The following is a 72,089-nucleotide window of genomic DNA, read 5'->3' as shown; positions in this document are numbered from 1 at the left end:
TTTATAATTCCGTGGCCAACGTTAGATGATTCATCTAGTGTGGGTGATATGATCATTAGAGCAGTTTGTATCAAACACGTTAAAAAAAACGCTGAAACTCACAGTAGCTTCCTCGTAGCGTTGGGCGATGAGCGTGGAGCAAAAATATTCCTATTATGGGATGTTGAAATATGCTATCCATCTCCAGGTTGTATAATAGTATATACGTCCAAATCATGTTGTTTATCAAGTTATTGGTAACGGATTGCTATCCATTGTGTCTAGCTCAAGTCCCGGGACTATTAGCGAGTGATCGGACCGAATTGGAATGAGCACCAGCTTCCGTTTCCGGTTTGGGCGATCCGCCGATCGGCCACCAGATGGCGCTCTTGAACCGTTGGAGAGTTGAGAGGGGATCAACAGTAGATCTCAAGTCTCCGGGGGAGAAATATGATTGCGATCACAGATTTTTTAAATATTGATCTCAATGACGTGTTACGGCGTCATTGGCAGAATTAGCATGGCGGGGAATGACGAGTTTAGGTGTCCTTGGCAGAGAAAGTGTTAATGTTGGTGATCACACCCCACTAGGGGCCAAGAGGACAGCTGGTCTGAACGAGGGCAGACCAGCACAAACAAGATCATATTAATTAAACTGACTTATTAGATAAAAGGATTTAAATGTCATTTAGAATGTCACCTGATTATGCAATTTGGTATTAAAATAGACAACTCCACATTGGGTTAATGCTGAATATATATGTAACTTCTTACATTAAAGGTACAAATTTAGAAAAGGTTTTAGTGTTAAACTGTTAACTCATCAAGAAGCCACAGACCCCCTGGACTGAGAAAACCAACCCAAAGGAGGGGGCCATGGCTCCCCCCTCGGTGCTGCAGGCCAGCCCACACGAGAAGGAAGACGGGGCGGATCGCCCCCCAGAAGACAAACCTGATTGGACCAAACGTAATATTAGACTGATATTATTGGTTGAGGCGAGAGTATAAAGATGAGAACGCATTGGGAATGAGACAGGCCAGACCCCCTGAGGACTGCGTCCTCTCTCAACCGATCCCTGCTCCACCAGAGAATGCTGTTTACCATTACATGTGAGTAAAATCATGGACCCCATTGTTGGTTAGAGTGAAGACCAGGTTTTACTCATGTGTAAATGCTCAGTATATTCTCTATTTCATTGATGTTAACATGACTATTGTTATATGTACAGAACTTGTTTGATGTGTAAACCTCAACAATCTTGTATACAGCATGTTTTAATATGAAATCCCTGTATGTAAACAACCTTTTATTCACCTTTGAGCCCTTCGGCAATAAATCATTTGAGTTGAACTCTTGTCGTCAGACTGCACCATTTATTCTCTACTGGCTATTTTTGGGAGTCAGATGAGGACCATGTTTCTATCACTCTCCTTCTCTCCCTCTAGTTGGCAACCTCAATGCACTGTAATTAATCTAATGTATTGACTTAATATACGACATCCGGTTACCCCCTCGCAAACCCAACCCTCGTATACGACAATAATAAACAGCCACGATGATACCTTAAGTAGCCAGCATGCTAAATGAACAGCGTATATCCATAGGATAAGCTAACACAACGCACGCTAGCCACAGACGACAACGTCTGTGAACAGGGTTTATAACAAGGCCAAGGTTTATGTGTGAACACGACACCCGTGTTTTATGTTTCAAGAAACACAGAAGATTGATAGAGAGAGAGAGCGGTCTAAAAGACTGTGGTACAATTACACACACACGAGCACTTGTCCAGCTCGCGTCTATTCGTATCCTAACGGATTTATGCTTCCGCGTTCTGCGAATCTGATTGGCCACTGCCGTTTCTGGTGCGATCTGATTGGCCACTGACGTTTCTGGTCATGTGACATGTGTGCCCAATCGCGCGACGCGCCCATTTCCGCCTCGACCAGCAGCAAACTACCTAACGCCTAGTTTATCACTGGTTAAGCTTAGGAGACTCTTTCGAAGTTGGTTACGGTTAGAGTTTGGAATCAGGGCTGGTGTTCTATCGCCCTGCTCTAAGACAAACTCTAACCTTAACCAACTTCGAAAGAACCAACTTAACCGGCGAAAGAACTTGCCATCACACGCTTGGCGCGACCAGAAACGTCAGTGGCCAATCAGAGCGCAAAACGCGAACGCGGAAGCATAAATCCGTTAGGATACGAATAGACGCGTCCAGCTCCCCATCAGTACCTTGTTTCAGCAAGACAACATGATACGGAGTAGAATGAAATTTAGTTGATGTGATATGCTATACAGTTCAAGTCAAGTTAACTGTTCCTTGATCAATCCCCTGCAGATGTCATAGCAGCATGGGGGAGGGGAGGTACAGGCAGAAGAGGTAATAATAGAACATAGAACATAGAACTTGGAAATAATGATAGGGATAACAGGAGAGCGATAGTAGAATTCAATCAGTCAGTAATAATAGTGATGATAGTATACATGGTCCACATGTAGTAGCACACTTCACCATAGTTTGTGCAGTGTTTAGTATTAAGAGTCAGATAGTCCTAACAGTTCTTAAGTTCTCCAGCTGTTAGCTCTCCAACTATTGGCAGCAGTCCATGCCCACGGTTGTGGAGCCTGATGTAGTGTGTCGGGGGGGGTATGGCTGAACGTGCTCCTCATCTTGGCTAGCTCCTCGTAGAGGGGGTGGGAGGGGTTTTCCAGTTTAGCGTCCAGCTTTTTTCTCATCCTTCCCTACGGAACTAGCCTTCTTGACCAACTTGTTCAGATTGTTAATGTCTCTTGAGTTGATGGCTGGCTACCACGGACTGGTAAAAAGACTGCAGCAGCCTGCTACACACGTTGAAATACCTCAGTCTCCTCAGGAAGAACAGCCTGCTCTGTCCCTTCCTGTAGAGCGCCTTGTGTTGTCCGACCAGTCCAGTCTACTGATCAAGTGTACTACTAACCCTACCTCCTCCCCTTGAATAATGATGGGAGTAGGGGGCCTCTTCTTGCCTCGCCTAAAATCCACCACCAGCTCCACCAGTAGATGATATACGGATGATACATATATATATATGATGATATACAGATATTTTTAATATAAATACAGGCTGCCTCTGGTGCTTCCATGTCCGATCCTCCCCATGTGTCAACTGGTGGTTCCTGGGTCCATCAGGGTCATCTGTTCCAAGGGGTCAGGTGTTTTACAACACCAGTGCACCATCATGGTGACAGCAGGGGGTGAGTCTGGATAAGGGAGGGTGGGGGGTTCTGTTGTCTGCAGCTGTGGTTAGAGGTGATGTGGTATTTACTCTCATACCACCGATGACATTATATGATGTATCAGACTTCCTTTTCCAGGGTGTCCTACCAAGTATGTTCTACCACAGCCATACAGATAACACTGATCTACTACTGAGTGTTAAACATGCATATATTCTTGTGTCTAATTTGTTATACGCTTCCTGTGCAATGTATGCAAGGTCCTGTTGTCATGGTACCAGTGAGGTGTGTCTCTCGTTGCACCATCGTCACCACTCCTTTACATTACTCGTATTCAACGCGGTCTCATCAGAAAACCTAAAGTACTTATCGACCACAGAGGAAAAAGGTACATAATCAGGGTTCGCACAAGGTCCTTGAAGTGTTTAAAGTGCTTAATAATTTTTTTTTAAAGTCAAAGCCTGGAATTCCTTGAAAACAGCAAATCTTTTAACAATGTGCTTAAAAAGCCATTGCAATTCAAATAAACCATTCGCATTGAAAGTTGTTCATCCACGATCAAATAGTTCAGAGTCAAGAAATAAATAGTTTTTATTTAAAGTGTAACCAATTATCAGAGATTGGCTATAAAAAACTGCATTTAAAAGTGAATTGTATCCTTTTATCTGATTTAATGTGATGGAAGAAGTGAAATAATCATTTTGAGTAAATATTTAATTTACCACAGCCGCATAAGATGCTGGAAAATCTTGAAAATGCACCTTGAAAAGTGCTTGCATTTTGCCTTGGAAAAGGTGTACAAACCCTGATAAATACAGTTTTTTAGTTTTTGTAATAGGCCCTAATCAGCACTAAAAAGTTAAATCCAGCTGGAATGCACGCTCTGCGGGTCTGTCACTGTTTTAATGATCTCATAACTTATTATTAAAACGGACATTGATCAAATAATACAGAACTTTAAAACAAAACACATACACGTATATTTTAATGTTGAAATGTAAAATGTATTGTCATATATTTGGCACAGAGAGTGGATTTTATATTTGTACCTCTGTGTTATTTTGTAGAATTCTTCCTAGAGTCCACACTCTATCACTTGACCTAACACCCAAAATGAAAAATAGTGCTTAGAAAAGTACTTGAAATTCCTTGAATTTCATTTTGCAATGTCTGTGGGAACCCTGATAATGTACTTTATGTTATAGCCATAAGTAATATATTTACGTTTCGTATCGTCAAAAGTCCAAAACAAACACTACAACCGGGGGTGGAACCAAAAAAAAGGTCTACATTAAACCTAACTGAACACAGCGGTCACCATTTCAAAGGGAGTGTATTTACTTTGTGACACAATAGCCAAACAAATGCACTAGCCATCAATATCTTATGTCAAATGATTAGGGCCTATTACAAAAACAAAAAAAACTGTATTTATCAGGGTTTGTACACCTTTTCCAAGGCAAAATGCAAGCACTTTTCAAGCATTTTCAAGATTTCCCAGCATCTTATGCGGCTGTGGAAAATTAAATATTTACTCAAAATGATTATTTCACTTCTTCCATCACATTAAATCAGATGTTATTGTGCTAAACAACCAAAATTATGTAGACTTGGCATCATATATAACCTGGCTAAGCCGATGTGTTATGCAGTAACATACTGTATATCTGTATGTCGTGTATGTCATAAATGTCATGATGAATTGAACATGGGGGACCCTGATGTAAACAAGACGAAAGTATTGCTCTGGTCTGCATCCCCTTAACAATTGTGTGTATTGAGCCGTACTGTATTGTACCCATTCTGCAATCTGTTAATAAAGTTTTCAGGGAAGAGAAATGAGGAGCTATCCCAAATGTGGTGAGGTATGCAGACGCAACCTGCCCTCCCTATCCCCCTCCACCCTCTCCTCTGACATACTATCCACTCTACCTTTGAGTGACACCTTCTCTGCTCTCTCCACAGAGATGGCAACCTCCACCCTCCTCTCAGCCCTTGCAACCTCCTTCGACAAGCTCTGTCCCCTCGTTGAGAAACCTGCCCGCCGTTCCCCACCCAGTCCATGGCTGACAGATCCAGTGAGAGAACAAAGACAGGTCCTGAGAGCAGCTGAAAGGAAGTATAGAAAGTCACGCCTCACTGCTGACATCGACACATATCACAACCTCTTGTTAACATTCTCCAAAACCATTACTAATGCCAAAGCTTCTTTCTTTCACCATAGGATCGAGGCCTCTGCCAAGAATCTTCGCAAACTGCATGCTACCATGTCCTCCCTCCTCACTCCCCCCCCACCCCCCCTCCCTCATCTTTCTCTGCCGAAGACTTTGCGATCTTCTTTGAGGAAAAAGTGGAGAACATCCGCAGCTCCTTCTCCCAACCCCCACCCATTCCAAATGCTGAATAGAGAACCTCATCCTTCACTCTGTCATCTTTCTCTCCCATTACAGAAGCCGAGACCCTGACACTGGTAACGTCGAACCGTCCGACTACATGCCAGCTGGACCGGCTACCTTCCCCACTCCTCCAGTCCATAGCACCAGACATCCTCCCATTCCTAACTGCAACCATCAACTCCTCACTCAACTCGGGGGTGGTCCCCACCTCCCTAAAACAAGCCAGAGTCACGCCCCTCATAAAAAAACCATCCCTGAACCCTACCGTCATAGGCAACTACCGTCCTGTCTCTCTTCTCTCCTTCCTTTCTAAAACACTTGAACGTGCTGTATCCAACCAACTTACTGCTTATCTCTTACAGAATGACCTCCTAGACCCTAATCAGTCAGGCTTCAGGACTGGTCACTCCACAGAGACAGCCCTCATTGCGGTCACAGAGGCACTTCACTTAGCAAAAGCGAAAGGCCTCTCCTCTGTCCTGATTCTCCTAGATCTATCTGCAGCCTTCGACACAGTCAACCACCAGATCCTCCTCGCGGCCCTCGCAGGAATGGGAGTGGCTGGCTCTGCGCTGACATGGTTGTCATCATACCTCAATGACCGCTCCTACCAAGTGTCATGGAGAGGGACCCTGTCGGCCACCCGCCCCCTGCGGACGGGTGTCCCCCAGGGCTCGGTTTTAGGACCCCTTCTCTTCTCCCTCTACACTAAATCACTGGGTAACATTATCACGTCTCATGGCTTCTCCTACCACTGTTATGCCGACGATACTCAACTCTTCCTCTCCTTCCCTCCCTCAGATATCCACGTCTCTGAGCGGATCTCGGCCTGTCTGTCCGACATCTCCGCCTGGATGACGACCAACCACCTCAAACTGAACCTAAGCAAAACAGAATTGCTCCACCTGCCGGCCAAATCCTCCCCCCTGACCGACCTTTCCATCACAGTCGAGAATGCAGCTGTGACCGCGTCCCCGACCGCCAAGAACCTTGGTGTTGTCCTCGACGACCAGTTGAACTTCTCTGCTCACATCGCAGCGACAACCAGAACCTGCCGATTCCTCCTGAGCAACGTCAGAAGGATACGCCCCTTCCTGACAAAAGAAGCCACCCAACTCCTCGTCCAATCAACAGTCATCTCCCGCCTCGACTACTGCAACGCACTGCTCACTGGCCTCCCGGCCACTGCCACTAAGCCTCTTCAACTCATTCAGAACGCAGCGGCCCGCCTGATCTCAAACCTACCGAAGTCGGCCCATGTCACCCCACTTCTTAGGGACCTGCACTGGCTCCCCATTGCTGCACGAATCCGCTTCAAGGCCCTTGACCTAGCATACCGTGCGGCAAAGGGAACTGCTCCCGCCTACCTCCGGTCAATGGTCTCTAACTACACACCCTCAAGACCCCTACGCTCTGCATCTTCTGGCCGCCTCAGACCTACTCCTATCCAAGCTCCGGGAGGGTCATCAAAGAGAAGTCGCCTATTCTCAGTCCTTGCCCCACAATGGTGGAATGAACTACCCACCCCAGTTAGGACAGCCGAAACACGTCCAATCTTTCGCCGTCGACTAAAGACTCACTTCTTCAACCATTATCTGAATTAAAAAAAAAAAAAAAAAAAAAAAAAAAAAAATCTAACCCTAACTAACCATACTGTCATGCACTTGTCCTAATAAACTAACCTACACTGTAGCACTCAACACTTTGATGAACATTGTTACTCAGCTGATAGAGTTGTGCTCTTCCTGATGGCTTGTCGTACAGAACTTGTAAGTCGCTTTGGATAAAAGCGTCAGCTAAATGACTAAATGTAAATGTAAATGTAAATGTATGCCACTTTATTCTCCCCACAAGTAAATTGCTTTGCTATCTCACTGTCAGGAAAAATTGTTTGAAACATGGCCCCCATGTCATTACATGAATGGTAGGAATAGTGGCTTGTTACAGCTTTTGTTGCACAGCATATTTCAGCTTGAAGTGTTGGATTAGAGGTAACAAATGATGTAATGGAGCCTGTGGTGTTGCTGGTTGACTGGTTCTTGGATGAGCCTGGGGATGGTAGAGGGGCAACTCCACTGCAAGCTACTCCACTGGCTGCTCTGGCTCTCACTACACTGCTGGTTGTTGATGTGGATGTAGCTGTGCTGCTTGATGCATTGCTTGTCTGCTGGAAATAATCCACTAATGCAGGACCTGGATTTAGACGTGCTTTCATCAGAATTTGATGCTTCTTCCCTAAATAAAAAGGAGCAGCATGTTAAATAAAACAAAGTGTTTTATTAATTTAATCTCACTGGTTGCACTTAACTTTAAGTGTTTATTGTTTAATGTTGACATCTAATCTAAATGGATCATTATGATATTATACATGTATATTTCATTTTCATTTAGAGGCTACTGCCTATGAATTTTAGAGCCTAATGATGGCCTGGAATGAACTAACTACCTTAACATTATTATCCATGTAATTAACTGTAAAGTTCACGTTAGCTGTTAGATTGCATATTCCATAAATAAACATGCTAAAATTGGCCTGGCTCGTCACGTTTGATTGAAAACGTTATTAACAGATTGCAGAATGGGTACAATACACTATGGCTCAATACACACAATTGTTAAGGGGATGCAGACCAGAGAAATATTTTCATCTTGTTTACATCAGGGTCCCCCATTTTCAATTCATCATAACATTTATGTCATACACGACATACAGGTAGACAGTACGTTACTGCGTTCCAGACTACAACTGCTCCACACCAGTCTCCGTAAATGTTCCGTTATAAAAATAAAATACCATTTCAATACACAACAAGTTTTCGTGTTTTGAAATACATGAAAGGAAATTAGCTAACGTTGATTCGCCTAACGTTAAGCTATGCTACATGCTACAACACTGCGGTGAAAAACAGAGTCCGGTAAACACGAGTTTGTAATTCCAATAGTGTATTCTGCCTGTTACTTGACTATTTAGATTATTGAAATGGTATTTTTATAACAAACATTTACGGAGACAGGTGTGGAGCACTTGTAGTCTGGAACTTAGTCACCTGGCGAGCCAGGCCGAGACACGTTAATAACACCCATGGTTCAGTGGCTCACCTTTCAACGTGGCTCGAACGTGCAGACTCCCCCATGGTAAAAATCTTCAAGTCCTTTCTGCATATTTTGCACACGGCTACTCGAGGATGTTCTCCTCTGAATTATATTTGATATCTCCGAGCCAGAGCTCATTAAAACGGCAGCCTCCCGGCATTTTGGCCACACACACACGCGCGCTGTTCTCAGATGGCACAGGTAAAAACACTACGGGTAGAGCCGAGCCACATTTCATTTAGCATGAAAGGCGAACGCAAAATAGGCTCGCGAGTCACTCCGACTTATTTTATTTCTTTGTCTAAAAACCAAACTATTCAGTCAGATAGCGATTTATTATTAAAGTATAAAGTGCAATTACAATTTCAATAACTTTCCATACACAATTCAAGCCAATTTAAAACCTTGAAAACAGCTGGATTTCCAGCACCCATACAAACCCTGATTTATCAATGAACAAGTCCAAGTCTGCACCTTCCGAGTCCAAATGCAGTCAATGCTCAAGTCCAAGTCTGAGTCATCAGTGCTCTAGTCCCAAGTCTAGTCACAAGTCCTGAAAATCAGTCCAGGACTCGGACTCGAGTACTACAACACTGGTGGTCACAGGCGAGTGCTCTCACCACTAGACTAAACCACACACCCACCCTGATACAAACACAGCATTACTATGATTATGGTTATAAGTAGGGCTGTACCGAATAGTTCGAAGCTTCATTCATAACGTTGACATTCAAATTCTAAATCAACATTTGAATATTTTTATTTTATGTGTCTATTCATTCTGTTTAAACCAATGGGGTTTTTCTTCACAGTTGCAGATAAAGATTAGGCTAGACTATAGTATTATACTTATACTATGATAGTATATGACTAGTCATAAAATGGTTAATAAAACATTTATCATAAATGATGTAGCCTATCTGCATCCGCTTGGTGCTCCATCAAGACGTCACCATCACTTTCGTACCAACCGTGCCCTTATTGGATTATTTATGTTGATGAAACTGACTAGTTATATTCATTAAAGAAAGTTGATTTTTTTAGGCTCTTTTAATCAGATGAATCACTTTATTCAAATTGAGGATTTAGTTTGAGGATATTTTTTATTTCTTTTTTTTATGATTACGTCATAAAATATGACGACAGACATTCAAAGCTTCATTCGAAAACTTCAATAGAAGCTTTGAATGTAAAAAAAAAAATGACATTCGGTACAGCCCTAGTTATTTGTAATACGTACACATTGTACATTCTCCCTGTGGTTGATTAATACTTTATTTACATATTCTAAGCGAGAGCAGGCTGTATATATTTAAGCATTACATCACGTGCAGGAGTGGTTTGTCTAACGACCACCCCTAGGCATGGTTTATTGTTCACAAATCACGACTGCAAGTGGTGTAAAGCTTTTATACAACTGCCACATTCATCCAACCTTATTTCTATACAATAAACACACATTAATCGAAGATTTATTGAAAAAACCATCCGCCAGAAAAAGTAGTTCCCACAACTACAAAAAAGACAATTTGCCTCCATGTGGAAGCAGATCGGAAGTGCATCCAACCAACTAACACATCCAACTGTGTATTATTGGAATGATTGAGAGAAGTTGCCTCATGTGGAAGCAGCTTGAAGTGCATCCAACCAACTAACACATCCAACTGTGTATTATTGGAATGATTGATTGAAAATTTTATTACCAGATGCAGAATGGGTACAATACAGTACGGCTCAATACACACAATTGTTAAGGGAATGCAGACCTACTTTCCATAGAACTTCATTCTTAGATGCTTCTATAGAAAGTAGGTAAAACAAATTAAAAAGTTTTCTTTGCCCTATAGGAAAAAAACGTTTTCTTCGCCCTATTCTTTTATTTATTTTTTTAAACCTACTGTAGAGGGCCTAAACTTAACCAGTTGGAAACCAAGCGTACAGTAATAAAATTAGCAATCAATCAACTCAATAGGCCATGCTCACTTAGAACAGCGCAGCACCCAGCTCTCTCTCAGTCTGACTATCCCCCGCGTTGCAGGCAGAGTGTGCGTGTGTGTGCGTGTGCGTGTGTGTGTGTGCCAGCGTTTCAGTTAGCCGGTAATTACCGGTATTTGACCGGCAAAATCTGTTGAAGTCCGACATATTTAATCTCTCCAGTCTTAATGTCCGGTGAAAATAATTCCCTGAGTCTAAGCACAATTTGATTATTTGAATTGTATTAAAATAGGCTAAAATTAAATAGCCTATGCGATGAACGAAACGATCATTACATTTGTTTCCTCGTTGCTTCTAATAATGACAACGATGTTGTCAGCGAGAGCTTAGTGCTGGGTGTGCGAACTTTTGTGAAGCTGCAGAGCCGGAGCAGCAGCAGGACAATGCAGTATTCCAGCAGTACTCCAATTCAGCCATTTTCAGCCAATGTTGGGTGGGGGGCGCTGCTGTGCGGTTCCCAGAAAAGAGCCAATAACAGCTGAATCAGCTGCTCTGCAGCGCCATACTCTTTGCAAATAAGTCGTTGCGAGGTGGAGAGAGTCGTCACGCAAACCACGATAATGTTGCCGTCTCTCTGCTTTCTCAGTTCTTCGCTTGATATAATTAATACAAATGTCCAATATAACGGAATTCGTTAGCTCATAAAAATGTGATTATAACAGACTGCTGTTTAGTGTCGGACCGACTGCCCACATACGCGGTCTATTTTATTTCAAGTCAGCAGCAGCACGGAGTATCGAGGGACTTATTTTATTTGGAATATATTAATGACTGTATACGCAAAAGTAGCCTAGTTTTAAGTAATAATATTATAAATCTACATGCCTTGAGGATGACATTCTTTATATAGCCTGCCTATCAATTGTTTTAAAGCTCAATAAACTATGACCGGAATTAATCTCATTTGTCCGGTAGATTGAAATCTTGCAGGTCACGGAGACCGGCAACAATTTTTTCTAACGGAAACCCTGGTGCGTGCGCGTGTGTGTGTGTGGGGGGGGGGGGGGGGGGGGGGGGGTGGCGGTGGGTGGAGACTAGAGCGAGCGCTGACAGTCGAAAGGAAAAAGAAATTGAAAAGAAAATTGAAAATTAATCAATCAATCCGCGATTTTTCTTTTGTTACAGAATGAGTCAAGACCCATCAATTACATCATCCAACATTGTTTATTTTTTTTTGAAATTATCTTTTTATTGATTTTCACCATGGTCCATACAAACAATATCTTGATTTCGCCTTCTGCTGTACAAATTGCATCAATTGTTAATAATTATTACTTAACTTAAAAGTTGCAGTGCAGAAGTATCATTACGTGCGTGAGGACCCATACAGTCAATAACATCCTATACTTTTCTTTTCTAGACATACAAAAACGATAACAAAAAATAATAAATAACAAAACGCAACAAGACAAAATTATATGTTATGGTACCTCTCCAATATATCTGCATTTACCATAAAGTAAACAAATAACCAAATAATATGTTGGGGTGCATCTTCCTGATACTCTCCTCCATTTACACAAGTTTCACTTAACAATTATCCCGAATGATCATTTCTATACACCTTAAACAAATGAAGGTCGTAACGGTGTAATGTACATTATCCATCTTTCCCATTTCTTCCTAAACTTATCCTGTTGCAACCTAAGAGAAAAAGTAATTCTTTCCATCTTAAAAATATCATAAATAATATCAATCCAATCATCCACTGTAGGAATTTCTGTTCTTAACCACTTTCTAGTGATGGCTTTCCTGCTGGCCGCACTTAATATCTGAAATATATATCTATCCCCATTTTCTAATGGCCTGGCGCCGAAGTATAGGCTTTCCAATTTAAATGAGATGTCCCCCTGGAATACTTTTTCAAAGATTGTATGGACCTCCCTCCAGAAAGGCATCAGCAAGGGACATGACCAGAATATGTGGTAATGATTTGCCTCTGAGAGGCCACACTGTCTCCAGCAGTTGGAAGATTTGGTATGGTGGCTCCCTTGAGCTGGAGTACTAAAGAACCTAATCAGGGATTTCCAACAAAATTCTCTCCATACTGGTGAACTTGATGTTTTCCATTGTATTTCACATAAATCCTCCCATTCCTCTTCTGTTATATTTAGGTTTCCCTCCCTTTCCCACTTCTGTTTTACATACAATGAATTACCTTTCATCTGTTGTAATCCCTTATAGAGTCTTGAGATGGTTTTTTGGTTCGAGTTCGAGACATAAGCCCCTCTGAAGACTTTTAATAAAATATTTTCAGAAAGTGTTTGTTTACTTTGCTTCAGTAGTTGCTCAATATGGTGCCGAACCTGAAGATATCTGTAAAAATCTTCATTTTTCAAACCATGCTGCACCTTCAGATCTTGAAAGCTCTTCATTGACCCCTGATGTAAAAAGGTACAATATGCTGTTAGGCCTAGAGTCTCCCACCCTTTAAACCGTATGTCCATTCTTTTGGGTACGAACTCTGGGTCATACGCACACCATCTCAAAACTTTTATGGCTTCTTTAAAAAAAATTGGGGCTGTTACCTTACTCCACAACTTAAGTGGTAAACTAATCCATGGATTTCCCATCTCCCTTAAATCATTCATCAAAGCCTTATCCCCAATTGCAGCTTGAATTGGATACTCTGCTGTTACCGCCATCTCAATCTCCTTCCACCTGGCAAAATATTCTGGATTACACCAACACGTCATTGGTCTTAATTGAGCTGCAATATAATAGTCCTTCAAACATGGAAGTGCAACCCCTCCCCTGCTCTTTGCTAGTTGTAGACTCTTGTATCTAATTCTAGGTCTCCGCCCTTGCCAGATGTACCTTGAAATAAGTTGATCCCATTCCTGAAATTTTTGGTCAGGTAGGTCTAGAGGGAGGGCCTGGAACAGATAGAGTAATCTCGGCAAAATATTCATTTTTACCGATTCAATTCGCGATCCAAAATTCAGAAGAGGTATTGCATCCCATCTCCTTATGTCTTCTTTAATCTTTTGATTCAGGGGGAGGAAGTTAATGGTGAACAAATTTGACAAATCTTTTGGTATATTTACTCCCAAATATCTCATGGATTCTGCTTCCCATTGTAATTTAAATTTCGTCTTTATATTTCTTGAAGGGCTATATTTAAAACTAAGAATTTGCGTTTTCGTTACATTCAATTTATACCCTGAGAATGACCCATATTGTTCTAAAAGCAAAAATAACTGTTTAAGTGAATGTTCTGGGCTTGATAAATACACTAATACATCGTCCGCAAATAAGGACATTTTTTGTTCTCCCCCCTTCATATCTATCCCTTTAATATTTGTATTCTGTATAATCCACTGACTCAGGGGTTCAATAAAAATTGCGAACAATAAAGGACTAATTGGGCAACCCTGCCTAGTCCCGCGTTCTAGTCCGAAGGAACTTGACACTGTCCCATTTATCTTAATTCTTGCTCTTGGTTTATCATAAAGAGCCTGTATTGTTTTAATAAAACTGCTATGGAAGCCAAATGTATCCAAAACCCTGTATAAAAATGACCAATTCACACAGTCAAAGGCTTTTTCGGCATCCAGCCCCACCAACACTGCCTCTAGATTATGATCTTTTATATGATTAATTACATGTAAGGTCCGTCTGATGTTGTCTTGCATTTGTCTTTCGCGGACAAAACCTGTCTGATCTAGGCTGATGATTTGTGGTAAAAGTCCCTCTATTCGCTTTGCCAGTATATGCGTAAAGAGCTTATAATCTTGGTTGAGAACACTTATCGGCCTGAATGAACCACACTCAGATGTATCCTTTCCCTCTTTTGGAATCAGTGAGATTACCGCTTCCCTCCAGGAGGGGGGTATTTTACTCTCCTGAAGGACCCAATTAAAGGTGGATTTCAGCACCGGCATCAGCGAATCTTTCATTAATCTGTACCACTCTGAAGGAAATCCGTCAGGTCCCGGGGCTTTACCTGGTTTGAGATGAGCTATGGCCGCACTAATTTCTTCCTCCGATATTTCAATTGCGAGCTGATTACTGTTCACTGGTTATTTTTGGAAGATGAATTGTATTAAAGAACTCCTCCATCTTTGTTTTGTCAAATTGGGGTTGGGAATATAATTTCTTAAAAAATGTTTCGAAACAGTTTTGTATATCACTTAGTTTGTGTTGCATAAGGTTAGTCAGAGGGTCTTTAATTTTATGAATTGAATTCTCCGCCTGTTGTTTTCTCAATTTATACGCCAACAGTTTACTTGCTTTTGCCCCCCCTTCATAGTATTTCTGTTTTGTAAATATCAACTTTCTTTGAATATCTTCTGTATAAATCTCATTTATTTCATTCTTTTTCTTATTTATTTGTTCTCTAATTATCCGGTCTACTGTGTCTTTATGGTTTCGTTCCAATTGTTTTAATTCTGATTGTAAATCGTCATTTTTTTTTTGCCGATACCTCTTTAAATGAGCACTGTATCCAATTATTTTACCCCGCAGAACTGCTTTACATGCATCCCACAGTATCGGAGGGGAAACCTCTCCATTGTCATTCTGTTCCAAGTACTCTCTAATATCCACCTCAATTTGATCCTTCATATGATTCAGGACGAGGGTATTTAATCTCCACAGAGTATTTCTCTGATCCTGTACTAGATTCATTTTTAAATAGACAGGGCTGTGATCCGAGAGGTCCATAGTGCCTATTTCAGAGTCACCAATCATGTGTAAGTCTTTACCAAAAGCAAAGAAGTAATCAATCCTTGAGTACATCGAATGTGGGTTGGAGAAAAATGTGTAGTCCCTCCTTTGTGGATTCAACTCTCTCCAAACGTCTATTAACCCAATATCCTTCATTGCGGTATTTATTTTCTTGTTTGTCAGTTTTGGCTGAGTTATGCGTGTTTTGGATGTATCAAGATTAGGATTTAATCTAATGTTGAAGTCCCCCCCGCAAATCAGGACCCCCTGAGTCTCTGCTATTATCAAATCAAATAGAATCCTATAAAATTCCCATTTCGAGTTAGGTGGGGCATAAATGTTTAGTAAAGTTATCAATGTCCCGCCCAAATTTCCTCTTATCAAAACATATCTCCCCTCCGTATCTTTCTTTTCAAATGTGAGTTCAAAACAAAGTTTGCTGGAAATTAGTATCGCCACTCCCCTCCTGTGGCCCGCCGGATATGAGGAAGAAAACTGGTATTTAAAACCCATTCTCTTCAGTTTTGCATGCTCTATGTCTGTAAGATGCGTTTCCTGCAAAAAAGCCACTTCCACTTTATCTCTTTTCAATTTAGTTAATATCTTGCTTCTTTTGATTGGATTGAGTAAACCGTGCACATTATACGTTACAATTTTAACTGCTTGCATATTGTCCAATAGAATTAAACACAATTATCAATAGTGAACTCACTTTATCTAAGTTAACCCCCCTGGGGCTGCAAAGAACAGCAGCCACCAAAAAAACGTAAATGAGCAAAATAATAATACAAACATTAACAACAAAAATGACTTCCATTTGTGGGGTCTTCCTTATGACCCTAATTGAGCCCCGACTGTAAGAGGGCTTTGAGGGATAACCTCTCCCCCCTATTGGTGGGAGAGGGCCTTCACTTGTCAGCATTTTCCAGTCCATGCTGCTGTCCATTAGGTTATGTGCAGGCTAAGGAAACAGCCCCGACCACACATGTATATTCGTTAGTTATTGCCCACAGAGTACTCTTCTCATTTGCAGTAATTATTCACAGTCTGTCCCGAATGTCCTAGGCTGGGCTCGGAGTTTTTAAAATATATTGAAACTCAATCTCTCTTCGGTGGGCTCACCAGATAAACGTCAATTTCCATCACTTTCCATTCTACTTACAGTCACTCTGAGTCCTGGTCCTAACGCCTGAAAGCCTGGAGTTTATCTTTGTAGTTTCCCCTCCCGTCAGCAGCTTCTTTGTTCCCCGTTTTCTTGCTCGTGCTCCACGATAGGCGCTGGACCTGCTCCAACAGAGACGCTGGTTGTTTGATGACGGTCACTTGGAGCCCCCTCTTGGCCATGTCGCTGGTCGCATCCACCGCTGATCCATATAGCACCGTCCCCTCCTGGTAGAAAACTCTCAGCCTGGCCGGGAACGGAGTTTGAAAACGAATATTCTTCTCCTTCAGCACCGATTTCGCTTCGCCGTATTCCCTTCGCCTTGTCAAGACATCGGGGGCATAGTCATGGTCAAGGTTTACCCTTCTCCCGAAAAGTTGAAATCCCCGCTTCTGCCATGCCTGTTTCAGTATTTCTTCTTTCATCCTGTAGCTGGCCAGTTTGACTACTATGGACCTTGGAGACGCTTCTGGTGGCGGCTTCTGCATCATGGCGCGGTGCGCTCTTTCAACTCGTATTTCGAACGTGGCCGGGAGCTCCAGGTGTTCTCTAAACAGGCTTTCTACATAGGAAACCATTAACGGAGTTCCGTCTTCTGCTCCCTCTTTAACTCCGTGGATTCTAATGTTTTCACGCCTGGAGCGACCCTCCAAGTCAGTCAGTTTAGCGTGCATTTGTATCTGGAGTGACAACAGTTCAGATACCGCCCCCTCCGCCGCTTGTATCCGTGTCTCAGCCGTCTCTATTCTCTCTTCCGCCATCTCGATTCTAGTGTTAGTTTTCTTTATTTCTTCCCGAATCCTCTTCAGCTAACATTGTTTAAACGACTAAGACATTCGCTGTGACAGAATCGCTTGATATTTAGTCGTTTAGTCGCTATCAACATATCCATTTGTAAAGATTATTGTCCACCTTCTTGTGATCCGGCGGATTGATGTGATGTGATTCGGTTGTGGGCGGGTCCTGGGCCAGCAAGCGTGGACTGATCGCAATACATACGTGTAAATGTAATGTTTCAGCCAATCAGAATCGAGAAATTTGCATGCCGTTGTATAATGGTGAATAAAGTGTTTCTCCCCCCTTCCTCCTCAGCCAGGCGAGCAGATCGGCTCCAGGGATCCTCCTCGGCCCTGCTCCCCCGTTCTCACATCATCTCAACCTATGCACTGATTAATGCACAAAAATTTAATTAATTTATGTATTTATTTAATCAATAAATGTTTATAACTAAACACAGTGACTGCATTCCCATCCATCAGCTGCCGAGTGAGTGACATGAGCCTGTAAAGCAGTGAACACACGTCTGTTTTTTCAAAGTAATAATTTATTGTGACATTTATTCAATCTTACAGCATTTCCCAGATCTTGTTCTTCGTTTTAACATTGTGAGAGCATTAGCAGGCATTCTAAATACATTGTTGTTTTAACAGTTGATGTTTGTGGATATTACAATAATACAAATGGTAGGTAATGTGGCTTCACAGCCTCCACTGAAACATTCAGCTTTGCTTTGTTGAGAAATCACATTCTAGGTTGTGTAAAAAAAATATATAAAAAAAAAAATGCTCCCATCTCCTCAATTTAGTAATGACAATACCCTCCTGGTTGTTGCGCTGCCCTACAGTCGGTCTGGGGATGGTGTACTGTAGACTACCCTACAGTTAGTCTGGGGAGGGTGTAGACCACCCTAAAGTCAGTCTGGGGAGGGTGTAGACTACCCTAGTCAGTCTTGGGAGGGTGTAGACTACCCTACCGTCGGTCTGGGGAGGGTGTAGACTACCCTACAGTCAGTCTGGAGAGGGTGTAGACTACCCTACAGTCAGTCTGGGAAGGGTGTAGACTACCCTACCGTCGGTCTGAGGAGGGTGTAGACTACCCTACAGTCAGTCTTGGGAGGGTGTAGACTACCCTACTGTTGCCCAGGGGAGGGTGTAGACTACCCCAGTGGTTCCCAAAGTCGGGGTCGCGACCCAAAGGTGGGCCGCGAGCAGCCACGGATGGGCCGCGAGATGATTTAAAAAAAAAAAAAAAAAAAAAAAAAAAAAAAAAAAAATTAATTTTTAATTTTTTAATTTTATTTATTTTTGTCAGGTCACTGAACTTAGAAGCAGGCCAGGACAGTGTTTCTAGTTGTATTCTAAAATTCTATTCTATTGTATTCTAAAATGTGACTATATGGTTTTATATTAACTTAATAAATAAACAAAAACGAAAAATCTACTTATTTCAACGAACATTTCAAACTAAATAACAGATTATGCACATAAAACGCTGAAAACAACCGAAGCAACAATAGTATTTTAATGAGGCTATTATTATTATCATTATTATTTTGCAACAAGTTAGCCCTCTCATAAATAGCACATATAAATGAATAACTAACTTGAACTAACTTAATAGGATTGAAGTGATATTTGTCTTAAAAAATCGGTCGCCTAAAAAAAAAAAAAAAAAAAAAAAGGCCAGACGATGTGCATTGGGCCGCGGCTCTCTGACGCCTTATTTTCTGGGCCCCGGCCTGAAAAGTTTGGGAACCCCTGGACTACCCTACTGTTGCCCAGGGGAGGGTGTAGACTACCCTACAGTCAGTCTTGGGAGGGTGTAGACTACCCTACTGTTGCCCAGGGGAGGGTGTAGACTACCCTACAGTCAGTCTTGGGAGGGTGTAGACTACCCTACTGTTGCCCAGGGGAGGGCGTAGACTACCCTACTGTCGGTCTGGGGAGGGTGTAGAGACCATGGATATATATCACTAGATGACTCACCCGTGCTGCTGGCCAACGGAGACAGACGTTGCCACATGGTGGCCATCTTGCGTGGCATGTCTATGGTGCATGTACTATTGAAATAACCATAGCTTGCAACATTTTCAACCGTTTGGTTTGTTAAAAACGTCAGAGAAGTAGTTATCATACTGTTAATGGACTTTCATATATATAGAGAAAAGATTTAATTATAAAAAAAAAATCTTCCAAGCAAGAATCATTAACACTTGAGTGCCACGGACGCGTTGTCGTTAGTTCATGCCGCCAGTTGAATGTCAGCAACGCGTTTGTTTGTCGTATTTTTTTTATAGAATTCATATTTCATCAATCGAGCCTCACGCTAGTGCAGCAACCTCTCTCTGAGCTCCATTGGGAAAATACCGCCCCCTATTGTCTCTCCCGACAATGTTGACTGCAAACAAGTCATTGATAAACGACAGGCAGATTAGACACATAGCCATAATTTAAAACAGAGATTATGCGTTCACAACGCTATCATTGAAGTGGGTGGCGGCATTCAACCACGTTTTACCATGTTAACAAGTGGCAACCAAGGTGTTAATAACGTTTGTAATAAACCAAACCGTTTGTAAATCAGTCAAGATTTCAGTGAGTTAAGATTATTTTTTGTGTGCAGATAATCACCTTAAAGCAGTAGTCCACTCAAGCAAGATGGCCGCCGGTGAACTATGCGGGAGACTCCACCTTGAGCCATCTAGTGTTTATCTAACTGTAGACTACCCTACTGTTGGCCAGGGGAGTGTGTAGACCTCCCCCTCCGATACATGTGGAGTCACCAGTCGCTTCTTTTCACCCAGCGGCAAGACGTTTCCCTGGTAACGCACACAGAGGTTCTCTGAGGTGGTAGGTGAGTGCTTTAGACCTCTACACTACACTGCCAATCATCGCAAGGTGTTCAGTGTGCCCCCGAGCAATGTGGCCACTGTATGAATGAATGAGGTTTATTTCTAGCCATTTAGCATTTACAAAAAAACAAACGCATGCATATCAAATTACAAGTTGGCCGAAAAGGTTAGGGCTGAAGCTACAAGCTTGTAAATGCCCTAACCCAGTGCATCATCTTACAATGCAACGTTGATCTTCGTTATCAACCAAAAAAAACAATCAGCAATAAAAAATCTGAAAAATTTATCAATTTGATTAAAAAACACATGTAAAAAAAAATAATACTTGAAAACAAGCTTCCTTGCTTTGGGTGCAATGTGGTGTAGGTCTCAGCTTTTATTGCGGGGCATGTACAGACTTAACGCATGGGCCAATTATTTTACATTCGTTTCCATAAGTAGCCAGAGCGGCAGGTATTATCCAGTATGACTACAGTCCGTCTCTGAGATACAGAGTACTGACAAGCGTCAAAGTGTATATAAGCGTGGCCTACTATGACGGGACGTGATAGTAGGACGTTTGATCTTAATCCCAGTGTGAATCTTGCCATGTCCATAATTTGTCAAATATAAATTCCAGCACAAATGACCTACCATATTTCAGCAAACAGTCATCTGATAAATATTAGTCCCGTGCTAATCGGAGTCTCCGAATTTGGGGTAGTAAATAGTTTTTGGTCGTAGTAAAATCGATCCAGGAAGGTTTTCATTTTCAGTGCAACCTTCAAATAAAAAAAAATTACATTACGGTACATGTTCTGACATTTGTTCACTCAGTACTTAGTTGGGGCTCCTTTTGCACAAATTACTGCATCAATGCGGCGAAATAAATGGACTTTTCCACGGTACTCTCATTTATTGAGCTGCACCAGTACTATAACCGCTATATCAAGTTCTTTATACATCAGATGTGATTAGTCATTGAAAAACACTCCGTATGAGTAAATTTTTGCATCAGGCCGTGCATTTGGCATGGTTTTAAATTACGGTAATGTTGTTCAGAACTATGGGTGTGTCAAGTTCAATATCGGGACACGTCTGTAAAAGCGTATCGGGTGTGCATCTTGGAACCAGAGGTCTCTTTCTATTACCACGGCTCCCCATGTAATCCTGTGCCAATAGACCTGTTCGATGTATTCAAACATACCGTGTTCTAGCCAATCAGCAATACCAACCGAGTCACGTGACTAAGTCACCCCCTACCTGCGCGAGCTGCTGCGCTAAAAAAGTACGACAGGGCTCTATGGAGAAACCATGACACTCCTGACTAAAAGTAGTTTCAAACGAAAACGGCTGGATGTCATTTTGCCAAGCCAGCTGAGTGAGTGCGAGTCTTTCACATTTTAACATATCTAGCTTTGGCATGGATTGATTGTTTAGATTGCTAGCATGGCTAACAAATGCAAATATATTGTAGTCTGCCCCATTGTTCTGACCAGGATTATGTTCCTTTTTGCCCCATTGATGCGCAGAACACAGAGTCTGACGTATACAGCGAACAGGTCTATAGGGCTGTACACTACCATTTTCCCCTCAAAATAATCAGAATGGATCTGCCACATTTCTTTTTTAAAGTCTTTTCCCCCCTCCTTTTTCCGTTTTTTCTCCCCTCCCAATGTTAGTCGTTATGCCAATTCCCAATCCCCTTCCTAGTCGTTGCGCACTCTACCCGCTACCGTCGGCCTGGGAGGGCGGAGACTAACCCAGCCCACCACTTCTTTTCACCTGGCAGCGCGGACTCTCGCTTAGTCCGCTGCGCCACCCAGCCGCCTAGGATCTGCCACTATTAATGGTCTACCGCCGCCTACCGGTATTAATGGATCTACCGGTACTAACGGATCTACCGGTATTATGTCCCCTGTGTGTTTCTTCATGTGATTCCTCAGGTGGTCTTCTCGTGGGTAACTCTTGTCACAGACCGTGCAGCAGTAGGCTCGCTTCTGCGTGTGAGCGATCATGTGACGCATGAAGGCGCCGCGTCGGCTGAAGACGCAGCCGCACTCGTTGCAGAGGTGGGGTTTCTCCCCCGTGTGCGTCCTGAGGTGGACCTTCAGCGCTTCGCTCTTGTAAAAGGTCTTCTCGCAGAGGGAGCAGGCGTGCGTCCTCTGCCCTGTGTGGATCATCGCGTGGATCTTCAGGGACCAATTCTGGGAGAACCTCTTGCCGCACACGCCGCAGCCGTAGGGTCTCTCCCGCGTGTGAACCCTTGCATGGCCCACCAGACTGCTGCTGCGAACGAACGCCTTCCCGCAGACGGTGCAGACGTACGGTCTCTCTCCCGAGTGCACTCTCATGTGCGCTTTGAGGCTTCTGTTCGCGTTGAACATCCGGCCGCAGTCGCTGCAACAGAGGAGTTTCCCTGTGTGGATTCTCAGGTGATTGGTCAGGCTTTCTCTGCGGGAGAATCCTTTGCTGCAGTGAGTGCAAACGTAGGGTTTCTCCTTCGTGTGGATCTTCGCGTGGGTCACCAAAACGTTCGTTCTCACGTACGTCTTCAAGTGAAGTCTCAGGCTCTCTTCCGATTCAAAACGTCTCCCACACACACCGCAGACGTCTGTGCCCATGTCGTGCTTCTGGACGTGTTTCCACAGTGGACCCTCATAGCAGAAAGACTGTCCGCACACTTTGCAGCAAAACGGGGGGACTCTTTTTATTTTAGCGCGTGGATTGTGGCTCTTGGACTCGGCTGGATTCGTTATCTTCTCACTTGATGTCGCTGTTTTCTTTTTGAGTTTCTCCGCTTTCTTTTTTCTTTTCTGCCTCGTCACAGTCGTCAGAGTCAACCGATGTCCTTGTTCCCTCCACTCGTCATCGCTGCCACCGCCTTCTCTCTCCTCACCCTTGTTCTCTTCACCGTCGGCGATGGAACAGTCTGAAGAGAGGGGCTGGAGATCACGGCTGCAGAGTTCTTCTCCGGTCTGAAGGGAGTCTGGACCCTCCTCCTCGTGGCTCGGAACGGGGCTCCAACACAGCCCGGGGACAACACTGTTGTCCTCATCACAAACAGAGACATTGTCCCGTAGAGAGTCTGGATGCAGGGATGAAAAGAGGAACAATAAATCATCTTGAAACTTGGACGTTTTTTTTTTATTACATTTTCTATTATTATTATTATTATTATTATTATTATTATTATTATTATTATTATTATTATTATTATTATTATTATTATTATTATTATTATTATTATTATTATTATTATTATATTTATATTATTATTATACGATTTTTCAATTTAAACATTTCACCGAAAATGTACAGAAGATTAAACATATAAACCCACAACACTCGTGCCCCCCATCCCACCCTCCCCCAGCTGCCCAGCTCAACTACCCTCCCCACCCAATCCCAGGACACCCACTGTGGAGGATGAACCTCACTGTTACTCTTTTTACTCTGTATTGTATATATGTATATTGACTGAACACTTTACGTACTTTTGACTCTATTTTATACTTTTTATCTATTTTTATCTAGCACACTCCCAGGGGCTCATACAGAAAAAAGGGTTTCATGGACGGCTGGGTGGCGCAGCGGACATTGCGCTCGTCACCAACGCAAGAGACACCGGGTTCGACTCCGGCTGTCGGCGTTGCCTCCGGCTTGGGCCAGTCGTCATACTAACTCAATTGGCAGAGCTAGCGGGTGGAAGTCGATGGGTGGTAATCTGGACGTTGTGGACAGCGACTCCTACAGGTCGGTTGGGGACGCCTGCACAGCAGACAGGAAATGGCAGGGGTAGTGTGAGCCTCCCACACTTTACACCTCGCCAATGAGAGTCCGCGCTGGCAGGTGAAAAGATGTGACAGGCTGTCTCCTCGTGTATCGGAGGGGACACGTGATGCAAGGCTTCTATCCTCCCTACAACCGGCCAGTGGGGGGCATATGCGAGCAATGTTCAAGACAGGGGAGGGGAGAATTGGCACAGCGGGTAATTGGGATGGGAGAAAAATAGAAAAAGGAGAAAAAGTGGATAAAAGAAAAAAGGATTTCATGATAAAGTATTCTGTATTTTACTATGACAATTAATAAACAAACTTGAAACATGAACTCTTCTTCCAGATTCCAACAGACTTGTCTTTCTTGTCTGCAACTTAAAGTAATGGCTTTGCTTGTCCAAATGACAATACTGACCAAATTGAGATTTCTTTTTCTCTTGTCCATTTATTTTGTTTGCTTTCTAATTTAAAATACAGTTTGAAACCGTCTGTACACAGTAGGCTATGTGTGCTAGCAGAGCTAGTCTCCAGTCGCGAGTCACGGTGTGTGCGGTGGTTTGTCCACCAAAAAAGCGCCAAAAGATAGAAAAGAAACTAGCAGAGCCAGAACTATTAAACTCTCCTGGAGCCACAGCCAGCAGAGAAGCCTGTTTACTTTCGCTTTCAAACCAGCTGCAGCCTGAGAACTGGAGTGTGAGGGGCTGTAACAATAAAGATGGCAGCAACGACAAAGAATTGCTGCAAAATAAACATACATCTGTTGTTTAATTTTAATTTTAAATTTTAATAAAGAAATCTTTTTTTTTAATACTAATAACAATATCGATAATTATAGATAGAGTGATATGATATCGATATCGTGATATCATTTTTGGCCATATCGCCCAGCCCTAATATCAATCCTGCTGTGATCCGACCATGACTTCACCTCGATCACAACATATTAGGGGTGGAACGGTTCACAAAATCTACGGTTCGGTTCGTATCACGGTTTTCGGTTCGGTTTGATACGCTGTTTTTTTATATTAAAAAAATGTAACACTCCAAAAATACCATATGCATCAGCATGAGATATATAGCCTAAAGATAATCCAACTTTTCAGTTATTCTCAAGGACGTAGTCATGCAAAAACTGAAAGAATGAGGCAGTTTGACATCAGGCACATTATTTTGACAGTGACGGTTAGGCATAAAACAAAATATTGTTTGTTTCCTGTTGGTTGTCAGTTAAGGCATGGGTAGGTAGGGAATTTATTTTATTTAATTTTTTTATTTTATTCTTTCCCACGGCGACTATGGATAGGGAATTTCTTTATTTAATTAAAATGTTCACAACAACATGGATGCATGTACTCTGCCAGCATGTTTAATATCCATAATACTAAAGGTTTGACTGAAACTTTATTCTAAAAAAAAGATATATAAAAAAGAAAAATTTAACTCATAAAATATATTGGGTCGCACCTAAATCGGCAGGGTGGGTCGGCAACCGGAAACAAACTATTTTTTGTTATGCCTTAGAGCTAGGAGAGAGGGGAGGCATTGCTGATTTAAACATGCTTCTAATTTATTTGGTAAAAAAAAAAGTTTACCTTTAATAATGTTTGGCACACAAAGACCGAACTGACTGAAAAATATAGGCAACACTTGTCAAAGTATTAACTTTGGGTAACACACCGAGCATCACGACTGTCTAGCTATATCTCCGTGTTTTCGAGCTAAGATGGCTGATGTTGGGACATGTGTCGCTCGGGAGCCTCTTATCTCATTTATTACTTACTCGTTTTGTTTATATTATTACTTGGATTGATGTTTCTGCTATTTGTCGGGGTGCTAGCGCTATGTTCTCCGTTTCAAAGCAAATTGTACATTTAATTTACTCTAAGCTATGCTTATCGATAGTATATCTATTTGTATTACTCATGTGCGTGACACGGATTTATCATCATATCTAGGCCTGTCACGATAACACATTTTGCTGGGCGATTAATTGTCCCAGAAATGATTGCGATAAGTGATATTATTGCGGTTTTGAGAGATTTTTTATTTTTTTAGAAATGTATTTCCCAAAAGTTTAATTAACCTTTTTATTTCTTTTTACTACTATAATGATAATAGCATAATAATGCAAGGAAACCGTTTCAAAGTGCAATAAACCTTTATTTAACATTGGAAGACATTTTAAATATCCTAAATTACTACCTAACCAATCAGATCTGCGATATGAGGTAGCGTCGCAAGCAGAGTAACCTCGTTCCCAGTTTTATCTCCGTGAGAGCAATGATAAAACGAGCAGAGCAATGTGTGTGGACAAGAGGCGGGTTGCTAGGTTTACTGTAGGAAGGGGCTTTTAGACCCATGTTTTTTTTTTTTGCTTCGAAAAGAGGGACATCCTCTCAATATGCAGGACGTGGTCAAATCGCTGTGCAGTACAACCAAAAGCGGGACACCTGGTCACCCTAACTGTGGCTCGCGTTTGTTTACTGTGGCTCGCGGATTATGTGATGAGCAAGCTACTTGGAAAATGTAGTAAGCTACACTACCAGTTACTCTCGATTTAAATATAGCTCAACTACAACAATAGCTATCCCCAGAGAAATGTAGCAAGCTACACTACAAGCAACATGGCAAAAATAGCTAGCTACATCGGCACTACTTTTTTTTTTTAAACCAACTTCATGATCAAGTTTCCACCAAACAAATAGGCAGGCAAAAAATGCTCAGTTTGATTGTTTATTATAAAACAAACTGAAATTGGAAACAAGCCCTTTGTCTGGCTTTTTGTGTCATCCTAACATGTCATTAACATGTACTTGTATTATTAATGTACCTTGCGGTACCATGTACAAAATATTAATAAAGTACGAGGAAAAAACTGTGGAAACGAAATAAATAAAAGGCAGTGAAACAATAATCAAATAAACACCAAAATATATACTATCTCTATTGGAATGGAGACTTTTCAGCACAGGATAAACTAGGGATGGGCAAAAATAATCCAGATCGATTGAATTTGATCACATGATGTACTCGAGTACTCGTGGAGGAAAACGCTGTACAAAATAAACATCTTTTCCGTTGTTTTAGACTTTGCTCTTTTATTTTGAAACCCACCGACCGGAGTGGAAGTATTGTTGTTATTATCCTAGCAGAACAGTCCTAAAAGTCTGTGCCGACCAACTGGCCCCAGTATTCACTGACATATTTAACCTGTCCTTGGAACAGGCTGTCATCCCCACCTGTCTGAAGAAGTCCACCATTATCCCTGTACCCAAAAAATCCAAGCCTGCTTGCCTCAACGACTACCGCCCTGTAGCTCTCACCTCCATAGCCATGAAGTGCTTTGAGAAGCTAGTAAAGGGCTACATCTGCTCCTCCCTCCCCATCAACCTGGACCCCCTGCAATTTGCATACCGCCCCAACAGGTCCACGGAGGACGCCATAGCCCATGTGCTGCACACAGCAGCATCACACCTGGACAAGAGGCAGGGGAACTATGTGAGAATGCTATTCATCGACTACAGCTCAGCATTCAATACCATAGTCCCCTCCAAACTCATAGCCAAGCTCAGGGACCTGGGCTTGAACTATGACCTCTGCCAGTGGGTCTTGGACTTCCTGACGGGCAGACCCCAGGTGGTGAGAGCAGGCAACTGCACCTCCTCAACCATCACTCTCAACATAGGGGCCCCCCAGGGCTGGGTTCTGAGTCCCCTCCTCTACTCCCTGTACACACATGACTGTGTGGCACAGCGGAACAACAACACAATCATCAAATTTGCTGACAACACAGTAGTGGTGGGCCTGATCTCTGCAAACGACGAGAGGGCCTACCTGGAGGAGGTCAAGGTTCTAGCGGGATGGTGTCAAGAGAACAGCCTCTCCCTGAACGTCAGCAAAACAAAGGAGATGATTGTGGACTTTAGGAGGTTGGGGGTCAGGGACTACAGCCCCCTCAGCATCGACGGGGCACCGGTTGAGAGAGTGAACAGTTTTAAGTACCTCGGAGTCCACATATCCGAGGACTTGACATGGACCACACACATTGACAGTGTTGTGAAGAAGGCACGGCAACGCCTCTACTTCCTCAGGCGCCTAAGGAAGTTCCAAGTCAGTCAGAAGATCCTTAAGAACTTCTACTCATGCACAATAGAGCATCCTGACTGCAATATCACCTCCTGGTTTGGGAATAGCACCGCACAAGACCGTAAGGGGGGGAAAAACAATAAAAATATATAAAAAAAAGAAAAAAGTATTAACTTAGTGCAAACAAACAAAATAATTAAACCTTTTCTATTTTTGTGGCCACATTATAGACAAAGGCAACATAAAGTATGCATATGCTCAATCAGCACTAGACTTTCTTATCAAAAAGGAAAAGTCACTGTTATTTAAAATAAATAAATCATGTGTACTAAATATATATTTACTTTTTAATTGCATGAAACATTATGAAGTATTCTCTTATGCCGCTTTTCACTGCATGGTAGCTGTATCTGAAGTGACATCATATGAGGAAGTAAATAGTCAACACACAGCATTGGAAGGAGAAGCCCTGATGATATACTATAAACCAACAGCCAATAAATGTGAAGTTATCTTTGAACCTCTTGTCAAGCCTCATCAATATACCCCCCCTTCCCCACTAATGGAACTAATAGAACACACCGAAGTGACTCCATGGTTAGCTTGCGGGGCTAATGCGTTAGCTTGCGGCTAACGTAACGTTAGCCTAGCTTCCAGGCTACGTTATAACTGAACAATACCCACACGTCCCGAACCGTGGAGGTCGTATTGGACCACCCCTACAACATGTGTGTAACGTTACTCCACAACGTATGACGTTGGTGACGATCGAAGCATAAAAAAAACTACCCCCCCACCCTTTCATGCATTCATGATGAAACATAATACCGATAATATAGATTTGATTTAGAAATAGTAGCGTGTACAGGCGAGAAACCGCAACGTTTTTAGTGAAATGCACGTATTGCTGCATAGCGTCGTTTTCTGGGATTAGACAGGATTACTCTAAAACTATATTCATATTGGCTGCCGGGTAGCGCAGCGGACTAAGCGTCTGTCTACCACCACAGAGACAGTGGGATCGAATCCAGCTGTGGTGCCTCTGGCTTGGCCGACCGTCCATACTAACACAATTGGCAGTGTTAGCGGGTTAGCCGGCGTGGGTGGGTCCTGGTCGTTGTAAAACAGCGACTCCTACAGATCGGTCGGGGCGCCTGCACAGCAAGGTCGGGTCCTGGGAGTAGAGCTGCCGCGGTTACCGCATTACCACGGTATCGCTGTTACATCACGCCCCCACCGCAGAGTTAAGCTGAATACCGCATCACTGCTGTTTTTTATAATAATAATAATAATAATAATAAAGTACCCTGCTCTGTCGAGGTTCCATGCGGGTAGAAGTGGTACCAGAAAAGTCACGTGAAACACTGCAGACCACTGATTGGTCAGAAGAGAGACGCGTCACACGTTGGAGGGTCTGCACAAAAGCAGAAAGCCGCCATCTTTAGTGCCTCGCTTAGGATTCATTTCATTCAGGATTTGTTTGCAGCAGGAACAAGTGCAATAAACAAAAAAGGATGGATTCACTGTGTATTCTGCCTCATTTATTGATGAAACAAAACCGACATCAACCCAATTTACCACAGAGCGGAGAGTTTAGTCACAAAAAGATCGCTGATGTGTTAAGCTTGTTGTTAGCCTAATGCTAACGTCAGCCGATAGACACGAGAGGTAACGTTAAAGCTTGTAGAATAGACACAATGAGAGGTAACGTTAGCTTTAGCAGAATAGACACGAGAGTCTGATTAATGTTGTTATTGATTGATTGATTGATTGATTGAAATTGTGTTAAACTCTGGCTTGCTGCAAGCCCTCACGGACATAGCTATGCTCACGGAGCTTTCGTGCTGTACACCAGTGGCCCCGCCTCCCCACACGGAGACAAACAGAGTAGTACCTGCAGTGGAAAAGGAACGAAGTACCAGGTACCAAAAGCAGGTAAAAGTCGAGTCGAGTAGGTACTATGCAGTGGAAAAGCGCCATTAGACTAGAGGCAGGCTATATGCTATAAAGAGTAGACTACTAAAAAATAAAAATAAAAAATCTATACCGCGGCAGCCCTACCTGGGAGAGGTAGTGTGCTGCCAGATGAAAAGAAGTGGGGATTGGCTACACATGTGTCGGGGGAAGCATGAGCATGTGATACTGATAGTCCCGCCCTCCCAGACCGAGAACGGTAGGGGGCAGAGCACGCAACGACCAGGTAGGGGATTGGGAATTGGCATAATGACTAACATTGGGATGGGAGAAAGATGGAAAAAGAGAAAGTTTTAAAATGGGTCAAATGGGCCATAGTATTGTATCCATAGCTATAATATAGGGCTGGGCGATATGGCCTCTAAAGGATATCGCGATATTTTTTTTGCTATATCACGATACACGATATATATCGCGATATTTGGACATTTACTCCTAAGCAGTGGTTCTCAACTGGTCTAGCCTCGGGACCCAACATTTTCCTTAGTCATTAAGTCGCAACCCAACATTTTTAACCACTATGATTTATGTAAACACAAAAAATTGCAGTAATACGCAATCTTTCAAAACATGAAATAAACACAAAAAAGTGCAACAAAAGTGCAACTAGGGCTAAAAACCCAATGAAATAAAATAATAATAAATAATACATGCTTCTTAGCAGATTTCTTAGCTTAACATAACAGACCTAAATTTGGGGGAACTAATGGGATAACTGGGGTTGCAACAAAAGTTCAACTAGGGATAAAAACCCAATGAAATAAAGTAATAATAAATAATATGCTTCTTAGCAGATTTCTTAGCTTAACATAACAGACCTAAGTTTGGGGGAACTAATGGGATAACGGGGGTTGCAACAAAAGTGCAACTAGGGCTAAAAAGTAGGGATGCACCGAAATTTCGGCACCGAAAGTTTTCGGCCGAAAATGGCAAAAAAAAATGCCTTTCGGCCGAAAGAGTTTTTTCACCGAAAATATATCACCGAAACAGAAACAACCTAACAACCTTGCGTGTTGTTGTGATGATGTCGCGCTGTCGGGAGTCACGCTGTTTCTATGTAAACTCTGCGCGCAACGCGTCCAATAAATGCGTCTTTAACATGCTTTTATATCCTTATTTACTATATGCCCTCGCGGTTAATCACTGAGTGATCTAATATGCATATTATTCGCGTGTTGTGATGATGTCGCGCTGTCGGGAGTCGCGCTGTTTCTATGTAAACTCTGCGCGCAACTCGTCCAATAAATGCATCTTTAACATGCTTTTATATCCTTATTTACTATATGCCCGTTGCGGTTAATCACTGAGTGATCTAATATGCATATTATTCAGAGCGAGAGGGGGGGGGGGATTGTGTTTCTCACATTGACGCTGTCTGTCGCGCGTCTACTGTGCCAAAGTCAAGACCGCACATTCAGCTGGGGACTAGAAAGGTGCGCTCAGTAGAGCACAGATGTCCGCTGCGGCAGCCAGAGAAAAGATGGAATTAATGTACTGTATGCATTCAGAAGTGCTGAATAAATGTTTTATGGACCCATAATAGTGATTATTTATTATTTAAGTTACGTTTTGCCATAATCATATATTTTTCCATAATCATAATGTTCCACAACATTGGTAAAAAAAATCTATTCTATGAATCATTTTCGGCCTTTCGGCTTTCGGTTTTTGGCCAACTGTTTTCTATTTTCGGTATCGGTTTCGGCCAAGAATTTCCCATTCGGTGCATCCCTACTAAAAACACAATGAAATTAAATAATAATAATAAATAATTATGCTTCTTAGCAGACTACTTATCTTAACATAACAGACCTAAATTTGGGGTAACTAATGGGATAACGGGTTGCAACAAAAGTGCAACTAGGGCTAAAAACCCAATGAAATAAAATAATAATAAATAATATGCTTCTTAGCAGATTTCTTAGCTTAACATAACAGACCTAAGTTTGGGGGAACTAATGGGATAACTGGGGTTGTAACAAAAGTGCAACTAGGGATAAAAACCCAATGAAATGAAATAAAATAATAATAAATAATATGCTTCTTAGCAGATTTCTTAGCTTAACATAACAGACCTAAGTTTGGGGGAACTAATGGCATAACTGGGGTTGCAACAAAAGTGCAACTAGGGCTAAAAACCCAATGAAATAAAATAATAATAATAATAATAAATAATTATGCTTCTTAGCAGACTTCTTAGCTTAACATAACAGACCTACAGTAAGTTTGGTGGAACTAATGGGATAACTGGGGTTGCAACAAAAGTGCAACTAAGGGCTAAAAACACAATGAAATAAAATAATAATAAATAATATATCCTTCTTAGCAGACTTCTTAGCTTAACATGCAGGGAACTAATGGGATAACTGGGGATGTTGTTTGCTCCTGACAAGAGTCTCAAAGTCTGGGGTGATGGTAGACAAAGCAACTCTGAGGTCATGCTCAATGTCCAATCTGTTCCTCCGCTTTGTCTTCAGCTAGACCAGAGCTGAGAAGCCATTTTCACAAAGATAGGTAGTGCAAAAAGATTTTTATTTATTTTTTACACACATCCGCGACCCACTCAAAATGGCCCCGCGACCCACCAGTTGAGAAACACTGCTCTAAAGCACTTTAAAATGCTTGATTTAACCCTTTGATGCATACAGTCATGCCAATACAATGATTATAATAGTCCCTGCAACATATGTTTGCATTAAACCATGAAGATGCTTTAAAAAATAATTAAATTAAAAGTTTCTAAAAATGTACTAAGACATACTTAAGACAAGCTAACCGTGGAGTCACTTCGCTGTGTTCCATTAGTTCCATTAGTGGGGAAGGGGGGGGTATATTGATGAGGCTTGACAAGAGGTTCAAAGATAACTTCAACATTTATTGGCTGTTGGTTTATAGTATATAAACAAAGTTGGAGATCTCCTCCTCCACGTTGACGGCTGTTCCATCTCCCCGTCTCTCGAAGTCCGTAACCTGGGCGTCACCCTTGACTCCACACTTTCATTTCACTCCCACATCAAATCTGTCACCAAGTCTGCCTTCTACCACCTCAGGAACATCTCCCGTCTCCGACCCTCACTCTCAGACTCTGTGGCGGAGACCCTGATCCACTCATTTGTCACCTCCCGGTTGGACTACTGTAATGGAGTCCTGTTCGGGGTACCCAGCAAAGCCCTGGACAGGCTCCAGTATGTTCAGAACTCAGCTGCCAGGGTTCTCACTCACACCAAGCCCTGGCAGCACATCACCCCCACCCTCATCCATCTCCACTGGCTTACAGTCAGGTTCCGCATCACCTTCAAACTCCTGCTCCTCACCTACAAATCCCTCCATGCCCTCGCCCCCCGGTACCCGTCTGATCTCCTCCACCAGTACACTCCATCCCGGAACCTACGATCCTCTGATCTAGGTCTCCTCTCCATCCCTCGCACCAGGTTACAGACTTTTGGGGACAGAGCCTTCAGCGTGGCGTCGCCTACCCTCTGGAACTCTCTCCCCCCCGAAATCCGCAACGCCCCAACCCTGGACACCTTCAAATCCGCTCTAAAAACACACCTCTTCACCAAGGCTTTCCCCATCAGTTAGTTTTAGATTAAATTAGGTCCATTATCCCCTACTTTCCCTCATCCCCTCTTCCCCTCCCCCCCTACTTTCCTTGCCCTATTTTTTGTCCTGATTGTAAAGCGACCTTGGGTTCTATGAAAGGCGCTATATAAATTAGATTTATTATTATTATATCATCAGGGCTTCTCCTTCCAATGCTGTGTGTTGACTATTTACTTCCTCATGTGACGTCACTTCAGATACAGCTACCAGGACACTTACATACTAATACTTTTAATTTCTTTTATTAAAAATGTAATAATCTACTGTAAGACCATTTATATAAAAACTCTTTTGGGTGACTTTTGCACAGTATTGTTTTCTATCCACTTTAGCTAAAAACACACACTTTATATATATACACACTACTGTGAGACAATAATAATCACACACAAAGGGATAATGGCTTATAGCAGACTTAATGATTGTATAATATTTCAGAAAATATTTCATGAAATTAAATGTTTATCATCAACTATCCCAGCAGCTAGTATTTATATTGTAACGTGTGGCCACTTTAAATCATTGAACGTAGAGAGAGAGAGAGGTTCCTGCAGGGCTGGGAAAAGAAAGAAGAAGAAGAAGAAGAAGAAGAAGAAGAAGAAGAAGAAGAAGAAGAAGAAGAAGAAGAAGAAGAAGAAGAAGAAGAAGAAGAAGAAGAAGAAGAAGAAGAAGAAGAAGAAGAAGAAGAAGAAGAAGAAGAAGAAGAAGAAGAAGAAGAAGAAGAAGAAGAAGAAGAAGAAGAAGAAGAAGAAGAAGAAGAAGAAGAAGAAGAAGAAGAAGAAGAAGAAGAAGAAGAAGAAGAAGAAGAAGAAGAAGAAGAAGAAGAAGAAGAAGAAGAAGAAGAAGAAGAAGAAGAAGAAGAAGAAGAAGAAGAAGAAGAAGAAGAAGAAGAAGAAGAAGAAGAAGAAGAAGAAGAAGAAGAAGAAGAAGAAGAAGAAGAAGAAGAAGAAGAAGAAGAAGAAGAAGAAGTCACACCGCTTGCACCCACCTCTGCTGTTCTTACCACCAATCAGCAAGCGCTTATTCGTCTTTACTTCCGGGAAGTCCGCCATTGATTTTGACGAGAGCTCAACAACAAAGCTAATAAAGTTAGCTCCCCGCAGCCCACGAGTAGGCTACCAGCGCTCCACAGGAGTACTAAACGAGGCATAATGATTTTACTGCAACAAATGTTATAATAAAAGCTTTTCTATACATTTGTCTGATTGAAAACTTTATTAACAGATTGCAGAATGGGTACAATTCAGTACGGGCTCTCTGAGCAAAGGAAGGAACTGAGATATGAATGAGTAATGCTTGCTATGGTCCGGTAAATACGCTGATGTTATTGAACGTGTAACTATATAACGTTAATGCCACAAAACGAATGCCCTTAACAATTGTGTGTATTGAGCTGTACTGATTTTATATGTCTGCTCATTTTACCCTTGCTATTATTTTACTCATTTTTACTTTTATCTTTACGCCCCACTATCTGCTGGGTGCATACTATAACCGTTATCATGTTTTGTTACAGATTACAGAAATCCAAGAAGCCTATTGGAACATCAGGTTTTGATATTTGATTAATATATCTGCATTATTTTATCCCACTTTATGCTTTGCTCTTGCTGCTTATTTAGTTATTTTACACTGATTTTATGCCTTATTTCTTACTGATGTTTAGCACTTTGAACCGCCATCCCCTGTATGAAAGGTGCTATACAAATAAAGTTATTATTATTATTATAATTGCGAATAATCCGATTCACATACCTGCTCTGTGTAACTTGATCTGTGGTTGCAGAATGATATCCAGCAGCTTGCGCTGGCGGTCGACCTCCTGCTTTGACCGTACGGCTTCCTCCTGGAACTCTGCCATCACTCTCTCCACCAGCACCATGATCGCCTCCGCCGCCGCCCTCAGCTGCTCCGTCACCACCACCCTCTGCAGCGGCACTTCTGGAAAAAAGAACATTTTCATTGAAATCATTAGCACATTATACTTTATTCAGGATAGCGGTCCGATTATTAAGTGTTCATTAAATCTGCATTTTTTCATTAAGCCTTTGGCTTTTACATTAAATCACCCATAGAAGCCGTAATAACATTTTGGGCCTGCCTAAGAATGCCTCATGGAAATGTTCTTTAAATGATTTAGCATCAAATATGTTCAAAGAAAATCTTGCTGAATGTGCCCCATATGCTCTGGAGACTCACAGTGATGGAACAGAGCCAGGCATATAGGCATTAGGCCTTATGGCACTAGGTAACAAATGGCAACCAAACGTATAGGCATTAGGCCTTATGGCACTAGGTAACAAATAGCAACCAAATGTATAGGCAGCCGCATTAGGCCTTATGGCACTAGGTAACAAATAGCAACCAAACGTATAGGCATTAGGCCTTATGGCATTAGGTAACAAATAGCAACCAAACGTATAGGCATTAGGCCTTATGGCATTAGGTAACAAATAGCAACCAAACGTATAGGCAGTAGGCCTTATGGCACTAGGTAACGCATAGCAACCAAATGTATAGGCATTAGGCCTTATGACATTGGTAACACATAGCAACCAGGCATACTAATATATCTAGTACAGATATGTAAAAAGGATTATGTACAGACAGATGTGGATAGATAATAGGTAGGGCCTAACAAAAATAATGGTTTGTTTCCGGTTGCCGACCGACCCTGCCGATTTAGGTGCGACCCAATATATGTTATGAGTTTTTAAAAAATAAAATAAAAAATAAAGTTTCATAGAAATCTTAGTCAAATCTTTAGTATTATGGATATTAAACATGCTGGCAGAGTACATGCATCCATGTTGTTGTGAACATTTTAATTAAATAAAGAAATTCCCTATCCATCGCCGTGGGAAAGAATAAAATAAAAAAATAAAATAAAATAAATTCCCTACCTACCCATGGCCTAACTGACAACCAACAGGAAACAAACAATATTTTGTTATGCCTAATGCATACATAGCAACCAGGCGTATAGCATTCGGCTAGGGCTGGGCGATATGGCCTAAAAATAAAATCTCAGATTTTTTCACACCACATCCGATTTACGATTTTTTTCTCTTAAAAACTAGAAACGCCAAGGAAATCATTCAAATAAGCTTTGTTTTTATTTGACACAAAACAATTATCAAACCAAGATTAAGTTCCCTATTCAAGGATTGAAGTGCAAAAATAAAAGGTGCCTCTTGATCGTCAAACAAGAATGAATTTAATAAAGTGCAAATCTAACTTTCACGAAAACATCACTTTTTGTAAAATAAATAAAGATTTTTTTTTTTTTATTGAATTTTCATTTTTTTAAATCATCCTAAATCATGAATTCGAATTAATCGATTAATCGCCCAGCCCTACATTAGGCCTTATGGCATTGGTAATGCATAGCAACCAGGCGTAAAGGCATTAGGCCTTATGACATTGGTAATGCATAGCAACCAGGTGTAACGCCACAATCTTTTCAAAATCGGAGATCAGAAGATCGCAGTTGGAAAATAGGAATTAGAACCTCATTGCAATCCAGTCCCCAGCTGGGAAATAAACCATAGACGATGTCAAATATTTAATGTGTCTAAGGGAGAAGCATGTGACCCCAGAAGCAGCTGGTGTTTGTGTGGCTGGTTCTGAGCACCACAAATATGCTTACTAACTAGGGATGGGTACCGAATTAGGTACTTTTAAGGGTACCAACCGAATCACGTCTGTACTACCGAGTACCAATTCACGTGAGATCCGCCAGTGCCACATTTTGGTAAAAAAAAAAAAAAAAAAAAAATCTTCTTCGACGATGTCAATGTTTAGTTTACCACGAAACCTATGAAGTGTAGTGTGCCGCACGTTCACGTCAATGTTCACATCACATGCACAATATACACTTACCTAGGATTTGACTTGATTCAACAACAAAGCAGTCGGGGCAATGGCAAGCCGAAAACGGTCGCAAGTGTTGTTAAACTTTACAAAGCTAGATGCAGACAACACTCACTGCAATATTATTATATATGATAATAAATTATTAATTATTAAGTCTGGATTTTTTATTTTTTTTTACAACCGAGGTAGGTAGATAACATTTTTAGAGACTAAAGTACCGAAGAAAGGTACCGTTGGGTACCGGTATCGATTCAAATGTGAAAGGTACCCAACCCTATTACTAACGGTTATTATTTGGCTACAAGTTAACACAGGTATTGGTAGTAATCCAGCTTCAGTCGTCTTCTAAAGATCAAAACAATGTTGTTTACAGTTATAGTGTATGTTGAAATTACTTGAGATAACTGCATCTCGGAAAAGCTTCAGGGGTCATTGAGAAACCAACCCTGGGTACCGGTATTCCCCTACTTGGAATACCCACTTTCGAGGGCCGTTCCATTGCATTATTCCTAGTAGGAGGTTGGATTTGTCCTAATTCCCACTTCAATGGAATGCACCTCAACTCCCCAGACCCCTCCCACTTCCCAGGCCCTCTACTATGCAAAGTGCACTAATCGTGCGTTCGGCAGGTCCATGTTTACCACCTTGCACTCCAACGGCCAACCAAGTCGGGTTGCACGATACACAGATACTAGAAAAGTATTGCAAAAGCTAGCTGTTAAAACTGGTTCAATACTCCCATTTTATTAGTATTGATACTTTTAGAATAATAGCCTGATGCGTCAGTTGAGTGGATGCGTGACCGGAGCAGTGAGGGAGAGAGAGCACGCTTTGCATAGTGGGCGTGTCACACACCAAGTTCAAGTAAAATCAGTAAGTCAGCTATAAGCCATTCTCCAACCAATACCGAGTACTGATCCGATACCAGTGCATACATTTAAAAAAAGAAAATGTATTATAAAACTTTTATTTTTATTTTTTTTACAGTTAGATACTGTTTTATATATACTGTTTTTTATCCTTTGGCACTAAAAGCTAAACATTGTCACCGGTATGGCTGTCCACAACATCAATTTTGTGCGCGAGAAGGTGGTTAAGTGACGACACTAAGGTTAGCCAGTTAACGTGAGCTAGATGGAAAGACAATGTAACGTTACCTTGGAATATTCCTTTGCCAACTTGCTGTACTTTGTTTGCAGGTCTGCAGCCATTATTTCTGGATTATGAATAGCCCGAACTTTAGCCAAGGTAACGTTAAAGGGGAACTATCTTATAAATGGCCTTTGAGTGTTTAGCATTGTTTCCTAGCTATGTGAACTTATATTAATATGATCTATGTCTCTAATTCTCATATTGGCGCATTCTTCCAATTCTCCTCTCACAATATTCACCCTCACTGAACTGAGTCATCTGAAAATGTGCTGATTTGTGATGTCAGAGAGACACAGCTGCATGATAATGTGGCTGTGTGGCATCAGGGTCATGATGAGCTGCACACAGTGGTTGGAGCCCAGGCTCAAAACGGCTTAAGATCTTGAGGTAGAAAAATGCTGTTTTTGAGGACTTGATTAGAAATACAAAACAATGAATTAAAAAAAAAAATTACAGAGGTGTTCCATAGACTCACAGGAATTGTGTAAAAGTGCCCAAATAGTGAAAGAAATAGTAAAATAGTTCCCCTTTAAGCTAAAACTAGCTTTTCAGCTAGCTCTTCAGCTAATGCTAATAACACTGCTGTTAAAATGACAAACAGTATTGACACTTTAATTCACGGTCGATTAAAAACACGTTTGTTTTATAATGCTCACTCTAGCAGGAGGATACCGCACGTGTTGTTGATAAATTACATCATATAGGATCGGAGCATAGATTTTACGCATACTCGCCGATACCAGCATTTTAGGCTGTATCGGAGGCATTTCCGATACTGGTATCGGTATCGGAACAACTCTGTGTGTACATTTGCTATAGGCTACTCTTTTTGACATAAATTAGGCTAACGATCCTGAAGCCTATTTTATTCAAAAGGAAGATATTGATTTTATGTATATATATAATATATATAGAGTGGAGAGATTATTTTATACAATGGCATGCAAATTTCTTGATTCTGATTGGCTGAAACAGTGAAGTTGCCGGTTGTTATTTCGTATAACACACTCTACGTGACCCCAGAACCCGCCCACAACCGAATAACTTTTTTTCCGAATGAATCCGCCGTTCGTCTTTTCCGGATGAAAGCAAGATGGCGGACAATAATCTTTATGAATGGATGTATTGATTTCGTCATAACGACTCATTCAAAAAAGATACACTCACCTGGAATATGTTAGTTGTTTACACAATGTTGGATTATGTAATTGGTTTGTCATGACCCATTGTAAAACAAAATATAAATCGCAGGGGGGGTTCTGGTTTGTCATGACCCATTGTCTGAGGCTGAGTGCTCTCTGTGTCGGTGTCCGTCGCGCAAAAGCTGGCTCCGCAGTCTCATTGAATAATATAAGTCTGTAAACTTATACAACAGGAGAAGCCGGAGAAGGAAAAAAGACATGCATTGACGAAAACTAACTTATCATTGTACATTTTGATCTATGTACATGTATGATGTTACCCCGAATATGTAAAGCCGTGGGCACAGACACGATTTACATCAATCATTGTTTAAGAAGCACAGTGAAGTTACCGGTTGTTATTTGATTGATTGAAACATTTATTAACAGATTGCAGAATGGGTACAATACAGTACAGCTCAATACACACAATTGTTAACACTTTGAGTGCCAACGACGAGAATTCTCGTTATTTCATGCCAACCGTTCAGTGCCAACGACGAGAAATCTCGTTATTAATAGTTATCTTTTTTTATTAGCGATTTCCATAAATTGTTCATCAATCTAGCCTCACGTTACCACTGGGACTCTCTCTGAGCTCGAACAGGGAAAATACCACCCCCTATCATCTCCCGGATGGTAATGCACCCTTTTGATTGGATTGAATGAAAACGCATGGGGAAAAGAAAGTCCGGAATCCACATTTTACTTGTCAGGCATGTAATCCGAGCCGATTGCAGTCTTTGTGGTCCCTCAGAACAGCGTGGAATATGTCTTTCGAGCACCCAGCGTTGGATCAATAAACGCGATCGATATTTGGAATGGCGATCAGGAATTGGAATAATCTTTTTGGAGAACATCTGATCTGAGGTAAGGAATCTATTTTACCAGTCTTAGGATAATCAGAGCTTTTTTCACAGCGATATCAACGTGGGCCCTATGTGTGTATGTGTGTGTGTGTGTGTGTGCGTGTGCTGATCAGGAAATAAGATAATCGATTTTTCAGCCTGCTTCCCTATCGTGCATAAATACACATATACTATCGATAATCTAGCGTTTATTTGAAAACGATTCATAAATAGGCTGAAAAATTACGTTTTTTGTGTATTCCAGTAAAGGGTGATTCCTGCAGAATCACTTTTTTTCCCTGGAAATTTCGAAATTTCGAAAAACTAGCGTTTTTCAAAATGGTATAAAACGGAAATGTACCGATTAAAAAACTTTTTTTTTATTAAATATATATATTATATAATTATACTTGTAGTTGTATTGTCTGCGCGACATCGCCACCACGCAACAAGTCAAAATGCTCACTATCTGCAAACAGCTCCACTGTCTGTGTGTATACTCTGCTTTGGTCAGATCACATTCAGCGTGGGGCCTGAGAGTGCTGGGGCTGACGTTCTGCAGATGGATACTATTGAGTCAGAGCGATAGTTCAACAGGGTCTGAAACGTGTTATGAAGCATGATAGCTAATTAGCCAATGTTCAGCTGCAAAAACAAATAATGTCAATTATGTTATAAGACATTGATATCAGGAGCTATCTGTAGCTACTGCTAGCCGGCTAGATGACGTTAGACAATGCATCATGTATTAAAATAAAGTGAACTATTTAGCTCACTAACGTGAGCTACCTAGCTAACGGAGGTTTCATGCTGGTGCATCCCTATCATTCTTAAACTGAAATGCACATTTGTTGATATCAGGAGCCATCAGTAGCTAGCCAGTTAGACAATGCCTCATCATGTATTAAACTAAAGTGAATAGTTGACTGTGTAGTTTTGTTTAAACAGTAACGCTAGCTCGGTAGCTAACGTTAGCTCACGGGCGATAGCTAGTTAGCCAACGCTAGCCAGCGCTTGCAAAAACGAATGCCAAACTGTCACGTTGATAGCAGGAGCCATCAGTAGCTAGATAACATTAGACAACGCCTTGTGTATTAAACAAAAGTGAATAGATGACTGGGCCATTTTGTTTAATGCTTCAGTTATGTTGAAAGAGGAGCTCTGCGGTGCTCATGCACTTGGGTTTGTTTGTTGACATGAGATGGGTCTGGGAGGGGGAGAAGGAGGAGGAGGGGCAAGACGCGCAGCAGCAGAGTGTGGCTGTGAGCGAGTGAGAACTCTGCAGAGAATTGGATCATGTTTTCCATGTCATCGATCGGTTTTGACGATCGGCGAAAATAAAGCATCATCACCGATCGCATATTTATACAGATTATCGGCCGATAACGATCGGTGGCTGATCAATCGGGGCATGAGTAATAGGCTTGGGCGTTATCATTTTTTTCATACCGTCATACTGTGATGACCTAATACCCCGGTATACGGTATATGACGGTATGACTTTCATTTTCATCAGCGGCGGCGGAGCTAACAATATACTCGTTATTATCACCATACATAACGCTTGCTTATATTGAAACACGTTGAGATTAGGGCCGTTCTTTCAACCTGAAAGTGCACTTTCTTCAACCTCGAAGTAAACAAATCACAGAAGGTAGCCACTGCCGCCTGCTGGCACCATCCAGGTATCGACGTGAGCTAACGGTAGCTAGTTAGCCGGCAACCCGGCACCATCGTATCAACCAGGCCTGTACACTGCGATGATATGATCGCGAATTGCCCCTTTAATTGGCCGTTGCGATTGGTAAATATTATCTGGGGGCGGGCTTGCGAGTAGTGCTTTCAAGCCTTGCATTCGCATTTCACTCCTAAATTATCCAAGGCGTGTGATGACGCCACTCACGCGAGCTGTCAGTGCGACACAATGTCGTGGTGCTATGAAAGAATCTGTCGGCAATGAATGAACTTACTGCGATCACAGATAGCCTGAGTGAAAAAAAAGATTTGCATGTGGAGTGAATCTAGGTCACGCTATATACTTGGTACTTGTAGTCTATCGTGCGATTAAAGACCATGTCCCTATCTGCGTAGTCTATACATCCAACACCAAATCCCATAATTCCTAGCAAAACGAAACTGAATGTGGCCTCTCTTCCTTTCAATATGGACTATTGCATCGCCAAAGAAGCACCTCATTTCAATACATTTAAGATACAAATTTTGCTCTGCAAGAACAACGGAGTGGATATCAGTCCATCTTATGACAACCACGTCCGATGTGGAGAGATGATAAGATGATGATGATTGACGTGATGATGTGATGATTGATTGACGGGGACACGGACACTTCTAACATTCAGGTTCAGCCATGCATTAGGTGAGTAGTAGTAGCCCACTATTAGGACGTGAAATACTGTCTACTTAAATTTATAAAATATCAACCTATCTATCTATCTAATAATGAGACAATATGCAAATAAGATAATACTAATAATTGTCACGGTGTCCCCGTATATGAAATGAAAGTGGCTTGCAACTTTACTGGCTGTCACAAACTGTTTATTTCTCGTTTAGCATAGTATTACATTCCACTTCGATAAACAATCAAAGTCCTACCGTAAGAGCCTCATACGGGTCAATTAAACCTTTTTGATTAGTCTTTCCTTCGAGCTAAGTTGGACTGAACATTTCACTGTCAAAAGCGCAAATGTAAATAAGGTTGCGTCGCAACACGGTTTTCAAAATAAAGGTCACATATACAAATTCCTCTCAATTCTTACTAAAAAAAGTCCCGGATATACATAAACATTAATTGGCATAGATCTCTATAAACGGCCCAACACATTGATCACTTTAGGCACACACTGAAACCAGTAACATCACAAATATGAAGCAGGTAATTACCCATACAAATAATAAACCTTTCATGGGGTTATTTACAATAATAATTCATTTGATTTCTAAAGCACTTTTCATTGTGAAACAAATGTATGCAGAGTTTCTTGTCCTCCTGATTAATGCAATGGTGTGTGTGTGTTGTGGTGATCTCATTCAAGGAGCACTACACAAGCGCGCGCACACACACACACACACACACAGTTTGTTGTTTTTGTTCTATTAGTGATTTACACACTTTCTCGGTTGGTTCATTATAAAAGATACAAACCTGAAAACAAACGCACTTAAATGTTAAATAAAAGGACCACAGTAATGAGGCAGGAGGAACATATTTTTTTAATAATGGTAAAATTGTTATTTAAAAATTTGCCCCTAAAAAGTGTGCCCCTAGTGAAAAAGCTTAGCGTACAGCCCTGTCAACGTGAGCCAGTTGCATTAGGATTAAAAAATGTCAACACTCACTCACCCCGTTTTATATTACATTCCCAAAGAAGTGCCTCCGTCTCTCGTAGTCTCGTTGTGCTGGATGAAGTCACTGGCGAGTCGACTCGTGGCGGCGAGGGTTTTGCTAAATGTGACAGTGTGTGCAAGTTTAGCTCTTGTTTGACAAAACGTTAGCCATCTGTGGTCAGGGAGCTCATCGTGGGCTGGAGTGACGGTGGTTAACTTCGACGCTTCATCGTTCAATGGTAACGTATTATTATTATTGCTTAAGCTTTAGCAGTCTGCTCAGAGATGGAGGAAATGCATACAGGTTAGTGTGACGCACCTCTGTGTTCTCCTCACGTGACTCACAATAGCCAATCAATCATTAGGTTTGCACACACACATACAGACACACACACAGTAAGCCATCACTGGGAACGCTCAGAGGAAAGGGGGGCTGAGAATATCCGTCTATCAGGGCTCCAGACTAACTTTTTTCACCACCGTCCCAGAACCGTCCCAGAACCGTCCCGAAATACAATTTTGACCGTCCCAAAGTGAATGTAACCGTCCCAAAAATCAAATGTCGTTTCTTTACTTTGGTTGTCGTCGTCTATAGTTGTTATTGCCATAAGAAACACCATTCAGAGAAGGGGAGAATAAATAGATTTAGTCAAAAGGCTCCCAGGTGGAAAGATTTCACAAGAATAATTATGATTAAAAATAAATTATATATATATATATATAATTTATTTTTAATCATAATTATATATATATTATTATATATAATTATATATATATATATATATAAAGTGTTTAACAAGGTGCTAGTATAGGGATATTTGGTCAAGGTGCTGTTATAGTCAACCAATTGGAGCCATGTTGATTATTCCTTCCATAGGAAAATATATTTAAATGTATTTGTATTTTATTTCGTTTTAGTTTTTTTTGTTATTACAAATGTGTGTGTTTATGGTTGAAAATGTTAGAGATAAATAAAGATCAAATCAAATCTAACTGAATAAGTTATCCCTCTTCTAACAAGAAAGAAAAACGTAGTTTAGCTTTAAACTATATAATGTCATTGCGTCCAGAGATTCCACCTTTGATAACTAAAGTAATGACACTTGACTAGTAATGAAACATGTCCCTTAGATCGCGCTGTCCTCCTGGTCGATATTGATAACTGCTGCTAAATTCCAGCGGGCCCTCCTCACTGAATATGGATTCATTGTGTAGCTGAAGTGAAGTTTGCCTATAGCCTGTCGTCTATTTCTCCGCGTTCGTTTCGATAAATGTAACGTTATGCCAATTAACTCGCATTACGTGTTAGTATAGAATCGAATAGAAATCCTTTAATAATCCCGAGGGAAATTCGGCACTACAGAGCAGACTATGTATCGCTCACATTGAACAACAATAAACATTTAGGTCAATAGGACTAAAATAGGAATAACAATATAATAATATTAAAAATAAGAATAAAATAGTGTGAACTATGGATTAATCAGTGGCAGTCTGATACGTTAGTCAGTAACGTTAGCTAGCAATAAGCAGCTATAACTAGAACACGTCGATAACTGTATACAGTTCCAATAGACTAACATTACACTTCTGTGATTTAAATGTGTCCTTACCTTAGACTCGGGGGTAGTTCCCTGTTGGTCATTTTGGGTCTGTGTTTATCCTCTTCAAATAGCGCAGCATGTTTGCGGTGATCTCTTCACTGAGAGGATCCCACAGTATAGCGCGTTTTATTTTTTTATAACATTCTGATCTTTTCGCGGTTCTTGTACAGTGGTCTCGTGCCGTGCGACTGTCAATTACCAGCTGTCATTCACTGTGTCAACCAGGGTTAAATACCAGTGGAGAAAGCCTAGGTAAGAGAGATTTCCCTCACCTGTTAACACGTTTTTCTTTTTCGATACGAGATTAATTTGGGGTGTGACGCTGCTGCAACGCGACTGGCTGATGAGGTGGGTAGGAGCTAGATGCTGGATTAGCGTATGGCTGCATTGGGAGGCGGAGATAGTCATTGGATTTGGCTAATCACGCTATGTTTAGACTTCAGTGAACTCTGTCAATTTAGTCAGCACGAGACATTCACCATTTGACAGCAATATATGCGCGCACTGACAGTCGGCCAATTGACATTTCCTGTGAAAAAAAAAATCCTCTCCGTCCCGTTTGCGTCCCAGCAAAGATTTCGGTTTGTCCCAAATCAATATTTGATCGTCCCCGGGACGACGGGACATCGTTAGTCTCGAGCCCTGGTGTCTATCTGTGTGTGTGTGTCTCGCTCTCTCTCCCTCTCTACATCTCTCTCTCCTGAACCTATTTCATTCAAAAGTTAGACATTGATGGACAGTAGCTATACGTATACAAATTATAGCTCAGGTGTAGCTGTAACAGAATAATTGTATTAACTATTAATGAACTATTATTCAATAGCATTTCAATTATAATGAATTCAATAATTGTATAAAGAATTTTCCATGTTCTGTGATCTAATAATATATTCCATTGCCTTTCCTATCTGTATCAAAGTCAAAATGTTGGTATCATGACAAGACTACAACATACAAAAGCAGCTTGACAACCGATATCCTTTGTGTCTAGTAGGTAGAGCTGCCGCGGTATTGATGTTTTCCTTACCGCACACATTTGCAAAATATTTCCTACCGCCGCGGTTATTACCGCACGCACACAAAAAATTTAAAAAAAAAAGTTTGAATGCATATTTTTTTTTTAGTAGTAGTCTACTCTTTATAGCATATAGCCTGCCTCTAGTCTAAATGTCTATCTTTAGAGGATGACTTTGCAGCATGAATATTGTTTGGGATTCGGTAAGCACGCATTAGTTATTGAAAGTGAAACACGGATTCGAAGTTTCCCCTCTGGTCGTGCGCAGTTCACTCGGTGTCGCGGGCTGGGGTGGTTACCCCTAACCCCCCCGACCCTTTCTTATTATTATTACTATAAAGTTACTACTTTATAATAAAGGCATTCGTTTTGTGGCATTAACATTATATAGTTATACGTTCAATAACATCAGCGTATTTACCGGACCATTAGCAAGGCAAGCAATACTCTATTCATATCTCAGTTCCTTTCTTTGCTCAGAGCGTGCTGAGTTGTCCCATTCTGCGGTCTGTTAATAAAGTTTTCAATCAGACAAGTGTATAGAACGAAGGGCTTTTATTATAACATTAGTTGCAGACAGTAAAATCATTATGTCTCGTTTAGTACTCCTGAAGAGCGATGGTAGTCCACTCCGGCGGAGAGTTAAAGCTAACGTTATTAGCCGTGTTGTGATGAGCTGACATTCAGGACGTAAAAAACGTGTGACGCGTCTCTCTTCTGACCAATCAGTGGTCTGCAATGTTTCACGTGACTTTTCTGGTACCCAATAGGGTCGCTTGGAAACCTCGATAGAGGAGTAGGGTATATCTGCAGAGCCGCAAGCCCAACGAGAGGAGGGTAATTTATTATTATTATTATAAAAAACAGCGGTGACGCGGTATTCAGCCTACTCTGCGGTGGCCGTGATGTAACAGCGATACCGCGGTAATGCGGTAATCGCGGCAGCTCTACTAGTAGGCATGGGCCAATTTGTGATTTTGGTGGTATTTGCTATTTGCACAGATATTTAGCCCTTAGTATGCACACGCACAGTATAATATGCATGTAATAAATAGTTTGTTAATAAACATAGGGACGAAGACTGTAAAAAAAAAAGTGTCGACAATGTTTTATAATCTTTGTTAATTTATCATCATAAAAATTCGGTGCCCCCGAAATACAAAAAAAGTAGGGGTGCACCGATGTATCGGTCGGGTATCGGTATCGGCCGATAAGTGCCTTGTTGACTGCAATCGGCCTATCGGTCGATAAGCTCGAATGTGCCGATGGCAGTAGCCGATAAATTCAGTCGCGTCCTGCACAACGGCGCCGTCCCCAGTCCCCCACACACACACACACAAGCTACTGCATCAAAGTTACTACTAAATATTCAACATTCTCTTTTGAGACTCCGCTTCAGACTCTTATCATTTGGCACTAAAAGCTAGTAGGGCTGACCTTCGAAGCTTTTTTTGGCAATCGAAGCTTCGGGGCCGAGCTTCGATTTTAATTCGAAGCTTCGAAAAAAAATTAATTTTTTTTTTTTTTTTAATGTTGTGGGACTTGTACAGCACTTTCGTAAACGTTGTTGTTTTTAAATGTGCTCTATAAATAAAGTGGGTTGGATTAATTAATTAAGTAGCCCCTTTTTGTGACTGACGCATCCAACAAGGTTTCACTCGGCTGTGTGATTTAATTCAAGGTGGATCGCTGTTGTCGTTTGAACAACTTCAGATTTCATGGGAACTACCAATCCCCCAAATCAAGAATGTTTAAGATGAATGAAGTAAGATTTTGATTATTTGAAATATGGCCTGTGTAAACTAAACTATGCACAGAATTATGTCAGTCTACAAGGTCCGGATTCTACATGGTCCGGCAATGTAGACCTTGTAGACTCCACTACAGACCAATTATCAGTGAATGTTCATGCATTTTTAAGAAGGGCAACTTCCACAAAAAAACAAAGAACTCACCAAAACATCTCAGTAGCACCTTATCTAAATGTTATATTTCATATATGGAGATTCATATTTATTTATGTATTGCATGCATTTCTACATTTTATTTCCTATTTTGTTTATTCATCCCAGTATCTTTCTTTCTTATGTGTGGAATTCTACAAGGTGCGCGCACACACACACACACACACACCCACACACACACACACACACACACACTTACATTTAGTCATTTAGCTGACGCTTTTATCCAAAGCGACTTACAAGTTCTGTACGACAAGACAGCAAGAAGGGTACAACTCTATCAGCTGAGTAACAATGTTCATCAAAGTGTTGCGTGTTACAGTGTAGGTTAGTTTATTAGGACAAGTGCATGACAGTAAGGTTAGTCACGGTTAGATTTTTATTTATTTTTTTATCATTTCAGATAATGGTTGAAGAAGTGAGTCTTTAGTCGACGGCGAAAGATTGGACGGGATTCGGCTGTCCTAACTGGGATGGGTAGTTCACACACACACACAAATCGAAGTAAAAAAAAAAAAAAATTGAAAGAAATTTTTTTTGAATATATATATATTTTTTTAACTTCGATTTTTTTTAATGTTCGAAGCTTGTGCCATCGAATCGAACGTTCGAAGCTTCGAAGCATTTAAGACAGCCCTAAAAGCTAAACATTGTCACCGATTGTGTACGCGAGGTGGTCGCTCAGTGACTACGTTAACATGAGCTAGGTTAGTGTTGGAGCCAAAATGCCCTTCTGTTTATTTAGTTTTATTTCAACTCACGGTGCAGAGGTGTGGCATTATTAGTCACCATGGCAACCACCACAGGGGGTGGTTACCCATATATACTGATGAGAGGGTGATGAGCCCCAGGTGCGCAAGTGGAATAGCCATACAGTTTTTGACCGTGTCTTGTCGTGTTCAGGTAGATGTGCCGTATAGGTCGGCGGTCAGTGTTATTAGTAAAAAGAGTTTTTGTATATATATTTTTGGTTGATAAGTCAATAAAAGGATTGGCATATCCAAAATGATAAGAGCTCTCTGGACATTTGAATTCTTCAAGCACGCGTCTAACCCAAGCCAGTCCACTTGCCCCTCGCAGTAGGCTTATGTAAAGGAGTCTACATTAGTAAAAAACTAAGGCTCTTCGTTTGAAAAGGACAATTGCCTTTGTTACTTATTGGAAGACGAGGATAATCGCGCTCGGCGCTCAAGATTCATTCAAACAGCTGATCAGCGAGACAGCGCGCTCTGCGCTCAAGATTCAACAGCTGATCAGCGGGACAGTGTTTTGATTTTTGAGGCCGCTGAAAGACATTAGTGACAACTGTTTGGTTCACCGTTTCGCTTGGAATTGCGCGGAACGTGGACAATCTGGACCAAGCTGCCCAGCACCGTCGGGGAGCGGACGGACCGGGAGGAACCACCCAGCACCGTCGGGGAGCGGACGGACCGGGAGGAACCACCCAGCACCGTCGGGGAGCGTACGGACCAGGAGGAGCTGCCCACCACCGTCAAGGAGCGGACGGCATCACCTGCCCCAGCACCATTTGGGCGAGGGAACGGACCAGGGAGCTGTCCACGGTACCACCGTCAAGGAGCGGACGGCATCACCTGCCCCAGCACCATTTGGGCGAGGGAACGGACCAGGGAGCTGTCCTGCGCGCAAGCAGTTTATTGAATAGCGCTCGGACAAAGAGCGCTGTTTGATGTTGAATAGCGCTCGGACAAGGAGCGCTGTTTGAAGACTTTTCGAAGTTCAAAGAATAAAGTCAAACGGCCCCGACAGCGCTGCGCAACGAACAGGTATGTAGCGCGCTACCGGTATATCTTATATGGCCATATAAAAAACAAATGTGTGCACACGGGGTCAATTGAGAAAAATATAAAAAGGGAAAATTCCAATGCATTGGTGGTATATGATTGTGCAACCCGTTCGTGTGTGTGTCAAGGTTTGGTTAGAACGTCATGTGATGATTAACTGTGGGTTTGTTTATTGTGATTTAACCAAAGGTACCGTTTCATATTGAATCTGTTGGTCTTATATTGCTGATATGAATTCTGATAAAGGTGTTCAGAATCCAACAAAGACCAGCGTTATGGTTGAAAAGCCAGCCACGGCTGAAACTCATTGTAAAGAACCTTCATTGGTTGAAAAGTCACAGCCCACACCCACAGTGGCTGAAACACAGTCCGATGTGGACACAGGTCAAATCACACACAATGTTGATACCGATCAGCAGGTCACAAAACGCAAGAGCAAATTAACACCAAAAGCCCTATTGGATAAAATTGACACATTACATAAATTACATAAATCTAAATTTAACAAGGCTTCTAACTTGCAAAAAACGATTTTGGGGTTAATGCAAAGTGGATGCAAACAGGAGGTGCAATGCGCATTTATGCAATATCTCCACATATGCAAGGAAGCAGAAGCAAACCAGGAGGCTCTGTTGCCAATAGTACCTCCTGAGGAAAGGGGAAAACATGACATTTGGTTCAAAGCCAAAATGATCAATGTCAATGACTTTATTGATCACATGAATGCATGGACAAAAATGACACAACCTGTGGAAAGTGTTAATGAGGATGAGGAGGATGTGCAAAATCTAATTAATCCAAATGACAGCATTTCTAATGTGGGAAGTAAAAAATCTGCTCACAAAGGTCACACAAGGTCTGGTACCAGCAGGTCCAGCAGGTCCAGCAGATCTTCTACCTCAGCAGCTCGCTTACAGGCCGAGGCAGATAGAGCTTCACTTGTGATTCGAGCTGCAGCGTTAAAGGATAAACACGCTCTGGAGGAGCAGGAACAAATTCTAAAAAAGGATAAACACGCTCTGGAAGAGCAGGAACAGATCCTGAAAAAGAAAAAGGAAACGATGGAGCTTGATGCACAACTGGCAGCTACCAACGCAAGAATAGCAGTATTTCAATCCCCCAGTCACCAAGCTCTTTCACTCACACAGTCCGATGGAATGGACTCCTACTACAGGAAAGGAACAAGGTTAAAGGAACCCTCAGTCACTCTCAATCCTCATGCAAAAGAATATACATCACTACCACAGCAACCGTCTATGCAACCACCAGAACTGCAGCAACCATCTGCACAGCAATCATATGTGCAACAACCATCACTATGGAAACCACAAGCTATGCAACAGCAACAAGCACTAGGGGTGCACCGATATATCGGTCGGGTATCGGTATCGGCCGATAAGTGCCTTGTTGACTGCTATCGGCCTATCGGCCGATAAGCTCAAATGTGCCGATAGCAGTCGCCGATAACTAACCATCCATTTGTGTAGCGTCAAAAGGCACCCACCTGCACAACGCCCGCCGTCCCCCCCACACACACACAAGCTACTGCATCAAAGTTACTATTTATGATTAACAAGGCATTCGTTTTGTGGCATTAACGTTATATAGTTAGTGTTACACGGACAATAACATCAGCATATTATTATTACCCATAGCAGCAAGGCATTACTCCGAGTCCGTTCATAGCCGGGAGGCAGAAGACTAACGTTACTGGTGAAAATGTGATTTACGTTGGAATACTCCTTTGCCAACTTGCTGTACTTTGCTTGCAGGTCTGCAGCCATTATTACTGGATTAAGAATAGCCCCAACTTTAGCCAACGTAACGTTATGGCTAAACCTTTAACATTAGTTAACCCTAGCTTTCGGTTAGCTGTTCAATGCATAGTAATAACACAACCAAGCGAATCCATCAGAGCTCCCCATCAACACCGCTCTGTCGGGAGGATGGCATTTAAGAAAGTATCTGCTGTTAAAATGACACAAACATTCGTTTTGTGGCATTAACGTTATTATAGTTAGTTACACGTTCAATTACATCAGCATAGTATTTACCCGAAGATAGCAAGCAAGCCGTGCATAGCTCGGTTACATTCCGTTGCTCATTCCGTACACAACTACACATTCTGCAATCTGTTAATAAAGTTTTCAACCAGACAAATGTATAGAAAGGCTTTGTTTTATTATAACATTTGTTGCAGTAAAATCATTGTGTCTCGTTTGGCCATCCTGTGGAGCGCGCTGGTCGGCGGGCACTGCCGGGCAGCTAACGTATTAGCTTGTTGTGGTTCTGAGTTTGACTCGCATTCTCGCAAGCAGATCATCAATGGCGGCATGCCCCGAAGTAGAAAAATGAATAAACGCTTGGTGGTAAGCAGGAGGTGGGTGCTAGCGGTGTGGCGTAATTGGCCGAATCGACTGTCAATCAAAATGGTTCCATTGCATTGGTTGAAAGCTCTGGTTGAGAGAATAGTATCCCGCTGCAGGCCGCCAGAATGGTTCCATTGCATTGGTTGAAAGCTCTGGTTGAGAAAATAGTATCCCTCTGCAGGCCGCCAGACGATACTGGGAGAGGGATCAGTGATACCATAAACATATTTCTTGATGTTTCCTTTTTTAAGTAAGTAAAGAGGCCTACAAATACAAACACACATACAAATATACAGTAGTTTCATTAAAAAAATAAAAAAAAAATAAAAAAAAAAATATTAAAAAAAATATTAAAAAAAATTAAAAATACTTATTTTTTGCCACAATTATCGGTATCGGTATCGGTATCGGCCGATTGTGTTAGTTGAACAATCGGTATCGGTATCGGTGGCCAATTTTCATATCGGTGCACCCCTAACAAGCACCCATTCAACAACCACCACCCTGGCAAATACCACAAGCTATGCAACAGCAACAAGCACCCATTCAACAACCACCACCCTGGCAAATACAACAACCTATGCACTTGATGCAGCCAACACCCATTCAACAGCCCCCATTTTGGCAAAGACAACAATCTATGTTGTTACAGCCAACTCCCATTCAAACACAACCGCCATCTTTACAAAGACAACATGTGTCTTGGGATGGAGCACAGGACAATACAACTTACAGGGAAGCTCCTGTGCAGCTAACGACCCCAACTGTAATTTCACCCCAAAGCAATGAAACCTCAGTTGTATGTAACCTATTAAAAAGGCAAAATGAGATAACAGCAATGCTAGTGGAGCAGCAAACAACTCACTTACTGCCACCAAGAGAGATTCCATATTTTGATGGGGATCCTCTGCAGTACAGAACCTTTGTCAGAGCCTTTGTTCATTGTGTGGAGAAGAACACGAGAAACGGAGGTGATTGTTTGTACTTCTTGGAGAAGTACACCAGGGGTCAGCCTAAAGAGCTTGTGCGTAGCTGTCAACACATGGCTCCAGACAGAGGCTATGATATGGCTAAGTACCTACTTGAACAACACTTTGGAGATGAATATAAAATCACAGCAGCTTACATGGAGAAGATGCTCAACTGGCCGCTAGTGAAGGCTGAAGACATAAAATCTCTTCAAGCCTATGCTCTTTTCCTTCGGGAGTGCTGTAATGCTATGGAGAATGTCCAGTACATGAGGGAACTCGATATGCCAGCGAACATGAAAGTATTGATTTCAAAGCTTCCATACAAGCTCCGAGAGAATTGGAGAGTCTCTGTATGTTCTATAATGGAAAAACACCATCGCAGACCACAATTCATGGATATTGTCACATTCATTGAGCGCCAGGTAAAGATTGTCTCAGACCCAGTCTTCGGAGACATTCAAAATACACCACCAAATACAGGAAGTAGACCTATGAACATGAACAGAATGAAATCACAAATTAAACCCAAATTCATAGGAGACAGTTTTGCAACCACAGTTACTATCGAAACCCCTGCAAAGCAAAGAAATGCATGTGCTCACAACACCAACACTTGTGTATGTTGCTCTAAAAACCACACTCTGGATCAATGTCCTCAGATGGAGGAGAAGACACACAGGAACAAGATTACTTTTATAAGACAAAAAGGAATCTGTTTTGGCTGCCTTCGCATTGGACATCTTAGCAGGAATTGCGAGAAGCGCTTGACTTGCAAGCTGTGCAGCCAAAACCATCCCAGTGTTCTTCATATAAATCAGAAGGAGAGAGCAAGCAACACAAACCAGCCAAAGAAACCTTCGGTGAGTAACGCACAGATCTCTTTGCAGACATGTGGACAAACAGGGGCCGGAAGCAGCAATGGGGCTCTGTCAATCTTGCCTGTACAGGTGAAGTCCGGCGAGGGAGACAACATCATTACAACATATGTATTTTTAGATCCAGGCAGCACTGACACATTTTGTTCAGAAACCCTAATGAGAAGGCTGAACCTTACAGGAAGGAAAACACAAATCAGCTTACATACCATGGGCCCAAAGGCATCGGTGTCCAGCTACATGCTGACAGACTTGGAGATCGCCAGCCTTACTGGGAAACAGTTCTATGACCTGCCCAAGGTCTACACCCAGAAGAGGATGCCCGTAACCACAAGTAACATCATTAGCCAAGAGGAGTTGGCTAAGTGGCCATACTTAGATGGGGTTGCCCTTCCTCGGATTCAAGCTGATGTGGAGTTATTGATAGGTACCAATGCCTCCAAATTGCTTGAACCTTGGGAAGTTGTGAATAGTCATGGCAGTGGGCCATATGCCATTAAGACCCTATTGGGGTGGGTCATTAATGGTCCCCTATCAGGCTACAGTGAGCAGCGGAGTGAGAATGTCAACCCCGCTGCTATTGTTAATAGGATCTCTATAACAAATCTGGAGGAGTTGCTGAACAATCAGTACAACCATGATTTTAATGAAAGGTCATCAGAAGGCAAAGAGGAAATGTCGAGGGATGATATGAAGTTCATGGAAATCATGACTGATTCATGCAAACTTCAGCACGGACATTACACCTTGGAGCATCCCTTTAAAAGGAAAGAAGTGTCTCTGCCAAACAATCAGTTTGTTGCTAGGCAACGCATCCTTGGACTGAAAAGGAGGTTTGGGAGAGATGAGAAGTTCCACCGAGACAGGATTTCTGCCATCCAAAGAACATCTGGTGTCACGCAGTGGAGGTACATTTATACCACTCAGAACCCTGCTGACAAAACTTCAAGGGGAGTTAAGGTGGATGATTTGCTGACCAACAGAAGGTGGATTGAGGGCCCTGAGTTTCTTTGGAAACCAGAGGAAGAGTGGCCAGATGGTATCTTGGAGTACAACAATTTCTGCTGATGACCCTGAGGTCAAAAAGGATCTCAACATCAATGCAGTAATTGTCGATGCACCAAGTGCCACACACCAATTGATCACCTACTTTCTAACTAGAAAAGGTTGAAGAGGTCAGTTGCTTGGATCCTGAAACTACGAAAGACTCTATTGGAGATGAGTCATAAAAGAAACGGAGTCATGAGGATGCAGACAAAATGGAACAGGAAACACTGGCTGAGAATACTTACCTTTGCTATAGGAGCGGCAGAGGTGGAGTAAGGAGAGACAAAGTCTTGTCCCTGGAGACATTATATTGATCGCAGATGCTACAGCCCCATGTGGTTCCTGGTTACTTGGAAGAGTCCTGGAGACCTATCCCGACAGGAAAGGACTGGTGCGTTCTGCACGAGTGTAGACCAGTAACTAAGCTTGCTTCAAGAAGCTGCAATTTAAAGCTTCTAATTCAAATAATTGTTTTTTGAGTTCTTTTGTATACATTTATTGGCTCCATTATGTAAATATTATTTTGAATTGTTCCTGGCCTCCTGCCATTCTCAATTAGGGGCCGGTGTGTTGGAGCCAAAATGCCCTTCTGTTTATTTAGTTTTATTTCAACTCACGGTGCAGAGGTGTGGCATTATTAGTCACCATGGCAACCACCACAGGGGGTGGTTACCCATATATACTGATGAGAGGGTGATGAGCCCCAGGTGCGCAAGTGGAATAGCCATACAGTTTTTGACCGTGTCTTGTCGTGTTCAGGTAGATGTGCCGTATAGGTCGGCGGTCAGTGTTATTAGTAAAAAGAGTTTTTGTATATATATTTTTGGTTGATAAGTCAATAAAAGGATTGGCATATCCAAAATGATAAGAGCTCTCTGGACATTTGAATTCTTCAAGCACGCGTCTAACCCAAGCCAGTCCACTTGCCCCTCGCAGTAGGCTTATGTAAAGGAGTCTACAGTTAGCTAGCATGAGCTACCGGGAGATGGAAGACTAACGTTACTGGTGAAAATGTGATTTACGTTGGAATACTCCTTTGCCAACTTGCTGTACTTTGCTTGCAGGTCTGCAGCCATTAGGCCTGCCGCGATAAGCAATAAATCGATTAATTGCCGCGATAATTAAAATGAATGCAATGATTTTGACGGGCGCGATTAATTGCTATTTGCGCGTTTGTTTGAGGCGGAACCAGTGCCCCTTGTCAGTCACTGTCCGTGTTGGGAGGCGGGCCGCTGGCTTTACTACAGAGCACAGCACAGGAGCTCCGTGGGGCTAACGTTACCCCTCATTGTGTCTATTCTACTAGCATTAACGTTACTCATACAAACAATCAATAGCGAGTTATATTGATCACGCTATGTACGATAGCCATGCTAAAACGCTAGCACAACATTAGCACCTAACCTAACAACAAGCCTTAACAAGTCAGCGATCTTTTTGCGAGACTAAACTCTCCGCTCGGTGGCAAATTGTGTTGATGTCGGTTTTGTTTAATCAATAAATGAGGCAGAATACACAGTGACTGTATCCTTTGTTTATTGCACTTGTGCCTGCTGCAAACATAATGATTATGAAATCCTATGCGAGACATTAAAGATGGCGGCGTTCTGTTTTCGTTCAGACTCCCTCAGACTCTCCAACGAGTGACGCGTCTCTATTCTGACCAATCAGTGGTCTGCAGTGTTTCACGTGACTTTTCTGGTACCACTTCTACCAATAAGATGCATGCATCTCACTTCTACTCGCTTGGAACCACGACAGAGCAGGGACTAAAAAAGTACCTGATAATCACAACAACACTTCCGGTCCGGTCGGTGGGCTTCAAAATAAAAGTCTAAAACACCGGAAAAGACGGAGCGGTGGGCTTCAAAATAAAAGTTTTGGGAAATAAATTTCTCCAAAAAAAAATTCTCTAACCGGTCGCAATAATATCGCTTATCGCAATATTTTCGGGGGCAATTAATCGCCCAGCAAAATGTGTTATCGTGGCAGGCCTAGCAGCCATTATTGCTGGATTATGAATAGCCCCAACTTTAGCCAAGGTAACGTTATGGCTAAACCTTTAACGTTAGTTAACGCTAGCTTTCGGTTATCTGTTCAATGCTATTAATAACACAACCAAGCGAACCCATCACAGCTCCCCCTCAACACCCCTCTCTCGGGAAGATGGCATTTAAGAAAGTATCTGCTGTTAAAATGACACAAACATTCGTTTTGTGGCATTAACGTTATATAGTTAGTGTTACACGTTCAATAACATCAGCATATTATTTACCCGAAGATAGCAAGTAAGCAAGGCATTACTCCGTTCATAGCTCAGTTCCATTCCGTTGCTCATTCCGTACCCAACTACCCATTCTGCAATCTGTTAATAAAGTTTTCAACCAGACAAATGTATAGAAAGGCTTTGTTTTATTATAACATTTGTTGCAGTAAAATCATTGTGTCTCGTTTGGTCATCTTGTGGAGTGCTGGTCGGCGGGCAGCTAACGTATTAGCTTGTTGTGGTTCTCGCAAGCAGATCAATGGCGGCATGCCCGGAAGTAGAAAATGAATAAACGCTTGCCGATTGGTGGTAAGAACAGCAGGAGGTGGGTGCTAGCGGTGTGACGTAATTGGCCGAATCGACTGTCAATCAAAATGGTTCTATTGCATTGGTTGAGAGCGCTGGTTGAGAGAATAGTATCCATCTGCAGGCCACCAGACGATACTGGGAGAGGGATAGTGCTACATGGCATGGTGGAATTAATAATTAATACCATAAACATATTTCTTGATGTTTCCTTTTTTTAAGTAAGTAAAGAGGCCTACAAATACAAACACACATACAAATATACAGTAGTTTCATTTTTAAAAAATTACAAAAAAAAATATTAAAAAAATTACAAATACTTATTTTTTGCCACAAATATCGGTATCGGTATCGGCCGATTGTGTTAGTTGAACAATCGGTATCGGTGGCCAATTTTCATATCGGTGCATCCCTAAAAAAAAGCCCCCGAAAATCTATTTTTATTTTTATTTTATTTTTTAACCCTGGTTCAGGTGCATACTGATAAACGTATTTGACCTTTTTTTGATGATTTACAAACAACAAGGGTAAACTAGGCTGACGATTTGGCTAGTTTACAATATTGAAATTGACATTCCTGATATTTAAGGAGTTGATACCTATTGCACAAGTCGTTCTTGGGAAGGGGAAATGAAAGAGGCTGGACTGGGATGGCACAACATCGTTCGGGAGGCCAAAAACGTGCAACATGGAAAGAAATCGTCAGTGGCCTTTTGGCCTATGCTCCACAGGGAGTGCAAAGGCTTAAGTCAAGTAAGTCAAGCACAAGTCAACATAACGTGCGTTTTCACGTTTGATTTTCCCACCTATTGATTGTCCCGCCTGCTTTCCCCCTTCCTATATTCCAACCTCTGATGATGTACATATCTTGAATAGAGGCACACACTCACTCAAACAAACAACACACTGCAGCACCCACTCTCCACACTTTAGATCACACAAACACACTTTACACTTTATATTTATTGATAAAGGATTTGCACTACAACTCGTACACCTACTGTGAATTGTACCTAAATTGCACCTCGTCCCATTTCTGCCTTGCACTATATAGTATTGTATATTAGTACACTGCACAGTATTGTATATTGTATGGTAACTACGTCTATTCTGCATCGAACATTGTACATATGTCTAAACTGAACACTGTGACCTCATTTTTTTACTTCTAATTTTACTATGTTATTTTATTTCATACTTATCTTGTCTTGCACAGTCTCTGGAGCGTAACAGTAAGAAGCATTTTGTATAAAAGTATTCTGTACTTCTGTATGACAAATATTAAAGAAACTTGAAACTTGAAACTTGCACTGAATGTTTATGTAGGTCTCTTTCGATTAAATTCTATTACGATTCTTCAGGCAACGATTCAATGAATCATGAAATCTCTTCATTTGACCACGATTCGATTAGATACATTTTCTATCAGTTCATTTCTATTCTAATCGATTCTAACATTTTCAAGTCGATGCAGTTGAATCGTCACATTAAGATCGATGCATCGTTACACCCCTAATAATTATATAAATACAATTTAAAAAATATTGTGTCTAATTAGTATTACTGGATGGATATTGTAAACAAGTCACAGTAGAACAGTAATATCATGCTTTTTGAGTGTTTTACCTGCTCTACCACTGCACAGAAATTAGGCATTTTCTTTCTATGTGGTTACCACTGGTTACAGGCAGCCATGCTGGAAGAAAATAACTAGCCTACACAAATATCCCGTGCAAGGTCTCTATTAAAGATATTTAACTGGAATTATGACTAGTCATAAATTGTAAATATCTGAAACTGGAATTACAACTAGTCATAAATCAGTTGTAGATATCTGAGCAATTTAAAATGTTCTAAATATAATTTAGATATCTTGAATTGGAGCGTTGACTAGTAAAAATATAATTTACAGATATCTTGAATTGGAGCTTTTGGCAAAGATTTTGGTAAAATGACGCTGCAGATATCAGTCACAAATATCCAGTCTAGCTAATAAATGTTCAAACGGCTTCCTCCATCTAACATTCTAACCTCTTTGGCTCCATCTAGCCTAATCTATCCTTTCTATATACCTGCATATAGCCTAACCCATATAGCTCTGTATGATGGTATATACACAATAATGCTGTGTATAACCGTATATACATTTATCTACATCTGTCTGTACATACCTGCATATAATCCTTTTTACATATCTGTAGATACTATATCTATACATATCCCTTACCTACTCTTGGCTGCTGGCCAGTATGACTTACTACTACCATAGTGTCTTTATACCTGTATCACTGTACATAATACTACAACTCTGTACTTACTGTACATCTGATTAGCACTATTACAATACTCAGTAGTTTGTCATTTATATATTTTTGATCCAGTTTAATCACCTGTACATTGTATATTACCATTATCTGTTAATCAGTGCAGCGGTATTTCATAGAATTGACCATGCCTTGGGAGGATTCAGTGGAGGAGCCAGGAGGCATATGCAAAGGGCAAAATGAGATATGCAGAATAGCAGCAGAAACTGAATAGTGAGGATGGAAAGACAGGGTTTGTCAGGTGGAAGTAGGATGCAGAAGATTTATAGCATGATCAACTTTATCATTATTGGGAGAGTTGGGGATTTATTGTAGGCGGAGTTTGCGAAAAGCGGTGAATGAGATGACGTCAGAAGAAGCATTGAAAGGCAGTCAGTGGATTTGGTTGAGGAGAAATAATGTCAGCTGGGGGCCAAAGTAAACTAAGGCTAAGACTAAGAGTATTCCTTTTCTTCTCTGTTGTTGCCGTTTCATGTGTGACATTGGTATCAGGAATTGTTTTATTTTTTACATATTGATAACATAGGTTAAGAGCACCTACGGGAGGCTGCAATTAGAAACTGGCCCCTGGAAATGTCCAAACCCAACCCCCTCCAATGTACAGTTTCCCCCGTCCCCACCTGCAGGCCTGTACGCTGCGACGAGATCGTCGCAAATTGCCCCCTAATTTGGCCGGTGCGAATGAAAAATTATATCTACTCGCAAGCTTGCGAATAGTGATTTCACCCCTTCATTCGCATTTCACTACACTAACATTAGCCTACAACCAGGGCTGTACAGGCGACATAATGTTGCGGTTGTAATTTCATTAGACAGACCAGCGCGGACATTTAATAACATGCAATTTAATTGACACGAGCAATGGGCTAACGTTAGCTGGTGGTCCCGAGTGAAGCAGGGACGGCGGAGCTATAGGCTAACGTTAGCTGGTGGTCCCGAGTGAAGCAGGGACGGTGGAAAAGTGAGGAAAGGGGGTGGGTTATATTGACAAGTGACAACGCTTGACAACAGAAGTTTAAACATAACTTCATATTTATTAGTTATTCGTTTCTGTATATCATCCACTGTGACTTTCCATCTCCGTGTTAGACTCTTCCTGTTTACATTCGAGTGTGACGTCATCACCTACGGCAGCTTAGACGATCAAAACGCGAACCTAGAACAAAACCCGGGGGGGGGGGGGGCTGGCTCTCTTGTGCGTTCTCGCCCCCTCTCTCTCTCTCGCTCTCTCTCTACATTCAATGATTTAAAGTAGCCAAACGTTACAGACAGTATAAATACTAACTGGATAGTTGATGATAAACATTTAATTTCATTATCTGAAATATTCTAAAATCATTAAGTCTGCTATAAGCCATTATCCCTTTGTGTGTAATTATTATTTTCTCACAGTAGTATATATATATATATATATATATATATATATATATATATATATATATATATATATATATATATATGTGTGTGTGTGTGTGTGTGTTTGGCTAAAGTGGATAGAAAACACAGTACTGTGCAAAAAAAGGGCACCCAAGAGTTTTTATATAAATAGTCTTAGATGTAAATATTTTTTTTTATTAGTGTGTCAGTAGACTACTCTTAGTACATTTTCATTAAATAATTTTTTAAAGCATTTTCATGGTTTAATAATGCAAACATATGTTGCAGGGACTTATTATAATCATCATATTGGCGTGACTGTATGCATCAAAGGGTTAAATCAAGCATTTTTAAGTGCTTTAGGAAATGTCAAAATATTGCGATATATATTGTGTATCGTGATATGGCCAAAAAATATCGCAATATCATTTAGAGGCCATATCGCCCAGCCCTACTATAATGGTAAAATAGTTATTTAAAAATTTGCCCCTAAAAAATATTCTTTGCCCCTAAATTTCTCATTTAGGGGCAAGTGTGCCCCTAGTGAAAAAGCTTAGCGTACAGCCCTGACCTACCCAACCACCTCCAATGTACAGTCAGTCACCCCCCACCTACCCAACCTCCTCCAATATAGTTTATTCCCCCTCAAATGTATACTCTCAAATGTATATAATGTATACTCTTTTTAGAAACTCTGTCTATTAATCAGAGTTTCCAACACCAGGGTCTATATGACAGGACAGGCGTTGAACTCTTAAACAGTACTGTATATTTGTATATCTTCATTATTAGGGATGCACGATATTGATTTTTTGACACCGATACCGATATCGATAACTTTATGCTCCTCAGGCCGATAACCGATATCGATAACCGATATTTATTGTATTATAATCTTTTTTCTTAATGTATATATTATTTTTTTTATCAAATTTTTTTTTTCAACATGAAACAAAACATATCACAATACAATAATAATACATAAAAAGACTTCCCAGGACAATAACTTAACACCAACTTAAATGTGACCTAACCAGACAACAGAAACAAAAGCCAAGACAACAGTATTGACTGATAAAGTGACCATATTTATTTTTCCAAATGAAAATTCACAATCCGTCAACAACTTATAATACATCCAACCTAAGACGCTCGAAGCTTTTTGTTCTTTTTTCAAAGCGGAGCCTTGAAAAAAAGGCTTTGAGTGGACACATCACCACCACAACAAGTCACCTGCAACAAGCTAGAAGCTAGAAGCTAGAACCTAGAAGCTAGAAGCTGCTGTGAATCCAAAGCCAGCTATTGACGAGTCGTTTGCTAAATTAAAGAAGTTTGACAGAAATGACCCAAGGGCTCAAGCCGCTAGCTTTTAAGCAGTCCTTGGTGGTGCAAATTAACCTGGCTACTATGGAGCAATAAGTGACTGCGTTCAACCGAGGGTTGCATCACAGCCATGGAAGGGGCTAGCTTTGCTTAGCTCCTCGCGTCGTCGTAGGCTTCTAAGTTAACACAATAACACACCATCGTAGCGGTGGTGATGCCGCAGGTGACCCGTCAGGCTGGATGTATTACAAGTTGTTGCCCTTTTCCCTCCTTGTGGAACTTCTCCATTGCATTTATTACAAATAGCAAGCAATCTTTTTCCTCTGAAATTCCGAGTACCGACGCGGCCATCTTTGTTTTTAACGTCAGCGCTGATTCAGAAACTTACGTGCCTACGTCACAGCCAAGAAAGGGAGCGCTCGATTTGTGTAAAACGCCCTGTTCTTAAACCACACGCTGTCAGTCGTACCACAGTACTGGCAAAACGGGATGAGCCTACAGTCAAAACAAACGCACTTCATTCCAATTCACCCACACAGCATTTTCTTTTACCAAAAAATATATTATATTATCGGAGCTATTAATAACGTTATCGGGTTTATCGGGATGACGTCATAATTGCTGATATCGGCCCGATAATTATCGTGCATCCCTATTCATTATCTTGTAATAAATGTCTGGATGTAACAGTACTGTCTACCTGTATGTCATACATGTCATGATGAATTGAAAATGGGGGACCCTGATGTAATTGATTGAAAAGTTTATTAACAGATTGCAGAATGGGTACAGTACAGTACATCTCAATACATACAATTGTTAAGGGGATGCAGACCAGAGAAAGACTTTCGTCTTGTTTACATCATGGTCCCCCATTTTCAATTCATCATAACATATATGACACACACGACATACAGATAGACAGTACTGCTACATCTATACATTTATGACATACCAGATTTGCAAATACAGTACTGTACAGTACAAACAAGACGAAAGTCTCTCTGGTTTGCATCCCCTTAACACATTAAGGACCAGCCACGAGTTTATATGGGTTTCGGTGCCATGCGTTGTGGACCAGAGGCACGTATATAGCCGTGGCAAGTTGTTATTGTTTATTGTTATTAATAACCGGATCAAGATCCCCGATCGGCTCTGCAGATCTTCCCTCCTCTGTGGAATCGGCAACATGCAATACCGGCCAGATCCTCTTAGGGGCGCCATCGCTCCACTGCAGTATCATTGTGGGCGAATGGACTTTTTTTTTTACCTTCCAATGGAAGATCATATTACCCTGATCCGAAACGAACATCATGCTGTGTATTACGTTTCGAATCGTAGATTTCACCATGGAATAAGAGGATTTATCATCAACCAATGGACATATCGATCTACCAGATGTCGATCGATAACGGGGAAATGCTGGAGGGTATCCCACAGGCACACGGTAAGACATTTATCACCTAATTTATAGCCGGATCGGACCTTGCTGAGCAACGCAAGCAGTCTATGACTATCAGTGAATGTGACTAGTTACACGGACACTGTATTGGTAATCAATAATACTAATCGACGTCCCCCACCGCCCCCCTTTCATCCATACATGCTTTTTTTTTATCCACTTTTTCTCCCATTTTCTATATTTTCTCCCATCCCAATTTCGTATCATCCAATTCAACCCTCCCCTGTCACGGACGCTGTTTCTTGCCTCCCACAAGCCGGCTGCAATGTGGACTAAGTCATACATAGCACAAGTCCCCTCCGGTACTTGAGGTAACAGCAGTCGCATCTTTTCACCTGCGCAGCTCGATCTCTCAGTGGCGAGGAGTAACGCGTGGGAGGCTCACGCTGCCCCCGACACTTCCTGATTCTACTGCGCAGGCGCACCAACCGACCTGTAGGAGTCGCTGTCCACAACGCCCGATCCCCACCCATCAGTTTCCCACCCCCTAATACGGCCAATGTGTATTAGTACGGACGACCAGCTAAACTGAAAGCAAATGTGGAGCGCTGGGCTCGAACTGACGAGCCCAGCGTCTCCAGCATTTCGTGGCGAGCGCCTTGCCCACTACGCCACGTAGCCGCCCTTCATCCATACATGCTTTGGGACAGCCTGGATCATATGCAGTTTGTGTTATTTCTTTAGCATATATAAAACGGAAATGCTGTTGAATATAACGTTAGTAGCCTTTAGCTCCATAACTAGCTTTCCAGAAAATAGATGAGACGAAATCTGCGATAAAGCTTATATTCACGGCGCTATAAAATGACAACCTACCGATGATTTTTTTCCTCTTTAAGCCATTTTGAAGGGACGGTTTATGCACTCAATTGACAATGAGAATGGACAGATAGCAACACTATAAAGTATAGATATAGCGGTTACAAAACCCACATGTTTGTTTACATTCCTCTGTCCTCTAGCCACTAATTAGACTAAGAAGCCCATCGGTCGTCAAAGTGTTAACAATTGTTTGTATTTAGCTGTACTGTATTGTACCCATTCTGCAATCTGTTAATAAAATGTTCAATCAATCAATCAATATCATGGGAAAGGGTCTGGGACGCTGGAACTAACTGTTGAGCAGCACACACACGTGACCTTTTTATTTGACCACTATGAGCAGCATAGTGTTTGGTAAGCGGATTGGGTTTTTAAGGCACAAGTACCTTGTGTTTTTATTACATTACCATTACATTTGCACTCTGGTTAGATTCGTTGTAGCTACTGTACTTGTGCTGTATCATATGGTGACAATACATTTTAATCTAATGTAACTGTACATAATGTCAATGTACAGCCCCCCCCCCCCACCCCTACCCTCCAATGTACAGTTTCTACGTCAAATGTATATACTCTCTTTTCTGGACTCTTTGTATCACAAACAGTACTGTATTTGCAAATCTGAAATGTCATAAATGTATAGCTGTAGCAGTACTGTCTATCTGTATGTCGTGTATGTCATATATGATATATGTTATGATTAATTGAAAATGGGGGACCCTGATGTAAACAAGACGAAAGTCTTTCTCTGGTCTGCATCCCCTTAACAATTGTATGTATTGAGCTGTACTGTATTGTACCCATTCTGCAATCTGTTAATAAAGTTTTCAATCAATCAATCAATCAGTCGAGCAAAAGATGAGCTACGTTGCTAACATAAACTTATTGTAGGTAATGTATGGCCCTGGCTGGGTTGTTTGGCATCACACTCCCGATTCACAGGCTGTAATATCTACAAAAGAAGTGTAATAAAACTAAAATACATGTAAATAACTCACCTGTTCCGCCAGACTGCAGCATGTTCAGTTGTCTCCGTTCGACAGCAGTATGCAGTTTGTGCTCCTTGGGGGAAACGTCCCTGTTGAATCCTAACGTGGTTCTTTCTGCAGAAGTTAAAATGAGCTCTACAGCCGCGGATAGTCGCTCTGTGACAAGTGTCCTCAATAACGTGAGCCGAGTTTTAGACATGATCAGTTCATGTATATTATCACACTGACCCGACGGCGTATTGACATGAATGATTGTTGATGATGACTGTTTTTCTATCCACACGGTTCCTTTGCTTGAACTCGTCCAGCCTGTCGAATCAACGAGAGCCAAGTCAAAGATGGTCTCTGGTCACGTGCTGGTCTGTGGGTCGAAAGAGCCGCTCTCGCCGCCTGCTGGACAGGAGTAAAAACACGAACAGTTTAGATTACCAACTAAATAAAAGCACCAACATGGATATAGAAAATGTTGTGCATTCAGTAGTAATTCAAAAACAGGACAATTGTCAGTTAAAAAAAAAAACATACACAGGAAAATAAAAAGACAAATCAACCCATAAAAGAAAAAAGAAACACAAACATGCCATAAGTCAAGATAAAACGAAAATAGATTAGATGAAAACATTAAATTGGGAGCATAGTTCCACAGTCTTCATAGCTATTTAGTTTGTTGTTGAAGTTATTGTATTAATGTATAGCTCAATTTCTTTCTTGAAAACCTGAAAATGTGGTTTTACTTTACATAAATTAGGTTTAAAGATAAAAAAAAACAGTACTGATTACAGTTGATTGATTGAAAACTTTATTAACAGATTGCAGAATGGGTACAATACAGTACGGCTCAATACACACAATTGTTAAGGGGATGCAGAACAGAGAAAGACTTTCGTCCTGTTTACATCAGGGTCCCCCATTTTCAATTCATCATGACATTTATGACATACACGACATATGTACTGTTACGTCCAGACATTTATGACATACAAGATATACAAATATACAGTACTGTTTAAGAGACAAAGATTCTTTTTTTTATCCAGTTTTTCTCCCCATTTTTCTCCCATCCCAATTTTGTATTTCCAATTCTTCCCTCCCCTGTCTTGATCGTTGCTAGACTATGCCTCCCACTGGTCGGCTGTAGTGAGGATAGAAGCCTTGCATCACGTGTCCCCTCCGGTACACGAGGAGGCAGCCTGTCGCATCTTTTCACCGCAACAGCTCGAACTCTCAGTGGCGAGGAGTAACACATGGGAGGCTCACGCTGCCCCCGATACTTCCTGTTTCCGCCGTACCGGCGTCACCCAACCGACCTGTAGGAGTCGCTGTCCACAACGTCCAATCCCCACCCACCGGCTTTCCTACCCTCTAACACTGCCAATTGTGTTAGTATGACGGCCGGCCAAGCCGGTAGCAACGCAGAGAGCTGGGCTCAATACCAGCATCTCCTGCGTTAGTGGCGGGTGCCGTGCGCACTGCGCCACTCAGCCGCCCAAGAGACAGAGATTCTAAAAGAGAATATATACATTCGAGGGGGAAGAAAACTGTACATTGGAGGGGGTTGGGTGGGTGGGGGGTTTGGACATTTACCAGGGCCAGTTTTGAAATGCAGCCTCCCGTAGGTACTCTTTGAGAGCGGTTTTGAAGGTGGGTAGGGATTCACATTATTTTACGGCTGTGGGTAGGGCGTTCCACATTGTTGTGGCATAATTGCGAAACGTGTTTAGTCCCTTGTTTGAGCCGAATCTGGGTTGAACATGATTTGTGGAACTCCCTCTGGTGTTGTGGTCGTGGAATACACTGACCTTTGGGAAGTATTTTGACATGTACATGGGTATCTTAGTGGTGTAGTGTATCTTGTAGACCAGGACCATTGCAAGTTGCTGTACTCTGTCGTCTACTCTAAGCCATCCTAGGTTGTCAAAATGGGCAGGGGTGAGGTGGGTTTTAGGAGTAAGGTCAAGCAGTAGTCTGACCAGTTTGCTTTGTGATGTTTGTAGTCTTGTTTTTAGGGCATTTGAGGTGCTTTGGTACCATGAGGTGCAAGCATAGTCGTAGTACCCTTGAATGAGTGCTCCTGTTAGAGTTTTCAGGGTATTCTTGTTTACCAGAGAGGAGATCCGGTACAAGAATATTGTTCATTGGCTGACTTTTTTTTATTACATTGGTTGCCATTTTGTCACAGAGAAGGATTTGCCTCTAGGATGGAACCCAGGTATGTAATTTCATCTATCCGTGTGACAATATTGTCACCCACTGTAACAGAGAAGCTGTTGGCCTTGCTGAGTTTGTGATTTGATCCAAAGAGAATGGACTCTGTTTTACCCAGGTGATAGTTTGTTATCAGCGAGCCAGTTCTGAGCTGAGGGCTTTTTCAACTTGCAACTTGTTCTTGTCAGAGACCAGCAGGGCTGAGTCATCTGTGAACAGGAACAAGTTGCAGTCACAAGCTGATGACATGTAATTTGCATAAATTAGGAACAGTAACGGAATTCAGATTGGAATTAGAAGATTCGCTTTTTTTCCGGAATGTGTTTGTTAAGTTTTTTTTTGCGAGGAAACTTGTCTAAATCTAATTTAAATTATTTATTTATCAATGAACACATTGTTTTTGGTGGGTGTGGCTCCTAAAAGCACAGCTAACAGAGGCCTGGCATGGAATGTGTGTGTAGTTCTCCATCTTCCAACATGGCTGTCAGGTTGCTACGTGTTGATAGATGAGAAATATAGTAATTTGGTGTCTTATTACTGGATCTAGTAAACAAGTCACATTAGAACAGTACATGTAATATCCTTCCAGTGTTTTACCTGCTCTACCACAGCACAGAAATTAGGCATTTTCATTTGAAAGTGGTTACCAATGGTTACAGGCAGCCATGCTGGAAGAAAGACCACTACACAAACATTCAGTGCAAGACCTCAATTGATTAATGAAAGCTAATTTATTGTGTGTGTGTGTCCCTCTGACATAACAAAAGGCAATCATTCTGAACAGCTTGTTTAGGTTTGTCATTTAAACATCTCAGACTGTCGTTCCGAAACACATTTCCCCACAATGTTACCCCTTTAACAACTAGAAAGATGTGTAGGTGCACTGTATAGATTTTTCATGCATGACAAAACAAGGATGTACATAACAGAACATCCTCCCCATATGTGCTGTTCCAGGAAAAACCTGAACGAGGTGCAGACATGTGAACTATGCAAGGGGAATCTCACATTGGACCTGGAAGACTTTGATTACTACCAAAGGCATTGCCAGCAACAGGTAAATCAGTACAATGCATTTGAATTACCCAGTGGGTAACGTAGAGCAATAGAACTGTACGGGTACAACTAGCTGGCAATACGAATTCCCTAAGAATTCACTTATTTATCCACAAGCCACTTAAAGGTGCTATAGATAACATTAAATCAAATAAAATCAAGTCAAATTTATTTGTAAGGCCCGACAACACACGTTAATGTCCCCATGGGCCGGACATGTCTTCTTTAAACAAGTCAAGAAGAAACATAACAATAAGTCAAGAACAAAACAAGAACACCATAAGGTCCAACAAATTTAAAATAAATGCAAATAAATGAATGAATGCAAGTGTAACAGGTTAATATGTTCCTCTTGTGAATTTCGCCAAAACACCCTTTTTTCATTGTTTTGTTAGAACCTTGTACCTTTGTTTTGGTGTGGATGCTGAACGTGTAGCAGGTATATATGTGTAATATACTGTTATGTATTCAATGAATAATCCTTCCCTCACGTTGTATTTTAATTTGTTTTGTTTACTATTATTATTTTATTATCAAAAGTATTTTATTTTGAAATCGTCACTTCCTGCCGAAGTGACGTATTTCCTCTTGCGTCCCTCTGCGCGCCAGTCTCTCTGGGTGTTTTAAGAGGTAAGAGCTGCTCTGTGGTTCTAAACATATCTTTGGGTTAAAAGAACGTCATGATGGTGTAAATGTATGGATAAGTTGCCGGGCAATGAACCGGATTGTATATAATAACTATCTATGTTAAAGAGGAGCAGTTGTGCACTTTCTATGGAGCTAGTTAGAAGTGACGATCTCTTGCTGTGTGACGCATTTGGGTAGGCCTCAAACCTGACGCTGATATATATTTTCCCATTAGAGCCTGTGAACTGAGGGCATTAACTCTGTTTTGCATCTGGTTTAACAGGTAATGAGTAAATCTTATTAGTGGTTTTGTATTATTTTAATGTATCTGTTTTAACAGGTGAATGAGTGACTCATATTGGTTATTTTGTATTGAGTTATTGTACTGTTTCATTCCATGTGCTATTTCAATGTGAATTAAAATGGAGTCTCTCTGGAGCCTGTGAACTGAGGGCGCCATCTTGTGGCCAAGATAAAACAAGACATTGACAAAACATTAACTCTGTTTTGCATCTGGTTTTAACAGGGCCAATAAAGAGCCTGAGATGCAGTGCTGACTCCTGCCTGGTTACTGACACCACACAAGAACACAACGCAGCATAATAGATCGGTTACACAAGCACTCCCAGACATACCCCACGCGAAGGTAAGGAAAAACTCACTAAAACCTAACAATAGGGGAAAAATGCTCCACAGGCAGTGTGGAGGAGAGAAACCTTAGAAGGGCCATTCAAGGGGGGATCTTGAATGGCCACTAGATGTCGCAGTAGAGCACCAGTATGGCATTTATCCAATCAGGTGCATTCCATGTGGGGAAATGGGAAGTAGGGAGGGGATACATGCACACAACATGTAAACAACAACATTAATTTTGGACGCGCACAGATTTCTTAAATTATAAATTCAATGGTGATCAATATTTTTTGGGGGGAAAGCAATAATTTTCTACTGCACCTTTCTTTTTTTCGATTGATTTTGAGCATTTTTACAGCTTATCATGGTCACAGGACCGACAGAGGAGAGGGAGAACGGGAGAAGACGTTGGGGAGGACATGCGATAAATCCGTCCGGGAGCGGGAGGCGAACCGGGTCGACCGCATAGGTCTGCATCGCAGTATGCGGTGCGCCACTGGGGCGCCCCCCTTCTGCACCTTTATAAAAGCTCTTTGGAGATATTTTTTTTTTATTTGTATTATTACTCTACATAAAATGTGTATCTATAGCACCGTTAATGCTTATCGTTTATGAGCTGTATGAAAGTATTTGATATTGACTAAGTATCAAAAATAAAATAACACATTCTCTATCATTCTTGTTTCTTCGATGCTTGAGAGAGAGTTCAGTCATTGATGCATTGACCTCATGCCCTGCCTTTTTTTAAAGTGACAACAGGCAGGTGGTCCACTCTGCCGCCTAGTGGCAGCTCGCATGCATGGCACATTGTTTCACATCTATGACACTTTTGCCTTGTCTCCACTACTAGCCAGGGTTTAGCTGCGCTGTGGTCTGTCTGGCACACAGAGAGCATCTTCATTGTCATTAGAACCTGTCCAAACCTAGCTGGACCACGGCTGAGACAGACACCTTTCACAACCTGGCTGGGACTGTTGTTTATCTTGTGTACCACAGTTGGTGTGAATTTTGAAAGGTTGCCTAGCAACCGGAGTTTTCAAGAAACGCAACAGAGACACAAACTCAACCATATCATACCATGC

The 72,089-nt window shown here is 41.5% G+C and overlaps 1 protein-coding gene across 1 annotated transcript; it reads right to left on the bottom strand.

Annotated features, from left to right (window-relative positions):
- Positions 1 to 21,548: 21,548 nt before the first annotated feature.
- Positions 21,549 to 66,613, bottom strand: LOC311241744 (uncharacterized protein). Its single transcript, XM_084330642.1, has 3 exons — positions 66,496 to 66,613; positions 35,321 to 35,506; positions 21,549 to 23,211 (listed from the first exon to the last, which is right to left on the bottom strand). The coding sequence occupies exons 1-3, from the start codon at positions 66,515 to 66,517 to the stop codon at positions 21,929 to 21,931; spliced, it is 1,491 nt and encodes a 496-aa protein (XP_084186768.1). The 5' UTR covers positions 66,518 to 66,613; the 3' UTR covers positions 21,549 to 21,928.
- Between the last annotated feature and the right edge of the window lie 5,476 nt (positions 66,614 to 72,089).

This window comes from Notolepis coatsorum (assembly GCF_963971535.1).
Source record: "Notolepis coatsorum genome assembly, chromosome: 15".
NCBI classification, from domain to species: Eukaryota; Metazoa; Chordata; class Actinopteri; order Aulopiformes; family Paralepididae; genus Notolepis; species Notolepis coatsorum.
The sequence above is the reverse complement of the archived record's forward strand: the minus strand, read 5'-3'. Positions and strand labels throughout refer to the sequence as shown.

Excerpts from the sequence above, each read along its gene's own strand:
- LOC311241744 (XM_084330642.1), bottom strand. The coding sequence starts at position 66,517 with ATGCTGCAGTCTGGCGGAACAG. Across the intron at positions 35,507-66,495 it reads GCTGCAGTCTGGCGGAACAG|AAGTGCCGCTGCAGAGGGTG; the intron begins GTGAGTTATTTA and ends TCTTTTTTCCAG. Across the intron at positions 23,212-35,320 it reads GATCAAGTTACACAGAGCAG|ACTCTCTACGGGACAATGTC; the intron begins GTATGTGAATCG and ends CCCTGCATCCAG.